The sequence below is a fragment of the Aegilops tauschii genome, chromosome 5 (assembly GCF_002575655.3).
Source record: "Aegilops tauschii subsp. strangulata cultivar AL8/78 chromosome 5, Aet v6.0, whole genome shotgun sequence".
Taxonomy (NCBI): domain Eukaryota; kingdom Viridiplantae; phylum Streptophyta; class Magnoliopsida; order Poales; family Poaceae; genus Aegilops; species Aegilops tauschii.
This window is the reverse complement of record NC_053039.3, coordinates 444,262,929-444,335,017: the sequence shown is the minus strand read 5'-3', so window position 1 is coordinate 444,335,017 and position 72,089 is coordinate 444,262,929. Positions and strand designations below refer to the sequence as shown.

At 46.2% G+C, this 72,089-nt stretch overlaps 1 protein-coding gene across 2 annotated transcripts; it reads right to left on the bottom strand.

The window, feature by feature from the left end:
* Positions 1 to 26,051: 26,051 nt before the first annotated feature.
* LOC109773406 (phospholipase D delta) lies at positions 26,052 to 33,139 on the bottom strand. Of its 2 annotated transcripts, none has more exons than XM_020332095.4 (11): positions 33,066 to 33,139; positions 31,559 to 32,957; positions 30,805 to 30,921; positions 30,255 to 30,449; positions 29,805 to 30,077; positions 29,653 to 29,721; positions 29,331 to 29,478; positions 28,744 to 28,892; positions 27,438 to 27,608; positions 26,675 to 26,872; positions 26,052 to 26,582 (listed from the first exon to the last, which is right to left on the bottom strand). In XM_020332095.4, the coding sequence occupies exons 2-11, from the start codon at positions 32,531 to 32,533 to the stop codon at positions 26,289 to 26,291; spliced, it is 2,589 nt and encodes an 862-aa protein (XP_020187684.1). In that variant the 5' UTR covers positions 32,534 to 32,957; positions 33,066 to 33,139; the 3' UTR covers positions 26,052 to 26,288. The 2 variants fall into 2 exon arrangements, with proteins under 2 accessions (XP_020187684.1, XP_073354184.1); XM_073498083.1 differs by having other exon boundaries at positions 33,085 to 33,139.
* Between the last annotated feature and the right edge of the window lie 38,950 nt (positions 33,140 to 72,089).

Sequence of the window (72,089 nt, the reverse complement as noted above, 5' to 3'; positions counted from 1 at the left end):
CTGTTTTTATGTTATAATACTTTAAGCTCAACTGTCATGTATGCAATTAGGTGAATAGTGCAATTATTGTTTACATGAACTTGTTGAATATCCTATTATTAGTTAAAAAGGGATGTACATTTTTGCCGACAATCAAGCATTTGCTCTCCTTTTTCTTTACTATTTTATATGTCTGCAGTTGGTTTCCTATCTTTCAAAGGGAGCTAGAAGGGTACATAGTGGCTGCTAAAGTGGGATAAAGCAAGAGCAACACCTTGTATGCCCCAAAAAGGTCATTATCAACAATTCTTATATTCATCTATATGAGGAACAATTGGATGTTCGTTAAACATGGTTGAAAATCATAATGTTATTCTGTAGCAATGCAAGGGTATTTAGGTAAGTAGGTTCAGATGTCACACATGCCTTTTAAATAATAAAAACCAGTCAGAATGAAAACATGTGACTTATTTAGTGGTAATATTTCTACTAAATTGCCATCATCCACAATTTTTATTATTCACTCCATGTTGTGAGAAGTGTTGACAACATAGTTTTGATAATGTGCTAGGTAGTTCGATCCTATAATTTATGTTTGTTGAGCTTGGATCTCAAAGACGGAGATAATTCATAGAGGAAGAATAAAAAGAAAAGGACGAGTCATTTGACGTGGAAAATCAGCAATGTCACCTAATGTGCCCTAAACGTACATGTTAGAGATGATTTGTGTTGAATCACTAGAATATATATTGTAGTTTGATCCAATTGTGTATTATCTTGTCTACGATCGGTTTTCCTGTCCTCCTCACCCCCACGCTGACTTACCCCTCCGAAAAAGAACACCTCAGAGTTGGGTGCTCTACATTGCCACTCCGCTCATCCCGCTCGCTGCGGCCGATGACCGCACCACCTCAGATTGCGAGCACTAAAAAAACGGCGGCGATGAGGAAGCCTGGCCCTTGGAGAGGACCCATGCTCCATAGAGGCGTCAAGATTGGATCTCTCCGCCTTGCGGGGCCATCCCTGTCGTGCACGCCATGTTGGGACTCTACATGGAGGCTCGTGCCCGGGCATCCGCCACGGCTTCGTCGGCATCAGATGAGGTGGCGGCGGCCCTGGGGACAGCGTGGCGAGGGCCCGGTGTGGCTTCCGTTTGTTAGTTCTAACAATGCCAAGCCATAGATCTGAGTCGTCGCCATCCATTTTGTTTCTTCCATGTTTCGGTTTGGTACCCCAACTATCACAACCTCTTTTCCCCCTCGCTCGCAACGTGTGTGTATAACTGCAGTGCAATGTTTCAGATCTCACCTCTATAGGGGCCGCCTCCTCCGACCAGTTGGTGTGTTGGTCGATGGGAACCCTTAACACGACAAAAGAAAGACACATCCGTGACATTTTGGGCCGAACAAAAAAAAATTCTGTCATACATATGACACTTCTATGACGATAATTGTGACAAAACCCGGTATCATCATAGATGTGGTGGGCTCCTACTTCTATGACAAAAAATCATGACAGAAAATGGGCTTTTCGTCCTGGGCGGGCCGGAGACGCAGCTGCATGACATTCTTTGGGCCGTCCATGACAGAAAAACCGTGGTAGAAGCGAGGGGGAGGAAAATTTCGGGGAGTTCCCGGTTACGGTGGGAGGTCGGGGGCCGAGCGATGCGCGTTTCTCTCGTACACGTACGCGCATGTGTGCGAGGCGTTGGCTCTAACTGAACCCGAGCGAGGCGTTGGCTCTAACTGAACCCGAGCGAGGCGTTGGGCTCTAACTGAACCCGAGCGATTGCGCTGCAGGCTACGCGTTACTGAACCCGAGCGATCGATCGATGGCTGTTAACTGAACCCGATCGAGCGATTCCTTCGCTACTGCTGCTAACTGAAGCCGATCGATTGGATGAACAGTGAGCGTTGCGGGGGGGGGGGGGTTGGATGAACAGTGAGTGGTGGCGTTGCCTCTGGATGAACAGGACCCCGTGGTGTGGTGGAGGGCTGGATGAACAGTAGACGGTGGAGGGGTGCCCATGGAGGGGTGGTTGAACAGGACCCCGTGGTGTGGAGGGCTAGATGAACAGTAGACGGTGGAGGGGTAGTTGAACAGTAGCCGGTGGAGTAGCGCGCGGTGGAGGCTGGATGAACAGGAGCCCGTGGAGGCTGGAGGAGGTCGACGGTGGAGATGAACAGTATCCCGTGGAGTCCCATTTTGCGGTACGCCACACCCCTCCCGATGAACAGGACCCCCGTTTCGACCGTAGGAGGTCCGTTTCGTCCGTTTTGCGGTACGCCACACCCCTCCCGATCAACAGGACCCCCGTTTCGACCGTAGGAGGTCCGTTTCGTCCGTTTTGCGGTACGCCACACCCCTCTCGATCAACAGGACCCCGTTTCGACCGTAGGAGGTCCGTTTCGTCCGTTTTGCGGTACGCCACACCCCTCCCGATCAACAGGACCCCCGTTTCGACCGTAGGAGGTCCGTTTCCTCCGTTTTGCGGTACGCCACACCCCTCCCGATCAACAGGATCCCGTTCCGAACGTAGGAGGTCCGTTTCCTCCGTTTTGCGGTACGCCAGGCCTCGTTTCCATCGCCTGTTCCGTCCAAGCCCTCCCGATGAACACGACCACGCATTCTGTTCCGACCCAGCCAGTTGGCTCCCACGTGTTCCGTTGCCTCCCGATGAACACGACGCATTCCGTTGCCTCCCGGTGAACACGACGCATTCCGTTGCCTCCCCATGAACATGACGCATTCCGTTGCCTCCCCATGAACACGAGGCATTCTGTTGCCTCCCCATGAACACGACGACGACGTTGTTTCTCCGTTCCGACCCAGCCATGTACACGAGCCCTGGCCGTACGTATGCGCGAGTAGGCGTTCGAGACCCTGCCCGTATGTACACATACATGGCCGTATTTTCTTTCTTGCACCCGGGCCGCTGTACGTACGTGTACATGCTACGTGCGCGCCTCTACTACGACACGTGCGCGCCTCTACATCGACCAGTATGTACGTACACGTTCGCGACCAGAATGACAACGCTACGTACGCTTCGACCAGGTGGGTCCCGACTGTCAGGCACTTCCTTGCCTGCGAAGATGTAGCTGGTGGGTCCCAGCAGTCAGGGGGCGAATCGTTTTGTTTTTTTTGCCCGGACGCACTTCCTTGCGTGCGAAGGTGTAGCTGCTGGGTCCCAGCAGTCAGGGGGCGAATCGTTTTTTTTTGCCCGGACGCACTTCCTTGCGTGCGAAGGTGTAGCTGGTGGGTCCCAGCAGTCGGGGGGCGAATCATTTTTTCGGACGCACTTCCTTGCGTGCGAAGATGTAGCTGGTGGGTCCCAGCAGTCAGGGGGGCGAATCGTTTTTTCAGACGCACTTCCTTGTGTGCGAAGATGTGGCTCGTGGGTCCCAGCAGTCAGGGGGCGAATCATTTTTTCGCGAAATACGGTGGCCCGTCCGGTGGGTCCCTGCTATCAGGTGGAGGAATAATTATTTTGCGCGTAATAAGGAGGCACTTCCTTGCGGCTGCCGTGGACCCAGTTGTCAGCCTCTCCACGTACAATCCACGTTCGATGGAAGTCGTTCCTTGAACACGTTGACCACGCCGTGCCGAGAGCACCAGGGCGGTGGACGACGGCGAGGCCTAAGAAGGGGATGAAGCGGAGCCGGGGAAGACGCGGCAGTGGATGCACACACTGAGAGGAGTACGAGGGTTCACTGGTTCGGCTGTGCTGCCGTCGCCGCAGAATAACAGGGGGTGTGGGTGAGTGGAGGGATGGCCTGGCCAGCGGTGGGAGTAGTAGGGGGCGGTGAGGCCTCCGTGGCAGCACAGCCGGCCATGGGAGGCAGGAGCAGGCAGCACGACCGGCGCTGCTTTGGGCGGCTAGAGCAAGAAGACCAGAGGTTGGAGAAGCACGACGGCCGTTGGATGGACATCGTACGGTCACTGCAGCTAGAATCGTTTATATTGACTAAGTTGACAAAGCCCTTGGTACGTCAACTTAGTAGGCCCACAGGTCAGCTTCCGAAACGGTGCGCCCCAGATGTCAGGGGGAGGAATCATTTTTTGGGCGGGTGAAGCTAGAATATCCGAGATTGAAGAAGAAGCACGACATCTGTTGGATGGACATCCAACGGCCACTGCTGCTAGAACCGTGTGTTGACTATAAGTTGACAAAGTCTTGCATACGCGTCAACTCTGTTTTTTTAGGGGACACATCAACTTAGTAAGGCCAGAAGTGTGTGGCAGAGAACTTATAGCCCATTTGAGATTTGTAAGAATGTGTAGCCCATTTTTGAATTCTAATGGAATTTACTACAGCCCATTTACAGTTTGTTAAAAGTACAACCCATTTCAACCAACCGTTCAAATCAGAATTCAATAAAATTTCCCACATTTTGATGGAATCCGAAATATTTTTATCCCGAAATTTCTAGTCAGATTAAATACAATTTCAATATAAATTTATATTACGTAAAAATCCAACTAAACATTGCGCTCGCAACAATTAATGAAATTAAAATTTTCAATATCCAAAAATAATATTTTATAAAGTAATCACGTGTTTGGTGCATTTTTTATAGTTACTGCCCAGTTTTTATAATTACATCCCATTTATTATTGCTTAAAGCCCATTTTCTTGTTAAGCCTAATGCATCCCTCCTAAGAAAGATTTGCAGCCCAGCGGGGCGGAGAATAACAACTTGACCTTGCCTGGGTATTCCTAAAAAAAGTATAGCTGGGCTAGCCATTTTTAGCTTGAAAAAAATTAATATCTGGGCTGGATATCTGGCCTGGGCTAGACGGGCCACATCCCGCCCAGTTAATACCTGCTGCGATGTTTTCGTTGTTGTTCAGAGGAGAAAAATTAATATCTGGGCTAAACATCGAAAAACTCTGCAGTGCTCACACCTCAAAAACACAAATACTGCTCGAGCTGCTTGGTCCCAGCTGTCGGCCGCTTCTTGTGCAATTCTCTCGTTTATTGACTACTACATAGGTTGACAATGGTGTGGGACTGTGATGTTAGGAAACCAGGAGGAAGCAAAATAAATTATAGTTTATATATATATATATATATATAATAAGGAGGCACTTGCATACGTGAGGCTATGGACCTGGTGGGTCCCCATTGTCATCCTCTCCAAGTAAAGTCATCTCCTCGCCCGCGCGCGCTTTCCGACCGAAACAGTCAGCGCCGCCCGCCCCGCTTCCCGGTGCAGGCGATTGCTCCGCCTTCAAACGACACAAGTGTCGTCCGTCCGTCCATCTGCCGCCCACATTAATGATACGCGGTTGCCGAGGTGGCTACTCCGGCGCCACATGTTCGTCCCTCCGCCCGCCCACCATTGCTATATAAACTGCTGCGCCGGCCATAGCCGCAGTCATCCGCATCCATTCCCTTTCTCCTGTCCACACCACTACTGCCCACCATGGCTTCCTCGTGCTCCAGCGCTCTTCGGGACGGGCGGACGACGGACCACAAGGAGATGGCAGCCATTGCTGCCGACCGGCTGGCCGGCAGGCAGCCGGAGGACGACGACGTCCCAATGGAGAACATGGTAGTCGATGATCCGGCGCCAACCCCCTCCTCCACGCCATCCTCGCTGGTGCATTGCACCATGACCATCGGCGAGGCCCGTACCCAATATATGGACAGGGTGAGGCAGATGCGTGAGGAGCAGTTCCGGGAGGCGCAGGCCGACGCCGCCTACAACCACCATCTCCTCCAGGAGCACCTGCAGGCGGAGGAGCAGATCGCCGCGGAGCGGGTGGAGCAGGAGGCGCTGCTCGACTCGTACCGCTCCGCCCGCAAGGGCCGCCTCGAGCGCTGGCGGTACCGCATGCGGGTGGCGGAGGCTGTGGCCGCCTACAAAGAGGCTAGCAAAGAGGGCGATGAAGCGGGCGAGGCGCTATTTGGCGAGACCGAGGACGAGGCAGAGGACAATGCCAGCTCCGACGAGTCACCGCTCCGCTAGCGTCGACGAGGCCCTGCTCCGCCGAGGCCCCGCGGCGCCAACAACGAGGCAGAGGACACCGCCGGCTCCGCCGAGGCCCCGCCCCGCCAACAACGAGGCAGAGGACATCGCCGGCTCAGCCGAGGCCCCACCCTGCCGGCAACGTGGGGGAGGATTTCCACCGCTCCACTGAGGCGCCGCCCGCCGGCAACGAGACAGAGGACATCGCCGGCTCCGCCAAGGCCCTGCCCCGCTGCCAACGAGGCCGCGCCACACAGAAAACGAGGAAGAATAGAACACGGTAGGTCACCGCCTCTCGGGTCCAAGTAAGGCCACCGCTGCTACCCTCCGGTTGAAGGCAAGCTAGGCGGGTTGACCATTGACGGCCGGTTAGCTTCTTGGCGGCGACGTGGAGTCGGACAGCTGCGCTGGAGAAGACCGCTGCTTCTACTTAACTGCTGGTGCAGTTGGCTGACTGACACGTGGGCCCAACGGGCCACATGTTAGTTACGCAACTGCACCTGCAGTTAAGTCACTGAAGCTTCTGTTCGGCTCAGCAGAACACAGGTGAATAGCTTCGGTTAATTAATTATACCTCCAGCGCACCCCTTTTTAGTTGAAGAATGTATGAAATGTAATGAAATCCGGCATGTTTATATGAAATCCAACCGTGTATGAATGAACTTATTTCGATTAGTTCGAATTCCTGTATCACTGGCATTGGATGAACATGCAAAACAATACGTACTAGCATTATTCCCAGGGTGATCACCTCATTTGCAGCAGTTTCACATGTACTCCCTCCGGTCCTTTCTAGTCGTGCATACAAGTTTTGTTTGCAGTCAAAGTATCTCTACTTTGACCAATCTTATACAAAAAAGTATGCACTTTCACAATGTGCGAAGTAAAAAGGAACAGAAGGAGTACAAAGAGTTTGAGCAGCTTTTTAGCGTTTCTGTACATTGCAATCAAACACACAGGCCTGGCAATTCATAGAGAACATTCAAAACAATCGATGATTATGCATCTCAGCGACTCACATGTCAGAGGCAATATTTACTTCACAACTAAAGAATAAAGAAAAAATTGATCGAAGCTGCTGACAGCAAAGGGCGTCCCATTCGAAAATATCAAACGCATGTCTTGCTAAAATCAATGAGCAAAATTTGACAAGGTTGTCCCATTCCAAAATATCAAATGCCTACGATTGTGGAATGGGCAGGGTTTGCCATCAGTTCGGACATTGACATGGCACCTCATGCTAAATAAACCAGCTGTTCTTATTGTGCAGTTCCACCAAAATCAACCAAATTCACGCGTAGCTTGTATGATTTCGCCCTTATATGTTGCAACGCCTTGAACGTATCGGCACCTCCTTTCTTGTGGTAGAAATGAATGATTCGATGTATTCATGAACATTTTGTGCAGTTCCCATTGAAATCAAGCTGAGCACCCCTGTTTGCACAAATACAAAAAAGTGATTAGTATAAAGAAAACTGTACTATGAATTGACAGTTTCAACAGGCACATACATGGTCCATGTAGAGCACACTTTTAGAAAAATGGAGCTCACCAGAAAGAATCCTAGAACAACATTGTACTCGCGCATCACAGCAAAAAAATGGAGATTTGTCAGTCCTTCTGAGTTGAAGTTAGTTTGGTCTTGTGGGGAGTAATGTAACCATCCTTCAACTGCTCCTTCTGATGAGAAGATAGACAGGGCTTCTTCATCCTGGCATAATCGGAACTAGTCACTTCACATACTCCATATTCTTCTTCAGAGGAAGATGATCCTGTTGTGCAAAGACAAGAGGACTACTAAATGCTAGCATCCCTGTTTGCTCGAAAAAAAGGAAAGGAAATATTTAAAACAGCACAGATGAAGCACTTCTCAAGGACAATACCACTTTTTCATGACAGTATCTAAACAGTAGCACAACACAAATAGAGATGACAAAGCTCAATCATATGGATGAAATCAGTGGGCGAGTACCAACCTTTGTCAGGAGGCTTATTGTGTAGAGCATACAGATGAAGCACTTCTCCGGAACCATCTGTTGCTATCTACGATGGTGGCCATGCTTACTATATACTCCTCGATTAGTTTAATGTTTCCAACATCTTCTTGTGCAGTTCCACTAAAATATATGGTATGTTCAAAGAAGATCCCTGTTTGCACAAGTAGAGATAATTACATATTACATTAAGAGTGGCATCAAATTAGTGGCAAAACAATTGCTCGTTCCAGGCATCGCAATAAATTAAGATGCAAAACTATATCATTACTTGTGTCATCACAGTTCCAGTGCTTCATTACAGCACTGGGAGTTGATTTTTGTTTTTCTTCCGCTTGTTCTTCCCCTTCTTCACTTGGTTCAATAACAGACAAGCTTCGCCTTCAATGTAAGATTGGCATGTCAATTAGGGAGCACAAGTATAGTACTAAACTTAATTTTCTGATGAAAGTGGCAAAATACAGGCCAGCAGTTGTGAAATATCCTTATCTTACCTCAATGGGATATTACGGTGCACATACAGATTGGAAGTCTTGTCTCCATTTGTGCAGTTCACTAAAATCAAGCAACATTATCATACAAGTAGCAAAACATATGAAAGCACACTGCAGAATCATGTGAAAGAAGGCTAGTACTGACCTCTCATGATGCGGAATTCAAACAACTCACAAGAAGAAGATCTGAACCAAATTCGCCTTAACGGATAGGAAGTAAGATCTCCTCTTGTGCAGTTCCACTAAGATCAAGCAATCAAGCAACGTTGTCGGTGTGACATTTTGGTTGAACTGCACAAAACACTCTTAAAACAAAAGTGTTTTGTGCAGTGCAACAAAAGGTCGTAATGGCAACGAGGTGAAGTAGATAACCCTGTTTACACAGAGGTGCAAAGGAAACAATTAGTGGTCAATAACGGTGGATGACACAGAAGCCAACAAAAAGAAGCATCTACCTTATCTAAATGGGAAAGAAAGCAAGACAGTAGCATTTCTCAAACGGTGGCATTGATTAATATTAACATAGAGATTATATTAACAATAAAATTCGTTAAACATGTAATTTGCTTTTAACGGTGGCATTACATCAATTTTCCAGCGGCATTATTAGAGGGTGTTTGTTTACAGGGACATTTTGGTGTAGGGACTAAAAAAATCCGTGTCAGTCCATCTAAACCAAACAGGAGGGACTTTTAGGGACTAAAAGTGGGCATTTGGGACTAAAGAAAGAAGACCCCGAGGGAGTCTTTTTGGGACTTTTTCCAACAGTTGCCCCTGCCACGCATCGCACCTTGTCTCTATTAGTTCATTACTAGGGGTAACATGGTCTTTTAGCATGTCATTTAATAACCTCTAGTCCATGTTTAGTCCCTGGAACCAAGCAGGTAGGGACTAGGGAGTTTTTAACCAAACAGGGCCTTAGATTAACAACAGCTAATGAGTTGCACGGGACAGTGGACGCACCAGCACCATGTGCATCTACCGATGTACTGTGGTCATGCACAGTCTGTTGCAACAAAGAACAAACAACCAAGGAGCATATTTGTGTTGGTCCCAATTTTGTTATCTTTAGACACCTTTCCCTATGTGAGTGCAACAAATCTAGTCCTGCTCAAACTCTACAGCCTTGTCCCTTCCTTTCCTTTTTGAACTAGTACTTTCGCCCCTTCCTTTCCTCTTTGAACCACGTCCTAGATTTATGCGATACAACTTTCCCCACTACTTTCCCCCATTCCTTTCCTCTTTGAACCACGTCCTAGATTCATGCTATACAACTTTCCCCCTTCATTTCCTCTTTGAACCACGTCCTAGATTCATGCTATATACAACTTTTCCCACTACTTTCCCCCACTCCTTTCCTCTTTGAACCACGTCCTAGATTCATGGTATACATGCAGCTAGAGCAATGCATGTGGAGTAAGTAAATTATACCTTAAGGTTCTTGGGGCGTGGTTCGGTGGGCGACGGGACGGCGGCGAAGAAGAAGGGGTCAGAGGTCCTCCCGCGTCGTCGCTGGGTGGAAAGTGAACAGCTGCGCCGGTAGTTCCTCGCCGACGGCGACAGCGTTAAGCCTCCTTCCCTTCTCGGCGGACGGATCTTGCCGGCTCTTTGAGCAGTAGTGAGGGGAGAGAGAGGCCAACAAAGTCTTGTTTAGATCTGGAGAGGGCGAGAGAGTGTGAAGAGAGCAACTACAAGCGCTGAGGCTCCAGCGGGAGAGGGCGAGAGAGTGTGAAGAGAGCAACTACAAGCACTGAGGCTCCAGCGTGTATATATATACTGGAGAGAGAGTGTGAAGCGTGCAAACCCTAGAAAACATTTTGACCAGTCAAAGAATCCTCCTGGCACAAATTATGCTCAAGTGTAGTTATCGAACCCGAGACCTCAAGTTTGATGAGCAAACAGGCTAACTAGCTACACAACCCTCCCGTTATGTTCAACGAGAGGGAAATAACCTTTTATACATTCCTGCATTCGTGTGACAAGCATGCTGTGTTTTTTGTGTGTGTGTGGGAGTCATTGGGATTTCAATCATAATCGTGTCATGTGGCTTTGGTGGTAAGACTATCCACAGTGGTGCAGAAATAATGCAGCCTTAGTCACCTTACCTCTCTCCATGTAGTACGTTGGGTCCCACCAGTCAGAGAGTGAAACAAACAAATTAATAAGAAAAATTAAAAGTGCCAGCGGTGTATCTTACCTCACACATCTCGCTACTGCTCGGGAACACTGTCCAATTGATCCCTTTGTTTGCTCACGTACTATTTTAAGTGAATCCTTATTATAACATGCACACAAATTGTGGGCACTTGTATTCGACTTAAGTCAGTGTGTCACCGTATCTCGTATACTTACTACTCCCTCCGTCTAGGTGTAATAAGTCACGTTAGAAGGTGCAACGGGACCAAGGTGCGTGCGTGTGCGCGCGTGTGTGTGTGTGTGTGTGTGTGTGTTTAACAGCATGTGTGTGTTAGAGAGAGCGACAGATCGACCTACTCCTACAGAGAGATGTTGTGTAGTGTATGATTTTAGCCGCGAGAGTCGGTGCATCCTCTCGTTTCCGGGCGTGTCCGGTAGGGACATGCGGACAGCTGCCACACCCGCTCCTGACCAGCCTGGCCCACCCAAAGCCCCTCCATCGCCCGCGCGCGCTGCCCGCCCGAAACGGTCAGCGCCGCTCCAAAGAATCGGTGCCGCATTCATTCCCAGGCAGAGCGGGCGCGACCTCTCACTGGCGCAAGAGTGATGGTTGCTTCGTCCGTCCAACTTACTGCTGGGTCTATGTGATTTAACGGCTCATTGGTCTTTATTACTGAGGTGGTAGGACTGCTGGATGTCCCACGCTTTCGGCGAAAGGAGGTACTACTACTAGATTACAATTTTCTCCATTCTTACAGCGGAGGCGTGCAAGAGCAGTGAAAACACGCAGGCTCGGTGATTACATGGCCCACCTCACACTATCACCGTGCGACACCTAACTCTTTACATAGTACTCCCTCCGTTCCTAAATATTACTAGATGAGTCCCCGCGCGTTGCCGCGGAACAGCGGTATATCTCTCTGTGCAAAATTATCGATTTCATAGAACTAAAAAAACTCTATAACCGCATGACAAATGTGGTAGCCAAACTAAATAAACTCCCATCATCATTTAGATAATCCCACATAAGGAAAAAAGATCAGCCAACTCCTACTGCATAATGGGATTATATTTTTCTTTTTGACATGTTAATGGGACTTAAAAGCTCACTTACATGCATGCTACCGGTGCATGCTTGCATGCAGACATGTTGATGTGATTTAAAACCCACTCACATGCATGTGCCACGGTATTTCTGCATGCTTGCATGTGGCTTAGTGCGGAGCCTCTCAACGTCTAGATCAGACGGCTATTATGGACTGATTTACTTCATCTAACGGCTACATCAATTTTGATGATGTGGCTCAAGGAGAGGATAGAGAATTCCTAGTAGTGGGGGCTAGCTATTACTAGTAGATAAGTCTTTGTAGAGATTCCACTACATACGGAACAAAATGAATGAATCTACACTTAAAATGCATCTATATACATCCGCATGTGGTTCATGGTGAAATCTCTACAAAGACTTATATTTAGGAACGGAGGAAGTACTAGTATAGTACGTACTATAATTTATCAGCGAGATAAATTTGTACAATGCTATGAAGCTTCCAGCTTCTGTTACATGTATCTTGCGTCCAAGGTTGCCCGTTGCAACATTTCATCAAATAAAAAGGAGACTAACATGCATGCTATTGCATCTCAATGATTGACAGATCATAGCAAATATGTACTCCCTCCGTTCCAAAATAAGTGTCTCAACTTTGTGCAAACTTTAGTACAAAGTTGTACTACTACTAAAGTTGACACTTATTTTGGAACAGAGGCAGCTAAAGAAAAAAATGATCCATGCAGTCCCTAGCCCTTGAACCGTGAACCCTGACCAGGCTTCAATTTGCTGGCAACGTTCGAGCTTCCTAATAAATGAAGTTTGCAACCTTTTGACCATCGGATCATTTTGTGCAGTTTCACCAAAATCGAGATGAGCGTCCCTGTGGCAAAGAAATTGAAGAAGCGTGATTAGAATAAGATTACTGGACTAGTTGATGAGACATAAACTCATCACAAATACAGTACGTAGAAGCCAGTAGAGGTATGTGCGGGGCAAAGCAGTAGAGAAATATCCACAGGGAGTGATGTGGGCAGCTGGAGCAGTGGTGCAAGCCGACTGTAAAGGGAGTTGTACCTGAGGGACGTAGCTCAACCTTGAGGAGGGCGGCGGGAGGCGGCAACTGCCCACATCGCGGTAGTGAGCAAGGGACGAAGGCAACCTCACCGTCTTTGTGAGAGAGAACGGCGGGGACCCCTGATCGGGACGTGCCGACAGTGGGTTTTCGCCGTCGGCGACGGCCACCGCATCTACACTAAGCATCCACCCCTTCCCCAAGCGGACGTGATCCGCCGGGATGTTAGAGATGTGGCCACAGTCGTTTTGTGCGAGAGAGTGTGAAGAGAGCAACCCCAGCAAGCAACCGTGTAGGCTGGCCCGTCCTGACTATGTATATAGTGGAGCGGTTTCCTTTTCTCTCCATATGAACCTATCATATTGCGTACGTGCCACTGAAGAAAAAAAAACTTTATTTATAAATGACGCGGCACCTACTACTCGTTCTCCTATAACCTTGCGCTTGGCATCTCCAAAATATTAACCTTGCGATTGGCTCTTCGCCTCTTCGGGAAGTCGAGCAATAATGGTAGTGCAGTATATATCGTTCTGGCTATATGAGACCGAATGAATTGCTGCAAGTCCACCACGTGGGCGAGGGTCGAGGGGGCGAGGGAGAGTGCTACATACGGAGCAAAATGAGTGAACCTACACTCTAAAATACGTCTATATACATCAGTGTATGGAGTATGTACTAGTAGTTCATATTGAAATCTACTAAAGGACATATATATTCCAAGCAATATGATATAATCTCTATAACCAAGGTAGTAGGGACGAGGAGTAAACGGAGGGAGTAGTAAATTTTTCTCCTCGTCCTGCGAGCCACCGCGCGCATGGGCGAGGGAGTGGGCGTAAGGCGGAGCAAGCTTCACCTCATCCTGCGAGCCACCGCGCCCGTGGGCGGGGGAGACGGCGTACTAAGCAAGCTTCTCCTCGTTCTGCGAGTTGACGGGACACATCAAAAGTACTCCAATGTATAGAGCCTTGCCTCTAAGGTAGGCCCCACATGGTTTGCCTCTTTTTTTAACATAACACGTCAGGTCGCAATTTGTTTGTTCACCCGTGGTAGACGATCCTCCCTCCACCAAGTGGACAACTAGTACACGTGCCAAATTACCACATGGGCTGCCTTTTTCGTACAGAAATGAGCTCCACCGTGTACCCGGGCGGGTGTGGTTGGGAAAGAGACGGGAGTACGTGCGCCGTGCATGCACCTCTTCTCTTCGTGCACGTCCCCCACCTACGTGGGTGTGTGTGAGAGATACAAATCACGTTCGTGAGTGTTTTTTGTTTTGGGGTGGGGGTGGGGTGGGGGGTTGATTTCGTGAATTATTTGTGGGAATATGTGTCGATGACATCTCAAACAAAATTTTGCATGCAATGTGTGTGAAATGGAGGCCTATCCATATCATACATAGAGGGTCGGGCAATCCACGAGAAGAGAGGGAGCGGTCATAGCTATCGATAGAGTTGAAGAGAGGATCAAGTGGGTGGGTGCGAGATCGATGAAGAGAGCCATCGAAATTGTGTGTGTGTGCAAGTCAAAGATATAGGGCAACTGGCCTACCGAAACGTTAGAGGGCACATGTCAAGTTTGTGTGTGGCAGGGAGACATGACTAGAGCGCTCGATGTATCCGTGTGTGTGGGGGGGAGGCAGTGGGGGGAGGGTAGGCAGAGGCCTAACTATAGAGGTAGAACGACTCGTATATGTGTTGAGAAGGAGAGACCCAGCTATGTCTTGAGGGAGATCGGTCGACATCCATACATAACTGAAGGACGGGAAATATGATGGGACAGAGAGAGAGAGAGGAGAGAGAGGGGAGGGAGAAGGAGGGAGAGGGGTAGAGTGCTGGATGGGTGATGGAGTTGCTTCTCGAAGATGGTGGGAGAGGCCTACTAGACAAACTAAGGGTGGAACTACAATGTTATCAATAAGAGTGGGGATGTGTTTTTGTGTGTGCCTGTGCGTGATAGATCTGTCGGGACGCATCCATGGATGATGAAGGGGAACCATGTGTTTGGTAAGCAAACCTAACTAGATCAGCAGATCAATTGTTGTTTGTCGGAGGAAGGGAGAGACACAACTAATGAGGTAGATCGATTGACGTGTGGGTAAAAACGAGTTATAAGGACCTAGCTAGCTATATGTATAGCGAGAGATCGGTCAGTGTACGTCCATTTGTTAGAGGCAAATAAGGCCCAGCGAGACGGATAGACAGAGAGAATGGAGCTAGGAGGTGGTGCGAGAGGCCCAACTACTAGCTAGATAGGGGGAGGAGTGTGCGGTTGTGAGATCGATGAAAAGAGGGGCGAGAGTTTACACGTGTGTCTGACCGTATGAGAGACATGAGGCAAGGACACATAAAGGAGGAGATTGAAGGTGTGTGTGTATGTTGTAGGCAGGCATCGCTGGAGAGGTTTATCGATCGGTATGTATCGGAAAGGAGTTGTGGAGACTCTGGGAGAACGACCTAAAGAAAAATGAATGTGCCCGGTGGATAGAATGCCGAGGGAGGGGGAGGGCGAGGAGGGCGTGTGCATGCACGAGAGAAAGTTAGTGGTAGCTACAAAGGTTAGAGGATTGTGTGGGTGTAAGAGACTAACAAAGATCATAATTTGATATGAAAGCGGATTCATATATTTGAATAGGAGATCATAGTGTTTTAAACATTGCATGCATGAATATAGCGGTGATACACGTGCTGTGCACATGTTATACCATAATGTGATAATGCATGGCGTTTGCAACTCACAGCTAAATGCCGAACAATCTAAACCATACTATACATCAAACAATCTCACATTTTATTTGAATTTGTGATAATGTGTGGCGTTTGCAGCTTACAACTAAATATCGAACAATCTAAACAATACTATATATCGAACATTCTCACATTTTATTTGAATTTCTGGTAATGTGTGGTGTTTGCAACTCACATCTAAATACTTGTAGGCGTAGGAGGCGGGGCACCATACATAATGTGATAAACACATTATACATAGGAGACATGGTTTAGATTATGAAGATCTAGCTAGAGCTAGAAATGTAATGTGATTTGAAATCAAAATAAAGTGGATTCAAAAAATCTAGTTCGAGTTCATATAGTACACATAGTTCATATGTAACTCGAGACTAATCATGTGGTGTGCTGTGAAGATAATACACAAACGATGGTTTAACTTGACAATAATGATGATTGTAGATCTTATTAAAATAGAGAAACGAATTCAAATGCTTTGACTTCACAACAATCATTACTGTAGATCTTATTCAAATAGAGAAACGAATTCAAATTTAGTTCATATTGAAGCGGTAGTATATACGTTTGGAATGCACTAAAACGTTCATTTGAGTAGTAGGTTGCATGCATTATACATGTAGCGAAATATTTTAATTGAACATAACATGAATTCAAAGTTTCGAATGACATTTGTAGTGCGCATTGATTTGGTACAGTACATGTTAGGCTTGTCCGGAAATTTCAACCCGCGCCTTGTTAGCCCGAAATATTTAAAATATATCTTTGTCTCGTTGTGCTCCGACAACTCCCTCCATCTCAACCCACGCCTTGCTATTCCGAGATTACAACGCGCGCGAAAACTCCCACCTCCTGTGAAATCCCGACACGCGAAATGCCCGTGGTACCCCTGAACCGAAAGAACCGCCTCAAATCGGTGGGGGTACTTTCGTAACTTACCCCACATTTCGGACAAGCGCGTCTCTAAGACATGGTTCCCCACTGCCATCCCATCCGCCCACCCATTCGTACACCGAGGGGGCGAAAACCGGCGACGAAACCCCACACCCTGCTCCGTCCGCCACCCAGTCGGAGCCTCTTCCCCGACGACGTCGTCCACAGCAACACCTCGACGTCCCCATCCACCGTACCGGATGAGGATCCGTCGTCGATCTCATCGTCCCGCCAGTTCAGCCACCCCGTCCTCCACCTCCAAGGAGCTGCCCCGATGTTCCCCTCGTCTTTCGCGCCACCTCCATTCCCACACCGCCGTCTTCACCTGCACCACCGGAAGAGCATCATCATCACCATTTCCTCGGATGAAGCTACGGCCTAATCGGCGCCACCAAAGAGGTTGTACACTAATCGCCGCATTTTCTTCTTGATTCGATCTCACGGTGCTGCCGACGCTCGGTCCCGAGCTGACACGGCGCGGCTCCATCCATGGCGGCGTCGCCGGCCACTTCCTCCACGGCGTCGCTCCCTCGGCGGCGACGCCCACATCAGTAGGAGCTGCTGCTGCTTTAGCTCTCGCTCGCGCTGCTGCTCTGCTCTTGCTCTCGGTCCCCTGCCTGGTCTGCTCTTGCTATTGCTCTTGCTCGCGCTGCTGCTCTCGCTCTTGCTCTTGCTTGCGATGCTGCTCCGATTTAGCTACACTTCAGTCGACTAAATCGACTTTTGGGTCAGTCGATTTTCAGGGGGTGGGGGGGCTCGCCGGGGTGAAGGAAGAACCAGCCACAACGGGGAGGGGGGCTTGCCAGAGAGGTACCCCACTATCTATCTTAGTGTTCAGGATGGGGGCGGTGGTCGCCGGCGTTGGCGGGGCGGTGGCGTGGGGATCGCCGGAGAAAAAGCTTGGCACGGGGGGCCTAGAGGGATGGCCGGGGTGCCGGCGGACCGGCGGTGGGGAGTGTTTTCGGGGCGGGCGGGGCGGCGCACCGCCGGTCGCGGGCGGCGGGGGGCTGCTGTTTGGCCGGTGGTGGCTGGCGGCTCAGGTGGGTGGAGGTTGAAGATGAACCACAAGCCCTTGATTCCGTATCCAACGGCTGCAAAATCGACTGACCAAAGATGAAAAAGTCAGTCGACCAACGTGTAGCCTCACCTTGCTAGTGCGTTCAGTTTCGACAGCAAAATTCAATTTCGACAGCAAAATTCAGTTTCGACAGTTAAGTTCAGTTTCGACAGTTAAGTTCAGAGATGAGCGGCTGATGTATTTTACATCTAGCACTTTGTGGTTATGTATTTTACGTCATGTATTGGAGATGCTATTAGAATTCCACTCAGGTTAACGTTGTTCGTTGTCTCTCTTGTCCTGCTTCAGCCTCGGCGTCGTACAACTCACCGGAGCTGCTCCAACGACGAAACCCTCCATCACAGCGGAGCAGTACCTCGGGCTCCATCTCCAGACGCCTAAGATCTTCTTCCCCTCCTCTGACAGCAAAGTCAGTCGGAGCATCCTCACCGGCCAACCCAATCACGCTGAGATCGACATGGCTTCGCCAAAGAGGTTGTACACTTGTTGCATCTCTTTTTTACTTTACATGTTATATATATTGTCCACTGAGCACACGGATTTGTTCCTTTAGTGTCTCCTTGAAATAAAAAACGTAGGAATTTTAATTTTCACTTGTCCTCCTTTTCAAATTCCTATTTATGAAGCACAAGACTAAGAGATAGTAGCATAATAGCATTATAACCGTACATTTTCTTGTGGTTTGACTTAATCTCACCATGCTTCTTTGCATCCTGTGATCTTCCAATTGTTGTGAATCAAACACCCAGATTGGCAGAAATCCTGTGTTTTTAAATTCTCTGTTTTGCACGTGCATTCCTATCCTATTCCTGTCTATTTCCTATCCCTGCATTGTTGGAATCTCCAATTCAAACGAGTCCTTACAGAATTACTTCTCTTACAGATAGTTGTCAAAGAAAACCTTGCGTGGTTTGTCCCGCTCCTGCTGCGCCGTCATCCACCCCAGCTCAGCTGCTCCAACGACAAAAGGGTCCAGCACAGCAGGGGTCCGGCCTCCAGACTGTCTTTCGCCGCCTCAGATCTTCTTCCCCGCCGCTGGTAGCCATGAAAACTGCATTATCATCATCAACCGAGCAGATGACCTCGAGGACTACACGGGTCCGCAAGAGAGGTCGCACTCTTTCGTGTCTGCTTACGTTATGCATCGCTTAATATTACATGCTACTTTATCATCCTGTTCACCGATTAGACTCTGAGTCAGCTCCAAACTAATGGTCAAACTTGAGTTTTTAAATGGTTGTGGGGTACATATCGGGGCCGCTATCAATAGTATCTATCTACTATCTGGTTAATCTCCGGTGTCTACTATGAGTTTCATGTTGGGTGGGAAACAAACAGTAAAGAAGCCATTATCTGTATTTTTTAACTGAAGCCATTATCTGCCTGCTATTATTGGTTTTGGGTCTATCCACAAGTTGCTACCATCACTCTGGATTTCTGCATGCACTCCTTACATAATCTCACTATGTTTTATTCCTATGCATGACAGTTATTGTAAACAATGGAACTAAACATGTAGAGCAAAAGAGACGAGCCTTGCGTGGCAATAAAATTTCATGCAGCCGTCGCTCCATGGTAGGCGCAAAGGCAGCCCCCCCTCCACGCATTTCGGATTGTAATCGAGAGGAAGATATCTGTTCTGACGGGGATTCAGAAGGAGAAGACAACTCCTATTTACCCCCTGAGGTCTTCGCTCTAACTTGGCATGCTGATGTTGGTTATATCATGCATATGGTGTCTTGCATTGCTTACTTTATACATCAAATATGTCATCTTCTTAGTTTAGACATCCTTTGTGCGAATGCCATCTGTTTAGTTTATTCATCGTTTATGTGAATTATGCAACGACATCTTGTTTAGCCAGGCATCATATATGTGAATTTTGCAATGCCATCCTGCTTAGCCAGTCATCTTATATGTAAATTATATCAGGCCATCCTTTTTTTTGTTACATATTACATTTGTCAACAATGTTAGTACATTCAACTGCTCTTCGTGTGCATCAGCCATTTGACACGGTGATGGCAAATTCTGGAGTGAAAACAAGGTCTTCATAGCAGACTATGCTATCTGACGAAGCGCATATCTCGTTGGTTACGGATAGCTCCTCAGAGGAGGATTCAGAGACAGATGACCAGTCCTATTCCCCCCCCCCCCCCGAGGTGTATGCTCTAACTTGGCAGGGTTATGTTGCTCATATCGTGCGTATGGTGTCTCGCATTGCTATGTCATTTGATTAGTTTAGACATGCTTTGTGTGAATGCCACATGTTCAGTGTCTAACCATATATGTGAATTATGCATTGCCATCTTGTTGCAAGACATTATATATGTGAATTATACAATGCTATCTTGTTACAAAGGCATTATATATGTGAATTATGCAATGCCATGCTGTTTAGCCAATCATCACGTATGTGAATTATATCATGCTATCATTTTTTTTGTATTACGTGTTCCATTTGTCGACAACGTTTGTATATTCAACTACTCTTCCTGTGCATCAGCCATTTGAAGCGGTGATGGAAGTATCTGGAGTGAAAACAAGGTATTCAGAGCAGACAATGCTACCTGCTGAAGCAGACATCTTGCTGGTTACAGAGAGCTCCTCAGAGGAGGATTCAGAGACTGATGACCAGTCCTATTTCCCCCCTGAGGTCTATGCTCAAACTTGGCAGGGTTATATTACCCATGTCATGCATGTTGTCTTGCATTGCTTAGTTTTTACATCATATATGGATTGCCATCTGCTTACTTGCTTACTATATAAATCATATATTTGAATTATATCATGCCATCATGTTTACATAGTACATACACATCATCTATCTGAATTATGGCATGGCAACCCATTTAATAAAGACATCATATAGTTATATTATCTCATCATGTTTAGTGTTTACAGTCATCATATTTTGAATTATGGCATTCTATCCGTGAATGTATGTGAATTATGGCATGCCAACCTATTTAATAAACACATTATATAGTTATGTCATGTCATCCTGTTTACATAGTCTCATATTTTGAACTATGTCTTTCCATCTTTTTAGTTAGCCATCATAATGTGAAATTGTGTCATGCTATCCTGTTTAGTTAGCCATCATATATGTGAAACTGTGTCATGCTATCCTGTTTGGTTAGACAACATAAATATGAATTATTTCATGCCCTCTTTTATTCCCCACTATCCATTGCACCTGTCTATCATACAATGTCTATACTTTCAATTACTTTTCTTGTTTATCAGCCATTTGAATTGGAGAGCATGATGGCAGTATCTAAGGGAGTAACAACACGGTCTTCAGAAAAGATAGTGCTACCAGTTAATGCAGATAGAACCACGATTGTACTTGCCCAAGGACCAGATCCACCACACATAACCCAGACTCTCGCAGATTGTACCCCTACCCAGTTGGATAGAGAACCAGCTACACCCCTTCTAACCCCAACCCCGGCAGATAGTAACCCAGTTCCAGTTGACACAGCACCGTCTCCACCACAGAGCACCCAAACACGAGCAGTTAGTAAGGGAACTGCAGTGCCCAAAGCACGAGGACCACCACTCCGAATCCCAACTCAACGCTTAAAGGAGAAGAAGATTTGTTCTCAGGTCAGGTTCTGTAGCTATGGTTCATACTCCTTTGCTCTTGCATTACTGTATTTACTCATACCAACTATTTTCAAATTTGAAGGATGGAATTGAAACTCCAATGGCGCAACAGGTATGTTTTAAACCTGTTTCTTTAACTGGTTTGCTGTTGTAACCTGCTCTATGTTGATTTCAGTCTCAATTGAATAAACAGTTATGTTCTCATGTCATGCACATTACAAGTGTTGTTATTGCTCTATAGTTACCCACACTTATATTCTGTCTATTCTGCTTTGTCTTGAACAAATATTATTTGAACTGTGTCTCTATCTTGATTTGGCAACAAAAACTAGAATGATATAGACCATAAAGTGACCATGGTACATAGATATATGTTTGTTTCATGCTGTTATCCTGTCCACTTTACTACTGAACTCATTTACCAAAATGAGTTTCATATACAACATGGTAAACATGTGATGTGTCTGCTTGTTTCTCTTTTAGAATGCGGACAAAATATTGGAGAACAGTACCGCGTTATCCAATGGTAAAGGAAGTCATGCAGATAAGGTTCAAGATAGTGAGACATCCCTGTTGGTCTCCAAGAAAGCTGATAAAAACTATCTTGACGACAGTGAGGGAACCCAAAAGTCCTGTCTTGATGTAGTGTTCGAGTTACTGGCCACTATTGCTGGCACAAGCTCTTCGAACTCGCTGCCTGAATCAGTTCGTCTTCTTGAGTCTCAACTTCAAGTTGAAAGACATCGATCAGATGTGCTGCGACAGGAAGCTGAAGGACTGAGGAAGTCCCTGCAGAATTCAGATGCATATTTTCTGGTGCAACAGCAAGCGCTGGAGGATTTAAGCGCCAAACAAGAGAAAGTTAATAAGCTTGCTAAGCATCTTGCCAGCATTATGGTTACCCAGGATATTCTTTCTTGAGATCTTCTGAAGTGGTTTCAGTTCTGGATTTGTTTTGCTGCGGCATTTATTTGCGCTGGTCGCCAACTTTGACAACCAGTGTATATGATATGCTGCTTTGTTCCCTATATTTGCACTGGTGGCGAACTTTGATGCCCAGTGGATGTAATATGTGTAATAGCCGTGATAGCCTAGCATTAGTTGCTTGCTTATTTATTTCCTTGTTGTCTTGTTTATTTGTTTGCTTGTAGTCATTGCAGTTCTTTTTCCGCGGTTAGCTAGTGGCTGCAATAACCTATTTTTTAAAACTAGGCCACAATAACCATGGGCTAATATTTACTGTAGTGACACTGGGCCTCCTACTGGCCGTAGAAACAGTGGGCCTTCTACGGGCCGTAGAAACAATGGGCCTTCTACGGGCCGTAGAAACAATGGGCCTTCTGCGGGCCGTATCATCAATGCGCCTTATACGGGCCGTATGATCGATTGGCCAAACATGGGCCAAACAGACCGCATTATGGCCGTAAACGGGCTAGAGTTGGAATCGTCCGTTCATGGGCCGACCATAACGGGCCATCGTTAATAGGCCGTATTTGGTGATGCTATGAAAATGGCCCAACAGACTAACGGTCCACAAACGGGCTGACTGTAACGACGGGCTGAATTTGGCCCACAAGCAGAAAATGACAGTAACGGGCCGTAAGTAACCGAATGCTGCAAATGAGCCCAAGAATAAATGGGCCCTCAGAAGGCCGAAAGTTAACTTGGGCTGGAAATGGCCCAACGGAATAACGGGCCGTTAATGGGTATAAAGTGATACACTGTTCATTACGGGCCAGTTTCACCACGGGCCGTTAATGGGTGTAAAGTAATACACTGTTCATTACGGGCCAGTTTCAGCACGGGCCGCTAATGGGCCAAGAGTTACAAAGGGCCTCATATGGGCCGAAAGACGTCATGGGCTATACATGGGCTATACATGGGCCAGAAGTGAAAACGGGCTGGAATCGTATTGGATGGCCCAGATGACGCTACTGGGCCTAATTCGGATAGGGCGTAACGGGCCTTGGGTTAGCGGGCTATAAATGGGCTATATGCGAACAGGCCGTTAACATGCTTTCCATGGGCCGGCCCGCCAGCTTTTGACCAAGTCAAACGGGCCGGCCTTTTCACAGGAATGGGCCACTGTTGGGCCGTGCCACGTGTCGACGTATCATAGGCGCCTTCTGTCCAGTGAGTGGATGACATCTGTCCCAACGATGAGCCGACACGTGTTTCCTCTAGCCAATGATGATTTTACACGTGGAAAATCCCCATTGGTCGGGGCTGTTAACGGGTTATCGGATCCAAAACCCGACCCGATAGCTTAACGGCGTTCCGTTACGGTGGATGCCACGTGTCGGTCACCCTTGACGAAAGCACTTCTGTGACGCGCGATTTATCGTCATGTCACTTCCGTGACACTTCCGTGATGATAATTTTGGTAATGTCATGGAACACTTCTACGACAGCACAGGTATGACTATCTTGATTCTGTCATAAATTTGTCATGGATGTACATGCATGACAAAAAACGCGACCTACTGTGACAAACACGTATCATCACGGAAGTGTATTTTTTTGTAGTGTAAGGGGTATGGACGAACCCAACGGTGCTACTAATCAGGAGGTGGCACTGCCATAACCTTAGAAATACTCTGGTGACCGCCGTCACCATCACTGGTGATCGGCGCCCCACGCTACTTCCCCAATGGCATCGAGGAGGGTATGGGAAAGAGCTCATGATCTCTCATGGACGCCACACCCTGGTTAGTCTTGTCTAGCCATCGTGGTGCCTATCCTTCCATCACCGAGCTCATTATCGCGGGATCCTCCACCAAGGGCCTCATTACTGATGCCGAATCCTCACGCCGGCCAATCTCAGCTTCACAACCTACGTCTCGCACAACACCCCCGTGTGCACGAGGGGGGCTGCGTGGTCATCATCTTGACCAGGGACAACCTTTTCAATGTCCTATGGATCTCATGTGAAGGTAAATTGATGCTTAGTATCTTGATAAGCACAACGGTAACAATTCAATTATCTACAGATTGTATAGTTGTTATGATGCATACGATCTAACTTTAGCTTTATCAATGACTAATATACTCTAGAATTTTTTCCTCACGATAAATTATAATTTGCTGAGAGAGGTGAAGGAAACATTCAATCTTGAAAAACTAAGTTGTCTAATCTTATTTTATTTTCACAATCCATTTGTTTTTTGGAAGATTGGATAGGAAAGCAAGCAGCTGATCTATCGTACTCAAGTCGGGAGTGGTTGTATCTTAATTCATGCATGTACGTGCTTTCGAGGTGATGTGCCCAACATGCTTCTGCACGGCAATGACACAATGGGAAATGAGCATAACCCATGTATAGACTACATTGATTAATGTTGGGCAATTTGAGGTGTGCCTCCTTGTTGTGTCATTTCCTTTTGGTGATTTTGCATGCTGAGTGTGATGATTCTAGGTTATGGAATTTCCAACAACAGACACAGTGGTTGCTTCAAGAGTAAATAATGAACACAATAGCCTATCAGTTGCATGCCCAACAATGAACATTATATTTTTGTTTTGTGGTAACGCATGACATTCAATTCTATGTTACAACGTGACAATGACTTGGAGACATTGGATTTGCCTTCTTGGCATGGTGGGTGGGCGGGGGGGGGGGGGGGGGTTCATGGGCGGCGCAAGCCTCCTCCCCCTTGATGGCGGTGGCAGATCGGCACAAACACGTGGGTAGGGGATCAAGGCGGATAGTAGGGTAGTTGGCGGGGGACTCCTCTTTGGCAGTCCGTGGGGAAGTATGGTGTGAAGGAGAGAAGGTGCTTTGGCAAAGGTGAGCTGGGCATCATCTGGTTTTCAAGGAGAGGGCACCAGCGAGAAATGTTCCACTACGACGTAAAACCAAGCGAGAAGGGGAGGGTCACGCACAAAAAGGGAAGGGATTTTTGTGTTGTGCTCGCATGTTGGAGATAACATGGAGGATAGTTTGGACAACGACAACCCCCCTGGTATGGATATAAGGTTGACAGGACTGTCCAGATGACCGTTTGATGTCAAAACATGCTCGGGCGTACCAGAAAAGAATGAGCTTCGACATTGAGGATGACCTTAATTATTTGTCTAATTTATTTATATGCATTATAGCCCGTAGCAACGCACGGGCATTCTACTAGTGTATTGATAATGGGCGGGTGCATTTTTCCCTATTAAATTTTCTTACGTCCTAACAGGTGGGACCCATAAGTCATGGAGACATATAGCACATAAGTAATTCTGTTTTATCGATGTAAGCCATATACGATGCCACATTAGCTTGTTTTACGTCTACGGATGATATTAGCACCGTATTTGCACGTTCGTGCCAAGTTTTAGCACCAGTTTGGTGTATTTTTCAAGTTCAGACACTAAAGTGAACATCCGTGGCACGTTCAAGCACCACCGGTGCAATTACCTCTAAAGAATTTGGGCAATTTATATATCAAGTCAGCCGGGTGCCCAAAAAACTTTCCTTCCAAAATGGCTTTATTACGGGTAGTCCATACGGAGAGGATTTCACATTGCAAAACTCAAACTCTTCTCAGGAAGAGTTTGAGTTTTGCAATGTGAAATCCTTTCCGTACCATGGGCAAAGTGAAGGCAAACTCTTTGGCGACCAAGAAATGAGTTAAAACTCCGGCTTGTCAAACTCCGGGGTCGGTGAAAATCCTCACTTTGTAGCTACGTAACTAATTTCAAACACAACATGCATACTGACCGCATGCCATTGCCACCCAACGACATTAGGACTTTAGAATCAATAACCTACACTTTACACAGGTAAAAAACCATGGCATGGCAGGTGCATTTCGAAATGAGGTTCCGCAGGAGCTTTCCAGAACGTCATGCTGCTCACGCGGTGGAGCGGCAATGGAGCGACGAGCAGAGAGTCACGGGGGCCCTTGCAACGTTTTTGCCTGGTTTTTCTGTGGGAAGAGCTGGCAGCACAAAACACATGACACCAAATGAAAAATGGCTGTGAACAGTTCGCAGTAGAGATGTCCAAAACTATCAATGACCCTGTCCTGTCCTGTCACATGTACAGACTGTAGAAAAAATCTTACAAAGGCACAACTCTACAACACACCGTGAACAGCCCGTGCTTTCCCTATACGCCACACAATGTGTGATCACAGATTACCATCCGTCGGCAAGACAAGACATTCAGAGAGGTTTTACAGGTGAGCAAACGAACCAGCTGGACCCTGAAGAGAAGTCAGCACTGTGATGCTACATCGTCAGCGAATCAGGAAGCGAGGTCGGAGCGCCGCAGATCTTGCCGCCAACGTCGGGGAAGCATTCTTGGTCGGGCAGCGGGACGATCTTACCATCGGGCTCTACCTTCACTGGGTATCTGAGGAGGTGCCCTTGCAAAGTTTTCATCTCTTCTGATGCGAATCTTTCCCAGTTTTCTTCGGCTATTTGGTTCACTAATCTTACACAGTCCAGACTAGAAGGTTCCTTGAAGTGGTCATCAACCATACCAAGGTGTTCTGCCCAGAGGGAGTTCCTATACCCATATACCTGCAAGCAAAACACAGGTTACAACATCTCTAACGAAGCCTCTGCTGTTAACCAGTAAAAAAGAAGCTGAAGGAGAAAGCCAGTCCACGAACCTGGCCGTGAGGATGACCCTTCTTCGAAGACCATGCATGATGAGGCTGGTAGGCACCCATTGCGATTTCGGTATCTCTCGAGCCAGCCAAGGATCTCTGATTGATGTTTGCCGAGCCCAAAATGACGTATTCATCGTCTACAATCATCCCTTTTGCATGAACATATATCATGAACCGCCGATGTTTTCTAGCCAGGCCCTATCAATTTTCAAAGAGGGGGGGGGGGGGGGGGGGGGGGGGGGGGGGTTAAAATAACTGTTAATTCAGATTAAACTTTTAGGAAAGGAAGAGCTGGAACAATGCTCATGATGAGTAAATTATGTTTGCCAACTCTTCGTTCGTATATACACATGTTACTCATAAAGAGAAAAACATTCATTGGACCAATTTAAGAGGCCAATTTAAGAGGGGGGGGGGGGGGGGGGGTTATAAATTACAACGATCAAGGATAGAAACAAAACAGAACTTCAATCAATGTAACAGTAATTGCTTCAGTCTTTTGAAACGGCATTGGCAAACATAAAGATCCTACCGCACCAACAGTTGGCCAAACCAACATTTTGGTAACATAAGGTAAGAAAGCAACTTTCCAAACCAATGATGCCTCAGCGTTTCTCTAGCAAGCTATCTCTACGTTTTGACATCCACTAGAACTTTAGCCAAATGTCCACTAGACAAGCAACGCTTAAAACTGATGATACTACGTGCCAACTTCAGAAAATATTCTTTCTATGAAGGAATGAAGAATACAACAAGACATTACCGCTGCACTTTTATCTGTAGATTTATCTGACTCAGGGCTACCATCTGTTGACGGTTCTTCCCGATTGCCTAGACAGTAAAAGTTCAAGTAATCTTGAAGGTGTGCATCCTCAATATTCATGGCCTTGAGCTCTCGTGCGATTACTCCATACATCATCTCCATTGTCTGAGCCTGTGAGAAAAGAACAAACAATTAGTTTTTTTTTTTTATTCAAGCCTACAAGTGAGTTGTCTTTTATGGGGAAGCCTACAAGTGAGCTGTGCCACACTTCATTCTCTTGCAGAATCAAGCCTATCAAGTATCAACAGCCATCAGGCAGAAAACTATGAGTGTAGATTATGGATTTTGATGAATCATGGGTGAAGTGATCCCAGCAGGAGAACATAGGAGTGGTGGAAGGGCCTATGGGATACTTCACATGCTAATTTGTGAAAAGCATCCGAAGCTTGTCATTGTAAGCTCGGTTGCTTTTGAACTTTGGTCTTCCTTATTCTAGCAGATGCTTAGTTTTGTTGCTGCTTTTTAGTAGTAAGATCTTGAGACATCCCATGATACGGCCTGTGTATCAGGGATGTAGGGATAGTGTTATGCATAGGATTGTACAGGACACCACTTTTGTAATGAAAATGGGAACCATGAGAACCCTTAAATAATAGGAAAAAAAAACATCCAAAGCCTGTGCACTGTTGTAACCCCTGGTTCCTAATTCAACATACATGCATGTAAAAGTACAATTTATTGTATCATGTTCATTAGATTTTTCAAAGCTATTCCCTGCCTTCAGTGGCATGGACAATTAAAGGTTTACAAAATGGGCAAATCGGAAGATCTCTTTATAATATGGTAGGCATGTATGGGATAATCATCATTCGCGTACAATCAGCATTGCACTTCCGCAGATTTTACAGCAATAACGACATTATATACTACATTGCCTCTATGAAATTTTACTGCTGCTGAACAAAAAGGATCACACAAGGTAACATTTGATAGTGAGAGTTTTTTTTTACCAAAACGAAGACGAGAATAAAATAACGCTGAACTAAACAAAGGGGGTTGGTCATAAAGTAGAGTAATATTGTATTAAAACAAAAAAAAACGGCATAAACATCAGGGACAGGGAGTATGCCAACGTGCACTCTGCACTCAAATGGAAATTCATTCATTGGGAGAAGATTGAAATTACAATGTCGAATGAGATTTCCATATCTCACTGAATCTCAGATTGGAATTTCAGTATCTCAATAAATCTCAGATTTGGAGTTTCCTAATAGCTGCTATAATGCTTTTACAAAATAGAGCTTACCTGAAAGAAAAGAATTTCCTGCACAGAGGCCGAGGTAGGGACTCCTTCAGGCCACATTGGTATGACTACATAAACTGCAAACCGTTCGCCAGCTCTAATCTTGGTTGCAATTTTGAGGGCCAATTCCATTGGTATCAGATTGTCAGCACCTGCAACATCCCAAGGGATCAAAATTCCAGTTTGTCTACATCATGTCATAAAATTAAACATCAATGTTGAATTTACACAACAGGACCGACAGCAACAAAGGCATGAATGAAACAAAAAGAATGTGGCCTATCTAATAGAAGCAGGACGAGCAAAATAAATCCATATTCCCCCTGCAATGTGGCCTATCTAATAGAAGTACGAAGAGCAAACTAAATCTATGTTCTCCATGTATCATGTGGTGCATGTTTGCCTTGTTTTACCAGCAGAAGAATATGCAGGCAACTGTGGAAGGTATGCTATACCTAACAATCAATATTCCAAGTTTCAGACAGGATATGCAGGCAACTGTGGAAGGTATGCTATACCTAACAATCAATATTCCAAGTTTCAGACAGGATACAAAGTTTCAGACAGGATACAAAGGAAGAACCCCAAACCTGAATTCACATAGGATGGCCACTCGTACGAAGAACCAAGAAAATACTGATTTTCTATGTAAATGAAATGTTGCGCTGATCTGATTGCCCGGACATATGCTGTGTGAATGCTCTTATCAATTATGAGGTTCTTTCGGCACACAAGATTCTGCACAAGTCCATTAAATGGTAAGTACTTTATACAAGAAGAACGTTGTTCCAAATAGTACAGGACAAGATAAAAAAGAAAAAAGAAAAAGATGAAACAGCACCACAAATTTCAGTATAGATGTGGATTTATTGAACATTGCGAAGGAGTATAATGAAGACGTGCCAAACTAACCTGCTTTGAAGCCTCTTTGCAATCACTAGGAAATCCTTTTAGAGAGCCCGAGTCAATTGACCGGAATACCTGAAGAATTAATATATGTTAAGCACTGCCTAGAATTCACACAAGTACTGACATAAGCACAATTTAAAGACCGGTGCCAAGACCTGAACATGCCAATTTTCAGGATCTTCTTCTTTTGAAACCCGCAAACTAACATGATCATTTGGAACATTAGGTGAAGGACTAAGTATCCACGAGATACGCTCCAGCTTTATCAGGGCATCATCTTTCCAGCGAGATACTTTCCTAAATCGATCACGGAATTTGGATGCCTTTCTCCAGCGTTGTTCAAAATTCTTCAAGACATCATAGGCAGCTGGTCCATCAATCTTACAGTGCAAATCATGCCATGGTTGTCTCGGTCCTTTTGCGCCTGCCTGCATCAAGGGAATACATATGATGACAGGAAGATTAAAACTCAATGAGATTAATGTGGTGCAAGATAAGCTCTGGCAGTCAGGCATTCACACATGACACCAGCTCCCAGAAGCTTTACTTCCTCGACTTCAACTTGATAAGCATAGAGTAAAACATATTGGCAAAGATGAACTCACCGAAAATGTTGGGTTATGGAAATCATTTTCAAATACTGTGTCAAGGTCTTTAAAAAGCCTATGTTGAGGAGTATCATAACGCCCATCACAAAGATCTAGGCCCCCAATGAAAGCAGTAACTTTCCGCTTGTTTCCCGAAGCTTGTGTATCAACCAGCACACATTTTTGGTGGTGTGTAAACAATGTCCCAACAACCTGCAAGATAGTAGTTCAAGATTGCCAAATGTGGCAAAACAAAAGAGCATATGAGTAGCCTGCCGAATACAAAAGATATTCACAAGACTAAGATGATGCTTATTCTGAAAGCAACATGACAGTGACCTCCTGATTTTATTTACATATATAAAGCTATATGTCAACTTGGCATCATTTACTATCCATAAGGCACCAAGACACACATCATGATATTAAAGAACGTTCAAATTCTCCTAAAAGAGGATGCATGAGTAAATATTAACTTGCTTAAGGTTTATGATGATAGCAATTACTTGCAGCCTATCAACAAAGAAATAAAATACAAATAAAGTACAAGCACACTGCCTGAACTTGCCTGTTGTTTGAAAATGCTCAGCTTACTGCTGGCATATCGAGGTGAAAGAACGCAGATGACTGAGGAATGCTTGAAAAACTTTCTAGTTTCTTCATCATGCGTTCCCATCACACCACCCTGCAAAAGCATAGAAAGGAGGACTTACTCTCAGATATTATGACATAGAACCCCTTAAAGAACAGCACATCAAAAGGAAGAGCAAGTATGAATTATGATGGGGATCATAAACTGTGCAGTGTGCACCCTTTTATGAATGAAAATGCGGGCCATGTGGCCCCTTTAATCGAAAAATTAAACTGTGCTCACTAATTAGTAGATTTGGAGAACACGGCCGAGGTGTGAGCTCAGAAAAGAGGTATGGTCATAGATTATGGTAAACTGGAATCAGAGAGAACACTCCCAGGCCATATATCCAGGTTCAGGCTTTTCTTGGATAAGAATATCCAGGTTCAGTTTATTGTTGCAAGTCTGTAACAGTCATGAATTCATTGTTACCCTCTATTACATTCGTACGAATATGGAAATTACTTATGAACAAGTAACCTCTCAAAAAACTTATGAACAAGTACTACTTGACTGAACACTCAAATGCACCAACCTGCGCAATAATAAATCCCTATCTATCTATGGAACAAAATCCAAAGAATTCCTCGCAATCAAGTCAACATCAAATGCATCTGGGGACGTTTCCGACGGCTATCCAAACTAGGCAGTGAAGTGAAATTAGAGGCAGAAGCAGATCGTAATGCCTCACCGTTTTGATGAAGAGCTTGTCATGGGACGTCTTGTCGTCCCAGACGAGCAGGCACACTCTCACGCCCTCCTGCGACTTGAACTTGAGCAGCTCTCCGAGCGTGAGCTCGCCGCCCTCCGGGAGGGCCCTGGACGAGGACGGCTCGCGCACCAGCTTCACCTTGTCGTAGATCGACCAGCCGACGATGTAGATCATATGGTGCGCCTCGAGTATGGCGTGGCAGATGTCCTCCCAGCACTGGTTATGCTCGAACTTCTTCCCCCGGTCGAGCTCGACGTCCGGCAGGTCCCCCTCGTTGACGTGCGCGTCCTGGTAGAGCGTGACTTTTCCGCCGTGGCGGAGCGGGAAGTAGGAGTCCTTGACGCCCTGCTGGTCGGGGTCCCCGGGGATGCCGCGCCTGTACACCGGGTTGGCGGCGAAGGGGCGGAAGCGGTAGCGGATGAAGAGCGCGGTGCGGGGCTTGTAGGTCTTGCCGCTGGTGCCGAGGATGGGGACCCACTCCTCGACCTCGTCGGCGGCGGCGAGGACCCGTTCGGCGGGGACGGAGGCGGTGCCGATGAGCTGCGCGCCGAAGGTGTCGTTGTCCTTGACCTGGAAGTCGAGCAGGGTGGCGCGGTGCGCGAGCGGCACGAAGAACTGCTCGTCCCAGCGCGGCTCCTGGCTGTTGGGGATGACGGCGGTGCGCGCGACGACGGCGCCGGCGACGGAGAGCGTGACGTAGGGGTCGCTGGTGATGATCCTGCGGTGGTGGTGGCGGCGGCTGCCGGCCTCCCCGACGCCGCGGCTGTTGGGCGGGGGCTGCCTGGGCGCGCAGGAGGAGGCGGTGCCGCAGGAGGCGAAGCAGCGGCGGATGTGCTCGGAGAACATGTCCATGTTGGGCAGCAGCCGCGCCTCGACGACCCAGAGGTCGAGGTCCCCGTGCAGGAGCACCGGCTTGGCCGGCGACGGCGACTCGTCCCCGCCCGACGACGCCATCGACGGCGACGCGGAGCGGGGCGCGGTGGCGGCGGAGGCGGCCAGCTTGAAATCGGGGCCGGGCCCCCGGTTCCGCCTCTCGTGCAACCGCGACGGCCCCCGCGACGCGGCGGGGATTCCGGTGGGGGAGGCGAGGCCACCCACGCGGGGGAGGACGCGGACCGGAACGGCAAAGCTGGAGGAGGAGGTGGGTGGTGAGGTGGTGGAGGATCTCGGCGTTGGCAATCTAGCCTAAAATAGCATGGGTTTTACTTTTCGCCAGAGAAATACTACTAATAACGCATGGGGTTTACGTTCCACTGCAGATTTCTTCTTATCTTTATGGGCAGCAAAGGGGGCTGCATGAAAAATGTTCCTCGACCCAACACACCTCCTTGCCTTGATTCATTCCGAGACAGTTACATCCATGAAAAAGAGGCTCCACCTACAAAAAAGACAGAGGCTCCGAAGATTCAGAATGGAATCACAACCAAAAAACTCTGCACTGCAGCTGCAGATCAACCGAAGATGAAAAATATGAACTCGAACGAACTGTGGTGGAGTGTTTTAACCGGAGGAGTCGAGCGACTATTTTTCTGGCGCGCGCGAGTGGGTGTGCGGGGGTTAGAAACGGCTTTTTCCTGGGCGTTGCCGTGCGTTTTATGGTGGAACGCAGGCGCAACGGTCGCACGTACGACCAGCTCCGGCGTGCGTAACGGGCGCTGACCGGTGGAGCCCGCGAGATGAGATCCGATCGGGGAGGCCGGGCCCGGGTCCCAGGGTCGCTCGCTCACGCGCGCGAGTGGTTGGGTTGGGTTGGGTGGGGATCTGCGTTGCGTGCGGCCAGTTCAGGTCGGCCGGGATGGACTCTCTCTCTCGGGTCGGGCGGGTGGGTGGTTGCTGATGAGGTGGTGGGCGGCGGGGCACGTCGCGGGCGTGTGGAAGCGCGGGCTTGGATCCATGACGTTGATGGCGTGCGCGTCGGGTCGCGTGGCGCCGCGCTGAGCGGAGCGGGAGTGGGTCAAACTAGACAGGCGAGGTGGCCTCCCTATGCCACAGAACGCCGAGCTGGCGGGGTAGGGTCCGGCCCGTTTTGGCGCCGGGACTCGGTGGCGGGCGGGCGGGCGGTCTGTCTGTCGCCTTCCGCTCCCCAGCCCAAATCCAACTTCTCCAACGCTCCCCGACTCTTTTTCTTTTTCTTCTGGAGGATAAACGCTCCTCGACTCGGTGGTAGGGTCCGGCCGTTTTGGCGCCACTATAGTACTACTCCGGCCGTTTGGTGCGTGAATGTTTGTTACAGGCGGGTTCGGGAGTTACTTTGCTGGGGTCGTTTCTGTAGGATTGGCGTCGTTTCCATTTTGAGTAGTAGATTTTAGAAACGGGGTTTGTTTTGGTGCCATTTCCTCCAGCCGGTGTAAAGCACAAGCAGAAGCAGCAGGAAAAGCATGCGCGCGTGCGAAACGGACTGACGGTTAGGACAGCTTCAAGGCCCGACACAAACAGACGCAAAAAAAAAATTAGAACGAAACAGACAACATGGATTTGGCCCTTTTTTATAGGTTTGGGTCGGCTGAAGGAACGCCATCCGACCGTCGACGTCATCCCAAGTCCGGTCACTGCACTCAATCAATCGGCCGATCCATTTCGTCTGTCCCGCCGAATTTTTTAGAACAAACATATATTTTCGCGATGCCCGACAGCCATAGTTCATGTCGGCGTACATGCCAGCGGACGGCATTCATGTCAATATAAAAAAAATCATCATAGTCCTTGTGGGCACACTTGCCAGCACATAAAAAAGAGTCATAGTTCATGCATCTCGGCCAGAGTTATTGCCGGTATACAAAATGATCGCGCCCCAGCCATAGTTCATCCATCTAGCTCGAGCATCTCCTTTTGTCTCTTCTCGAATCAAACCCTTCTTCTTGGGACACCTTGGTCAAGTCGACCGTCATGATCTTCATTTCCTTCGCCATTACCGCGAGCGCCGCCTCTTTTGCTTTTTGTCGTTGCAATGCTCGCCTCGATCTCGCGCTTCTTCTTTTGTATCTCGGTGTAGGCCTTCATTTGATCCTACTTCTCTTGCTGCTTCCTCTTCTCCCTCGCTTTCTTTTGGGTCATAGACCCCTTCAAATTTTCTTGCAAGGCGAATGTGGTCGCATCACGCTTGTCATCCACCTTCGAGTTGGTCTTCCTCCTTGGCCGCCTCTCACCTTCACTATGCTCAACGACCGCCGCCCGCTCTCCATTCTTCTTTTGGATGGCATATTGCTCCTTAAACTCAGGGCAATCACAAATGACCATTCAACAATGGGTGAGGGTGAATGGCTTGTCCCCATGTTGGGTCTTGAGAGCTTCCAAAGCTTAGAATGCCTACAATTGACAACAACATACATTCATATGTAATGGAGTTGAAAGCATCAATCAACAAGATACACACATATGAACAAAGGGTAGGAGTGGAGTACCATGTCTTTGATGCCTATGCCACTCACGGGGCGGCCTTCGATGCTCTCAAGGGTTGCACAAAACTTGTTGCATTCTTGTTGGATGAACCCCCACCTCTTTGCGATTGACATGTCGCCACACTTGCTCTCAAACTTGTAGGGCGGGAACTTCCTATGCTCATGGAAGTACGCATGGAGCCCAAAACATTGATCCTTTTTGCTCGGCGCCGTCCTTGGTGTATTGTCCAATTTCCTTCTAAGCCTCGCAAATCAACTTGTAATAATCCTTGGTGTATGCTCCCACCCGAATGTTTTTCTGCCTTGGTTTGTGCATTGGCTTGTTAACGAGCTCATCGTGAACAATGGCTCCCCCTCGATGTGCACATCATCTTCTTCCTCTTGGTCGTATGTGTCTTCTTGCCATTGGTCGCCTTGGTCGTCGGTATCTTCTTGGTTGCCGTGGCCGTCCATGTATTCTTGGCCTTGGGTGAAATGGTCGCGGTCATCTTGACTTTGGATGTCGTCGACATTGTAGTCTTGTTCACCCTCGAAAATGATATTCTCCATGAAATCACTATAGTAGATTGGGCCATCACGCGCATCTGTAGAGCATCATTATAATCACCCATTTACGTTGTGACGTTTGATAGCACACAAGGTATTCATCTGGTATTCGGGAGTTGCATAATCTCATAGTCAAAGGAATATGTATAAGTCATGAAGAAAGCAGTAGCAATAAAACTTAACGATCATTATGCTAAGCTAACAGATGGGTCTTGTCCATCACATCATTCTCCTAATGATGTGATCCTGTTCAGAAATGACAACACATGTCTATGGTTAGGAAACTTAACCATCTTTGATTAACGAGCTAGTCTAGTAGAGGCTTACTAGGGACACTGTGTTTTGTCTATGTATCCACACATGTATCAAGTTTCCGGTTAATACAATTCTAGCATGAATAATAGATATTTATCATGATATAAGGAAATATTAATAACAACTTTATTATTGCCTCTAGGGCATATTTCCTTCAGTTTCCGCTGCATCCCGGTGGATGACTGACCGGCCGACAATGTGGCATTGAGGTCGATGGTCATGGGCACGCGGATGGCCGGTGCGATCATGCTCACTTCCGGCGAGCGGTCCTAAGGCAAGGTGGAGAAGCGGTATGCGCCGTATTGGGGAGGGAACCCGTTCTTCTACGTCATTGTGGAGGTGTGTGGCGACTCCGGTCGTGGCGAGCTAGAAGCCGATGAGCTTGTGCTCGCCGCGGCCACGGTGGCGGCAAGAGTGGCCAGCTCACCTAGTGGGAACCCTAGCATGATGAGGGCCTGCTGCGTGGCCTTGTCGACGAGGGCCTTATTTTCTATAACGTAACGGTGACCTGCTGTTGCGCAGCGGCGGTGGCGGTTGCTTTTTTTCTCCACCTCTTTGGCCCTCTGGCCAGCCCTCTTCGATGTCTCCTTGGCCGTCTCCTCCGGCGTGCATACCTTCTTGGGCTTCTTATTTGCGCGCACGGGTCCAGTGCCCACTATGTCAATCGTGGCGGCCGGAAGCCGGTGGTGGGGGCTGGCCCGTCCGCCATGGCGAACAGGCGGGAGGGTTTTGGGGAAAGAGGGTAAATGAGGGTGGATGTTCCACTATTGGGCGGGCCAGGGAGAGGACAAGGGCGGACGACGCGTGCGTCCACGCCTACGCAAAACCGGCCCAAATTTGGGCCAAAAATGGGTCGCGGCGGACGAAAAACAGACACTCCTCCGTTTGCGTCGACGCGTTGGGCCGCGATTTCTGTCCGTTTCGACCCAAACGGACGCTCGAGAAGCAAATGGGTTGACGCTAGGCCAACTACAACGCCCCGGCCTTTTGTCCACCTATCGTTCGTATGCAGCCCGCCAGACAGAAACGCGGCCCAACACGTCGGCGCAAACGGACAAATGTCCATTTTTGTTTGTTTAGACGATTTCGGAACCAAATTTGGGTCGAGTTTGCTTTCGCACGAGCACGCAGTAGACGTCCGCGGCGTCCTCCCCCATGCCCGTTCGTCTGTGGCACACCAAGGCGCCATTCCCTCCACTCTCTTCCAAAACCCTCCCGCCTTCCCGCCATGGCCGACATGCCCAACCCCACCGTCGCCCCCTTCCCGGCGGCCACTGTCCACGACATGGTCGCCTGAGTTGTGCGCCCAAAGAAGCCGAAGAAGGTGCTCACCTTGGAGGTGACGGCCGCCGAGACGGCGAAGAGGCCTGCCCGGAGGAAGGAGGCGGAGAAAAAGGAAGCCGCCGAGGTCGTCGCCCTAGTCGTAGCCGCTAAACGCCAGGCCATCGTTGCGGAGCGCGATGCCCTCGTTGCCAAGGCCACACAATAGGTCCTCCTCGTGCTAGGGTTCCGCGGCGAGCACAGGCTCGTGGGCTGCCCGCCCACCGCTTCCGGAGTCGCCGCACAGCTCGACAACATACCGGTTCCTTTCTCAACACAACTATCCGCGACCCGCTTCACCACGTTGTCTTGGGACGGCTCGCTGGAAATGGGTGAATTCATGTCGGCAGTGCCCGTGGTGGCGGAAGATCCCCACGAGCAATTTTCCAAATGGCCGCAACCTGTTTGCTGATATGTCTATGGTGGCATCGACAACGGACGACACGGCCTCCTACAATGAATACATGGAGGAGTTGATTTTCGAGGGTGGCCAAGCATACGATCCCGAAGAGAGTTGATCTTCGAAGGTGGCCAAGCATACGATCCCAAAGAGAGTTGATCCTCGAAGGTGGCCAAGCATACGATCCCGAAGAGAGTTGATCTTCGAAGGTGGCCAAGCATACGATCCCGAAGAGAGTTGATCTTCGAGGATGGCCAGCCATGATTTTTTTGTATGCTGGCATGTATGCCAGCATGAACTGTGGCCGACAAACGACTTTTTGTACGTTGGCATGTATGGCGACGTGAATTGCGGCTAGGAGGCATTTATTTGGCATGATGTCATCATGCCGACGTTCATTCTAGCTTCATTTGCGCAATCTAAAAAGCTATGGTTGATGGTGCAAATATATTAGTTGAGATAAATCCGATCATGCGGATCAAAATGGGTCGATCGGTTGGGGGCACCGGTATCATTGACGCAGACAAGGACGGACGCCACTCGTAAGGCCAACTCCAACGCGCGACCCCAAATGGACGTCTTGTTTGTCCGTTTTTTGTCCGTTTGGGGCAGGAAAATGGACACGGCCGTCCGCTTTGCTGTCGTGTGGGCATCGTTGGGCACGCCTCGCCCCAAACCGTCCAGGGTCGTGGCCTTCTTATTTTTGCCCCAAAAATAAAGAAAATAAACTTGCAAATAATACGAAAACATGAATATAAACATAAAACGTCCATACGCCCATACGTCCATAGTACCACGGGTCTTAATTAAACTAAAACTTAATAGAAGACATAAAAAAGTAGATAAAGGCCGTCGCCGGTGGCCGTCGTCGTCTTCAAGAGTCGCCGTCCTACTCGTCGTCGTCGCCGGTGAGGTCGACGTAGGGCGGTGCCTTCCACAGGTGTGCTGGCGGCCCCTACCAGACCGGTGGCGCCTGCGCCGGAGGCGCCTGCACCACCTCCTCCCATGGCTCCTCCTCGTGCTCTGGTGACCGCGGCGGTGTGGCTGACCATGGGGCGACACCCACGGAGTCAGCCATCTTCGGCGTCGTACACGACCAGCTCCACGCTTGGCCCAGTAGACGAGGGTTCCACGCGGCGATGGGCGCCTCCTCCAGCACCTCCTCCGGCACCTCCTCCTTGACATCGACGTCCATCTCCGGGATGGCCACGTCTCCATTCGCTGACAGGGCCAGAGCGGTTTCCAGGCCATCCCATTGCCGCTCGTCGTGCGTGTTCATGGAGTCCTCCATGACACGCCTCATGAGTCGGGCCTCCTCCTCCTCGGTCATGGGCGGTGGCGGTGGCGGGGACGAGGACGGGGACGGGGACGGAGAAGGCGTCAGCGTGATGCCGCGCACACGCCTACGGCCCCACGTCTGGGGAGGGTTGTCATCGGCACGAGGAGGACGCGGGCGGCGCGGGCTAGGAGGACGGCCGGCAAAAAAGGATTGCCGCCGCCGGTCGTGCTCGTCGCGGAGCCACGTGTCCCATAGCGGCGAATCTATGGCGTACCTGGAGTCCACCAGTAGATCCGGTGGGAGGAACTGACGCCGTCGGTTGATCTCCTCGCGGTGGGCGCGGTCGCTCGCGGGCACTGGAGGGATCGACACGCGGTCGGCGGAGAGATGCTAGTTATTACCGAAAAAGGGTTTCCCCCCGCTTTGTATCACAAAGCAACCAACCATACCATACAGGGATAGTTGCTGGGGCGGAAGCAGCACAGTCACACCCAAAAGAAACGACGGAGAAAGAGCAAAAGAAACAAATGCCGACAACGACGGATCAACAAAAACGAAGAAGCCTCGCGATCGCTGTGCCCACCGGGATCTTCCACTAGGCTCCAAGACTCCGAAGCGCCGACACCTATCAACACCTCCAAGAAGGATCGCGACGATGATGATGCTGCTGCCAAGGGTTTCCCCCGGTACACGACGAGGCGAGAGGAAGGGTAGCCCCCGACGCCCTCCCGGAAGGTCAGGTGGCACCCACAGGCGCCACCACGCCGGAGTTGGCCAAGCCGATAGGGGTTTCCCCCGATCCCAACCCGCAGCTCGGGCGCTCCAGAGCCTGCCACCAAACCAACCACCACCCTGCGCCAACGCGGTCTTGAGGCCCCCACGCCGTCTCACCACGGCACCGCGAAGTGAGGACAACAAGGCAAAGAATCAGAGCCGGGACTAGGGCAACAACACCGTCGGCACGCGGGAGGGCCCCACCTCCACCGTCAGCGACGGTAGCCATCCGGACGCAATAGCAGGAGCACACGAGGCCCGTGGGCCCACAGGCCCGACCGAGCCCTCGTAGGCCCGTAAAGCTCCCGCCCTCGCGCTGCTGCCGGCATGCCGCCGGCGCCACTGCCCCACATCCGAGCCGCACCTCCTCCTCACCGCGCCGCAGATAACGAGGCCACGCCGGGGGGGACGGCCCACTAGGACCCATATGGGCCCTGCCGGGCCTAGATCTGGGCCGGGGGCACGACGCCGGCCACCCAGCTCCACCACGCTGGCCTGCCGCCGAGGGGCGGCGCCGACACCACGCCTGCCACCGGCCGCCGCCGCAGGGCCGCCAGACCGCAGCCAAACCGAGGAGCACCGCCGCCGCCTCCCTGCCCCGGGAAGGGAGCACGCGCACGTTATGGCGGCTTGAAGCTACGTCGGTATTTCCGCAAAGAGGAAGGGATGATGCAGCATAGCGGCGGTAGGTATTTCCCTCAGATATGAAACCAAGGTTATCGAACCAGTAGGAGAACCAAGCAACACAACGTAAATAGCCCCTGCACACAGATAACAAATCCTCGCAACCCGACGTGTAAAAGGGTTGTCAATCCCTTTCGGGTAGCAGCGGCCCAAGATGGGCAAACGGACGCGAATAAAATTGTAGTAGATTGATAGATCGAACGCCAAACAAAATAAATAAGAATAAATTGCAGCAAGGTATTTTTGTATTTTTGGTTTAATAGATCTGAAAATAAATGCAAAGGAAAAATAGATCGCAAATGCAAATCTATGAGAAAGAGACCCGGGGGCCGTAGGTTTCACTAGTGGCTTCTCTCGAGAAAGATAGCAAACGGTGGGTGAACAAATTACTGTTGGGCAATTGATAGAACTTCAGATAATCATGATGATATCCAGGCAATGATCATTATATAGGCATCACGTCCAAGATTAGTAGACCGACTCCTGCCTGCATCTACTACTATTACTCCACACATCGACCGCTATCCAGCATGCATCTAGTGTATTAAGTTCATGGAAAAACGGAGTAATGCAATAAGAACGATGACATGATGTAGACAAGATCTATCTATGTAGAGATAGACCCCATCATTTTATCCTTAGTAGCAACGATACATACGTGTCGGTTCCCTTTCTGTCACTGGGATCAAGCACCGTAAGATCGAACCCACTACAAAGCACCTCTTCCCATTGCAAGATAAATAGATCAAGTTGGTCAAACAAAACCCAAATATCAGAGAAGAATTACGAGGCTATAATCAAAAAAACTCAAATACTTTCATGGATATAAAAAGATATAACTGATCATAAACTCAAAGTTCATCAGATCCCAATAGACACACCGCAAAAGAGTTACATCATATGGATCTCCAAGAGACCATTGTATTGAGAATTCAACGAGAGAGAGGAAGCCATATAGATACTAACTATGGACCCATAGGTCTATAAAGAACTACTCACGCATCATCAGAGAGGCACCAATGGAGGTAGTGAACCCCATCCGAGATGGTGTCTTGATTGGATCTGGTGGTTCTGGACTTTGCGGCGGCTGGATCAATATTTCGTCGACTCCCCGAGGGTTTCTGGAATATTGGGGTATTTATAGAGCAAAGAGGTTGTCCGGGGGCACCCGAGGTGGGCACAACCTACTAGAGCGCACCTGGGCCTCCTAGCGCACCCTGGTGGGTTGTGCTCTCCTCGGAGCACCCCCCAGGCACAGCCAGGGCCCATTACGTGTCTTCTGGTCCATAAAAAACCTCTGTAAAGTTTCGTGGCATTTGGACTCCGTCTGATATTGATTTCCTGCGATATAAAAACATGCAGAAAACAGCAAGTGGCACTTGGCACTATGTCAGTAGGTTAGTACCAAAAAATGATATAAAATGACTATAAAATGATTATAAAACATCCAAGATTGATAATATAATAGCATGAAACAATCAAACATTATAGATACGTTGGAGACGTATCAGCATCCCCAAGCTTAACTCCTACTCGTCCTCGAGTAGGTAAGTGATAAAAACAGAATTTTTGATGTGGAATGCTGCCTAACATGTCATATCATATTCTTTTCTTTATAGTGAAAGTGCGTTATATCGACTAGAGGGGGGTGAATAGGCGATTTTTATGAATTCTTCACTGAGGAATTTCAGGGTGAGGAAATTCCTAAGCGAAGAACTACTTGCAGCGGAATAAGTACTCAGATGTAAACATAATGAAACACAAGCATGGTCATCATGATGAAATGAAGACAAGCACGGAGTACAGAAAGCGTAAACACAGGATAACACAGGATGAAGACAAACAGACTGAAGAAATTGAACTGAGGAAATTGAGAAAGTCTTCAGGCAAAGTCTTCAAACAGATATGAACAGGCTCACAACACAGTAATGAGGAAATGAAAGAGTTGAGGAGATAGAACCAGTAAGCTCGGTGAAGACAATGATTTGGTAGACCAGTTCCAACTGCTGTCTCAGTTGTACATCTGGTTGGAGCGGCTAGGTATTTAAACCTGAGGACGCATAGTCCCGGACGCACAGTCCTCACCGTATTCTCCTTGAACTAAGGTCACACAGACCTCGTCCAATCACTCATGGTAAGTCTTCAGGTGACTTCCAAACCTTCACAAACTCGGTCACTCGGCGATCCACAATTTCCTCTTGGATGCTCAGACCATGACGCCTAACCGTCTCGAAGAAGCACAGTCTTCAAAGGTAACAAGCATCGGATCCACACAGGATCAATCTCTTCAGTGATGCTCAATCACTTTGGGTTTGAAGGTGTTTGGGTTTGGGTTTTCCTCACTTGATGATTTTCGCTCAAAGTCCTCGGAGGATGGGATGCTCTCAAATGACAAGTGCCAGTTTCTCGCGGAGCAGCCAACCAGCTAGTGGTTGTAGGGGCGGCTATTTATAGCCTAGGGAGCAGCCCGACATGATAAGACATAAATGCCCTTCAATGATATGACCGTTAGGTGGGTAGATATTTTGGGACAGCTGGCGCATAGCACAGCAACGGTCGGAAATTTGACTATCAAATTCCTCAGGGCTATCATGTTCCTCACTGTGTAGGCAATCCGCACTGGCGAATTCCTAACTCCTCAGTCAGAACAAATTCCTCAGAGACCAGAAGAACCTCGTCTCTGTCACTAAAGAAATTGACTGAACTGTATGAGATTTCCAATGGCTTCACTCGAAGGGATTGGTAGGTGTAGGATTTTGAGTTGACCATCACTTGGAAAATTTTCCTTAGTATTTCCTCGACCCCCTTTAACAGTACGGTGTTTCCTATGACTCAAGAAAGAGAAAATGAAACTTCGAAAACAAAAGTCTTCACGCTTCATGTTCCTCGAATGAATAACAAGTCTTCAAGGTCACACCAATTTCTTCACTTTCAAAGTCTTCAGAAAGTCTTCAGAATACCAAAGTCTCCAGTCGAAGACATTCATTTTTAGGGGTCGACTTTCTCTGTAAATATCAAACTCCTCATAGACTTATAGACCTGGGTACACTCACAAACACATTAGTCCCTTAACCTATAAGTCTTCAATACACCAAAATCACTAAGGGGCACTAGATGCACTTACAATCTCCCCCTTTTTGGTGATTGATGACAATATAGGTTAAGTTTTCAACGGGGATAAATCATATGAGTGTAAATACTGATATTGAGGAATTTGATTGCAAGATATAGAAGAACTCCCCCTAAAGATGTGCATAGTGAGGAATTTTCTTTTGAAGCAATGCACACTTGAAGAGTAGAATCATGGAGATCTCCCCCTATATCTTGTAATTCATACACGCATTTGACATATAATATGAAGAATTTGAAATGCATGATGAAATATGGTGACTGATGTAATTCAGCATGCGTGCATTAACATATATGAGGAATAAGCATGCAGAAGAACACAACAAAAGTATCAGACCACCATAGGGTTTAAGTTTACAACTCGATCCAATAAAGTCATCAGAAGAACGAGAGTTGTAACTTAGCAAAAAAAACGCCCATATATGTAGACCCACTTGAAGACTAACTCAACTTTCTCCCCCTTTGTCATCGAATGACCAAAAGGGTCGAAAAGTGAGGACTAACGCCCCTGAAGAATATCATGATGATGGAGGAGCGCCAGCATTGTTGGGGTCGGTTGTTGTTGTAGGGCCTGCCGCAGTGTCGTCCAAGTCTTCATGCTCGTCCGTCGTGCGATGAAGAATATGATCTGGCCACCAAGGAAGGAACTTTGACCTTCTTGTATTTCTTCGGTGGAGGAGCAGACCAGTTATAATCTTCCTTGAGACCCATTTGCTTCAGATCTTATTCACCATACAGATGTGACATAATAGCCCAGGTGTGACCGAAAACTTCATGGAGGTAGAAATGGTTTTTCTTCACTACATTGTGTGTAGCAGTCATGTTGTGAAGAATAGAACCAAACTGATGCTTAACCCATTTGTGGTTTCGATCCACTTTCTGGTGAAGACTAAGAAGCAGCTCACGGTCAGTCATCACTCTTGGAGCTGTGGATTGAGGATTTGGCTTTGAAGCATTGGCGGCAGAATCATGAGTAGCAGAGTCATCATTGGTGGAGTAAGAAGTAGCTTTGCGGAACTGACCATCCAATGGACGAATGCCTTCATCAATAATAGCAGGTGACTTGCCCTTTTCATCAGCTGAGGAATATGTCCGCTTGAGGACTTCAATAGGGGGCAAGAAGCTGCCATGGTTGAGTGTATCAGCTTTGTAGTTGAGTGAAGACCTTGTTCTGAGGAATCTCATAATCCAGGGAGCGTAAGGCTTCAGCTCAAACGGAGAGAGTGCAACATTTGACAGAGTCCTCATGAAGAAATCGTGATAGTTGACAGGAATGCCATGCATGATATTGAACAGCAGATTCTTCATGATGCCAACGACTTCTTCATCATTAGAGTCGTGGCCTTTGATTGGACTCAAAGTCTTCGTCAGAATGCAATAGACAGTCCTAGGCACATAAAGCAATTCCTTCACGAGGAATTTGGTTCTAGGGGCTTGACCAGGCTTCGGAGGCTTCATCAGCACTTGCATGTAGTGATCTGTAAGCTCAGGTTCGTGGCATATGCAACGAGCACTGTCAAGGGGAGGACTGATGGGCAGGGCATGAAGCAATTCAGAGGCCGGTGCTTTGAAATGAGTATTATCGGTCATCCAGTCCAAGACCCAAGAGTTTATATCATTAGCATCACCTGTGATGTGCAAGGTTGCATAGAATTGAAGAATGAGCTCTTCATTCCAATCACAAATATCTGTGCAAAAGTTGAGCAGTCCTGCGTCATGAAGAACACCGAGGACAGGGGCGAAGCAAGGCAGTGATTCTGTATCCACGTGAGGAATATGCTCATGCTCCAAGATTTTGTCTTTGTCGAATAGAAGTGAAGAATAAAAATTTGCTTGGCTGGCAATCCAGAAGCGCTTCCTTCTAAGACGAGCAGAGTCATAAGGATTATAATCAGTGAAGAACACATGCTTGCCGAAGAAGTCATCAGCCTTGAATTTTTGCTTCTTCGAGAAGGGATCCTTTGGCTTGGGCTGAGGAGTATCAGTCAATTGCGTCACCACCTCAGGAATCGCAATCTCAGGTTCCACAGGCTGAGGAATTTCAGCTTCTTCAGTGGCAGCCTGGGTTTTCAATTCTTCATTAACATTTTCTTCAGCACTAGTGGCTGGAATCTATTCATGTACAGACGGAGTGGCATGACGTTCATCAGATCCCATTTGTACTTCAGTATTCACAGGGAACTGAGGAATTTGTTGCAGAGGTGTGAACAGAGGAGAATTTGGGTGCTGACTTTCCCAAAAGTCATCGTTCATCAATGGAGTAGTGCTTCCAATGTCCACATCTTCTTCTCCACTCATTTCTTCAACGCCGGCCTCTTCAGCAGTGAACTGAGGCATGGGCGATGAGACTATTGGGGTTCAAGGGATTGCATCCGCTTCAATTTCTTCATCCAACTGCTCTGACGAAGCAACAAAAGGAGTTTCTTCATCAGATCCGCTTGGGATCTCATATTATTCACCAAAGGGAACGAGTTCCTTTGATGGCATGGAGGAGACTGGAACAACATCAATTGGATTTTCAAATGAGCTTGTCAATGTCTTCATCTTCTTCGGAGCTGAAGAATCTGATGAAGTTGATGCTTTCCTTTTCTTCACAGCTGCCCGCTCTGCAGCCTTGGTCTTCTTCACATCTGATGTAGAAGGAAGAATTGGAGTTGGGGTAGGTGCAGGAGGAGCAGAGGAAATTGGTTCAATTACTTCAGGCACAACTGATGCAGTTGCCCTGGCATTTTTAGTTTCTTCAGGCACAGCGGTTGAAGCTTCAGCTGGCCTGACTTGTTCTTCAGGCGCAACACTAGTGGTTGCCCTGGCAGTTTCATCAGCGGCTGGAATGCAGTCATCAGCCCTGGTACTCTCATTTTCTTCAGCAGCCTAATTTTCATCAGCGGTGCTGGCATGTTCTTCAGTAGGCTGAGCAGATGCTTCAGCCTGAGGAATTTCTTGTTGCGTTGGGGCTGCAACATTGGAAGTGAATTTATCAGCAAGATTCACAAAACGGACCTTGGTTCCCAGCCAATCAGCGCGGTACGCGTCAAATTCATCACTGAGTTGCTTGATCTCAGCTTGAATAGCTACAAGTTCATTAGTTGACATTTTGACAACATTCTTCTTCAGGTAGCGCTCCTTCTTGTATTGCGCTTTCTTCAACTGCCTGGCCTTTTCAAATTTCCATTTTTCTTCTTGAATGAAGGTAGTCAACATATGACTTTGTCCAGGTGTCAGCTTGAAGTCAGGCATAGGAGTGTTGGGGTCCTTGTGCCAGAGATCAATGTAATCAAGGATCAACTTTGGATCCAAAAGTAGAGGCACATTTGTGCCTTTGGCTCTAGCGGCCCTGAGCTGCCTGTCTCTGATGATTTCAGCAAGTTCCTCATCATCAGCTTCGTCTTCATCAGACGACACTTGAAAGGCGACCTACTTCTTGCGAGGACTTGCTCGAGAGCCTCGTCCAACAGTGGCCTTTGTCTTCAGCAGAGTGGGGCCAGTTGAGGAATTTGGTGCAGCTGAAGAACTAGCAGAAGCTCCTGAGGCAATAGAGATGCATGTTGTCCTTTGGCACGAGGCAAGATGCACAGGTGCTGAGGATTTTGTCGGAGGAGCTGAGGACTTTGGAGGAGCTGAAGCAGCTTGAGGAGTTGGCCGTGAGGGCTTTGAAGAATCTGGCCGTGAGGGCATTGCTGAGGAACTTGGCCGTGAGGGCATTTGGGGTGAAGCGCTTGGCTTATGAGCAGGCTTCTTTGCCATGGCTTTCTTTGGCTTTCTTGCAGAGGCCTCAGCAGTGGTAGCAGTAGCAGTAGAGTCTTCATTAAATTTCCTCACTGCTTTGATGTCTACTACGCAACCTTCTTCTTGTAGACGTTGTTGGGCCTCCAAGTGCAGAGGTTTGTAGGACAGTAGCAAATTTCCCTCAAGTGGATGACCTAAGGTTTATCAATCTGTGGGAGGCGTAGGTTGACCATGGTCTCTCTCAAGCAACCCTGCAACCAAATAACAAAGAGTCTCTTGTGTCCCCAACATACCCAATACAATGGTAAATTATATAGGTGCACTAGTTCGGCGAAGAGATGGTGATACAAGTGCAATATGGATGGTAGATATAGGTTTTGTAATCTGAAAATATAAAAATAGCAAGGTAACTAATGATAAAAGTGAGCACAAACGGTATTGCAATACTAGGAAACAAGGCCTAGGGTTCATACTTTCACTAGTGCAAGTTCTCCCAACAATAATAACATAATTGGATCATATAAATATCCCTCAACATGCAACAAAGAGTCACTCCAAAGTCACTAATAGCGGAGAACAAACGAAGAGATTATGGTAGGGTACGAAACCACCTCAAAGTTATTCTTTCCGATCAATCCATTGGGCTATTCCTATAAGTGTTACAAACAGCCCTAGAGTTCATAGTAAAATAACACCTTAAGACACACATCAACCAAAACCCTAATGTCACCTAGATACTCCAATGTCACCTCGAGTATCCGTGGGTATGAATCGTACAATATGCATCACACAATCTCAGATTCATCTATTCAACCAACACATAGAACCTCAAAGAGTGCCCCAAAGTTTCTACCGGAGAATCGAGACGAAAACGTGTGCCAACCCCTATGCATAGGTTCATGGGCGGAACCCGCAAGTTGATCACCAAAACATACATCAAGTGGATCAATAGAATACCCCATTGTCACCACGGGTATCCCATGCAAGACATACATCAAGTGTTCTCAAATCATTAAAAGACTCAATCCGATAAGATAACTTCAAAGGGAAAACTCAATCCATTACAAGAGAGTAGAGGGGGAGAAACATCATAAGATCCAACTATAATAGCAAAGCTCGCGATACATCAAGACCATATCACCTCAAGAACACGAGAGAGAGAGATCAAACACATAGCTACTTGTACATACCCTCAGCCCCGAGGGTGAACTACTCCCTCCTCGTCATGGAGAGCGCCGGGATGATGAAGATGGCCACCGGTGAGGGATCCCCCCCTCCGGCAGGGTGCCGGAACAGGGTCCCGATTGGTTTTTGGTGGCTACAGAGGCTTGCGGCGGCGGAACTCCCGATCTATTCTGTTCCCCGATGTTTTTAGGGTATATGGGAATATATAGGCGAAAGAAGTCGGTAAGGGCAGCCACGAGGGGCCCATGAGGGTGGAGGGCGCGCCCGGGGGGGTGGGTGGGCGCGCCCCCTGCCTCGTGCCTCCCTCATTGCTTTCCTGACGTGCACTCCAAGTCTCCCGGATTGCTTTCTTTCCAAAAATAACTTCTCCAGAAGGTTTCATTCCGTTTCGACTCCGTCTGATATTCCTTTTCTTCGAAACACTAAAACAAGGAAAAAAACAGGAACTGGCACTGGGCTCTGGGTTAATAGGTTAGTCCCAAAAGTAATATAAAAGTGTTTAATAAGCCCATAAACATCCGAAACAGATAATATAATAGCATGGAACAATCAAAAATTATAGATACGTTGGAGACGTATCAGCATCCCCAAGCTTAATTCCTGCTCGTCCTCGAGTAGGTAAATGATAAGAACAGAATTTTTGATGTGGAATGCTACTTGGCATAATTTCAACGCAATTCTTCTTAATTGTGGTATGAATATTCAGATCCGAAAGATTCAAGATAAAAGTTCAATATTGACATAAAAATAATAATACTTCAAGCATACTAACTAAGTAATTATGTCCTCTCAAAATAACATGGCCAAAGAAAGTTCATCCCTACAAAATCATATAGTTTAGTCATGCTCCGTTTTCGTCACACAAGAATGCTCTCATCATGCACAACCCCGATGACAAGCCAAGCAATTGTTTCATACTTTAGTAATCTCAAAGTTTTTCAACCTTCACGCAATACATGAGCGTGAGCCATGGATATAGCACTATGGGTGGAATAGAATATGATGATGGGGGTTATGTGGAGAAGACAAAAAAGGAGAAAGTCTCACATCAACGAGGCTAATCAATGAGCTATGGAGATTCCCATCGATTCATGTTAATGCAAGGAGTAGGGATTGCCATGCAACGGATGCACTAGAGCTATAAATATACGAAAGCTCAACAAAAGAAACTAAGTGGGTGTGCATCCAACTTGCTTGCTCACGAAGACCTAGGGCACTTGAGGAGGCCCATTGTTGGAATATACAAGCCAAGTTCTATAATGAAAAATTCCCACTAGTATATGAAAGTGACAAAACAAGAGACTCTCTATCATGAAGATTATGGTGCTACTTTGAAGCACAAGTGTGGTAAAAGGATAGTAACATTGTCCCTTCTCTCTTTTTCTCTCATTTTTTTGGGCCTTCTCTTTTTTTATTCCTCACTTGGGACAATGCTCTAGAAAATGATGATCATCACACTTCTATTTATTTACAACTCAATGATTACAACTCGATACTAGAACAGAGTATGACTCTATATGAATGCCTCCGGCGGTGTACCGGGATATGCAATGAACCAAGAGTGACATGTATGAAAGAATTATGAACGGTGGCTTTGCCACAAATACTATGTCAACTACATGATCATGCAAAGCAATATGACAATGATGAACGTGTCATGATAAACGGAACGGTGGAAAGTTGCATGGCAATATATCTCGAAATGGCTATGAAAATGCCATAATAGGTAGGTATGGTGGCTATTTTGAGGAAGATATAAGGAGGTTTATGTGTGAAAGAGCGTATCATTCACGGGGTTTGGATGCACCGGCGAAGTTTGCACCAACTCTCAAAGTGAGAAAGGGCAATGCACGGTACCGAAGAGGCTAGCAATGATGGAAAGGTGAGAGTGCGTATAATCCATGGACTCAACATTAGTCATAAAGAACTCACATACTTCTTGCAAAAATCTACAAGTCATCAAAAACCAAGCACTACGCGCATGCTCCTATGGGGATAGATTGGTAGGAAAAGACCATCGCTCGTCCCCGACCGCCACTCATAAGGATGACAATCAAAGAACACCTCATGTTTCAAATTTGTTACATAACATTTACCATACGTGCATGCTACGGGACTTGCAAACTTCAACACAAGTATTTATCAATTTCACAACTACTCAACTAGGACAACTTTAATATCACTCCCTCCATATCTCAAAACAATCATCAAGCATCAAACTTCTCTTAGTATTCAGCACACTCATAAGAAAGTTTTTACTAGTCCTGAATACAAAACATATTAGGATTAATTTCCCAATTTAAGCAAATTACCATGCTGTTTAAGACTCTAAAAATAGTATAAGTGAAGCATGAGAGTTCATCTATTTCTTCAAAATAAAACTACCAGCATGCTCTAAAAGATATAAGTGAATCACTAGAGCAAACAACAAACTACTCCAAAAGGTATGAGTGAAGATCAATGAGTAGTTGTATAATTATGTAACTATGTGAAGACTCTCTAACATTTAATAATTTCAGATCTCGGTATCTTATTCAAACAGCAAGCAAGGCTAAAGAAAATAAAATGACACTGCAAGCAAAACACATACCATGTGGTGAATAAAAATATAGCTCCAAGTAAAGTTACCGATGAACGAAGACGAAAGAGGGGATGCCATCCGGGGCATCCCCAAGCTTAGGCACTTGGTTATCCTTGAATATTACCTTGGGGTGCCTTGGGCATCCCCAAGCTTAAGCTCTTTCCACTCCTTATTCCGTAGTCCATCGAATCTTTACCCAAAACTTGAAAACTTCACAACACAAAACTTAACAGAAAATCTCGTGAGCTCCCTTAGCGAAAGAAAACAAAACACCACTTCAAGGTACTGTAATGAACTCATTCTTTATTTATATTGGTGTTAAACCTACTGTATTCCAACTTCTCTATGGTTTATAAACTATTTTACTAGCCATAGATTCATCAAAATAAGCAAGCAACACAATGAAAACAGAATCTGTCAAAAACAGAACAGTCTGTAGTAATCTGTATCAAACATATACTGCTGGAACTCCAAAAATTCTAAAATAAATTGGTGAACCTGAGTAATGTGTCTAGTAATCATCTGCAAAAATAATCAACTAAATAGCACTCTCCAGTCAAAAGTTGAAGCAAATCTCGTGAGCGCTAAAGTTTCTGTTTTTTTACAGCATGATCATAAAGACTTCACCCAAGTCTTCCCAAAGGTTCTACTTGGCACAAACACTAATTAAAACATAAAACCACATCTAAACATAAACTAGATGGATTATTTATTCCTAAACAGAACCAAAAAGCAAGAAACTAAAATAAAATTGGGTTGCCTCCCAACAAGCGCTAACGTTTAACGCCCCTAGCTAGGCATGATGATTTCAATGATGCTCACATAAAAGATAAGAATTGAAACATAAAGAGAGCATCATGAAGAATATGACTAGCACATTTAAGTCTAACCCACTTCCTATGCATAGGGATTTTGTGAGCAAACAACTTATGGGAACAAGAATCAACTTGCATAGGAAGGTAAAACAAGCATAACTTCACGATTTTAAGCACATACAGAGGAAACTTGATATTATTGCAATTCCTACAAGCATACATTCTTCCCTCATAATAATTTTCAGTAGAATCATGAATGAATTCAACAATATAACCAGCAAATAAAGCATTATTTTCATGATGCACAAGCATAGAAATTTTATTACTCTCCACATAAGCAAATTTATTCTCATCAATAGTAGTGGGAGCAAACTCAACAAAATAACTATCATGTGAAACATAATCCAATTGAAAATTAAAATCATGATGACAAGTTTCATGGTTATATTTATTCTTTATAGCATACATGTCATCACAATAATCATCATAAATAGGAGGCATGCTTTCATCATAATAAATTTGCTCATCAAAACTTGGGGGACTAAACATATCATATTCATCAAACATAGCATCCCCAAGCTTGTGACTTTGCATATCATTAGCATCATGGGTATTCAAATAATTCATACTAACAACATTGAAATCATGCTCATCATTCACATATTTTATGCCAAGCATTCTATGTAATTCTTCTTCTAGTACTTGAGCACAATTTTCCTTTCCATCATTTTCACGAAAGATATTAAAAAGATGAAGCATATGAGGCACCCTCAATTCCATTTTTTTGTAGTTTTCTTTTATAAACTAAACTAGTGATAAAACAAGAAACTAAAAGATTCGATTGCAAGATCTAAAGATATACCTTCAAGCACTAACCTCCCCGGCAACGGCGCCAGAAACTGCTTAGTTGACGGGGTGTGAGTGCCGCTTACCTTGCCTCCCCGGCAACGGCGCCAGAAAAGAGCTTGATGTCTACTACGCAACCTTCTTCTTGTAGACGTTGTTGGGCCTCCAAGTGCAGAGGTTTGTAGGACAGTAGCAAATTTCCCTCAAGTGGATGACCTAAGGTTTATCAATCCGTGGGAGGCATAGGTTGAAGATGGTCTCTCTCAAGCAACCCTGCAACCAAATAACAAAGAGTCTCTTGTGTCCCCAACACACCCAATACAATGGTAAATTGTATAGGTGCACTAGTTCGGCGAAGAGATGGTGATACAAGTGCAATATGGATGGTAGATATAGGTTTTTGTAATCTGAAAATATAAAAACAGCAAGGTAACTAATGATAAAAGTGAGCACAAACGGTATTGCAATACTAGGAAACAAGGCCTAGGGTTCATACTTTCACTAGTGCAAGTTCTCTCAACAATAATAACATAATTGGATCATATAAATATCCCTCAACATGCAACAAAGAGTCACTCCAAAGTCACTAATAGCGGAGAACAAACAAAGAGATTATGGTAGGGTACGAAACCACCTCAAAGTTATTCTTTCCGATCAATCCATTGGGCTATTCCTATAAGTGTCACAAACAGCCCTAGAGTTCGTAGTAAAATAACACCTTAAGACACACATCAACCAAAACCCTAATGTCACCTAGATACTCCAATGTCACCTCGAGTATCCGTGGGTATGAATCATACGATATGCATCACACAATCTCAGATTCATCTATTCAACCAACACATAGAACCTCAAAGAGTGCCCCAAAGTTTCTACCGGAGAATCAAGACGAAAACGTGTGCCAACCCCTATGCATAGGTTCATGGGCGGAACCCGCAAGTTGATCACCAAAACATACATCAAGTGGATCAATAGAATACCCCATTGTCACCACGGGTATCCCATGCAAGACATACATCAAGTGTTCTCAAATCATTAAAAGACTCAATCCGATAAGATAACTTCAAAGGGAAAACTCAATCCATTACAAGAGAGTAGAGGGGGAGAAATATCATAAGATCCAACTATAATAGCAAAGCTCGCGATACATCAAGAGCGTATCACCTCAAGAACACGAGAGAGAGAGAGAGAGAGATCAAACACATAGCTACTGGTACATACCCTCAGCCCCGAGGGTGAACTACTCCCTCCTCGTCATGGAGAGCGCCGGGATGATGAAGATGGCCACCGGTGAGGGATCCCCCCCTCCGGCAGGGTGCCAGAACAGGGTCCCGATTGGTTTTTGGTGGCTACAGAGGCTTGCGGCGGCGGAACTCCCGATATATTCTGTTCCCCGATGTTTTTAGGGTATATGGCAATATATAGGCGAAAGAAGTCGGTAAGGGGAACCACGAGGGGCCCACGAGGGTGGAGGGCGCGCCCCATGCCTCGTGCCTCCCTCGTTGCTTTCCTGACGTGCACTCCAAGTCTCCCAGATTGGTTTCTTTCCAAAAATAACTTCTCCAGAAGGTTTCATTCCGTTTCGACTCCGTTTGATATTCCTTTTCTTCGAAACACTGAAACAAGGAAAAAAATAGGAACTGGCACTGGGCTCTGGGTTAATAGGTTAGTCCCAAAAGTAATATAAAAGTGTTTAATAAAGCCCATAAACATCCAAAACAGATAATATAATAGCATGGAACAATCAAAAATTATAGATACATTGGAGACGTATCATGCTTCCTGAGCCATTTTGGCTAGCTTGGCCTGGCGCTTGGCCCATTCATCAGGATAGTCCTCACCACGCTTGAGGCTGGTGGGATCAGCTTTTGGCCAGGTGCCAATGGAGGTCTTGGGCATGGAGGATTTAGAGTGAATTTCTTCATATACTTGGGAGTAACATATCTGTACTCCCTCCATTCCCGTGCCCATGTCCTCTCTATCCTTTGTATGCGCACCTTAGCTGATTTTTGTCCTCCTTGCCAAACTTGGCCTCATCAGGAGTGCAATAGTCCTTGTATATGTCATCAGGGATCTGAAAAGCAGTATTGATTTCAGGCCTCTTTCCTCCCTTCTGTGGCTTTTTACCATCAGCCATTTTCTTCAGCTAAGGAATTTGAACAATAGAATTCTCTGAAGATGTGTGCAACGTTTCTTCGAGGAATGCTGCAAATGAGTTAAGTTGATGAGAACCTAGTGATTCAGCAGCGGACATGAGTACCTGTGAACAGAGTATAGTTGCGAGGAATTTGGAGAGGTCATATGCGTTCTCAGAAGGTTTTGCAAAAACGTACAGGTTTGAGGAATTTAACCAGATGAGTCTTGAAGAATTTTACTAAGCGTTCTTTGTCTTAGGTTCCAGAGTTGTGCAGATCGAAAATCCACACAATTGAGGAATCTTGAAGAAAAATGTTGCTTAGAGAAACGGATCAAGAACAGATGACATGTGAGGTGTTTAGTGTGTGAAGATTTGAAGAATAAACACATTTTGAAGATTTTGTAGAAAACATCTGAATCAATGAGTGTAGTAAAAGTAACTTTTAATTACCCTTGACGAAGAACACGATGAACTGGGAAGTGTAGATGTGAAGCTCGTTGGTTCAGATCTTCCACGCCCTAACTTGGCTGAGGAAGACAGCTACGACGGCGGCGGAGTGAAGAAATCCGCAGCCGGCGCGAGTACGACGACGACGAGGTCGAGGCAGTGAAGCTCTTCCTCATCGGCGACGATGGAAGTAGCGGTGGCGCTAGGTTTTGAGAAGCTCGAGCGTAGTAAAAACAGAGTTAGGAAGGGGAGGGGTATTTATAGCCAAAGTGAAAAACTGTTCGCCCGAAGAAATTGGACGAACATGCCCCTGACCCTTCTCATTCATGCGACATGTGTCACCCACGTACTGAGAGGTGGCGATCGTGTGAGATCGTGGGTGAAAAGATAAGTATTTCGCGGAATGCGGACGGTCTGAGCGGCAAACGCCGAAAATTCGGTTAAGATTTTTTTTAAAGTTTCGTTCGCAAATTCTTCAGCTGACTAGGACACAGTGAAGATTTTGAACAAGTTTCAAATAGAACGCACATGAAGAATTTGTGAATAGATTAGGTTGAGTATAGCATAGAGGGGGAAGGGTCCGATCACATTCACTTAGCAGAAAAGGCAACTTGAAGAAATAGCAATAAGTGAATGCTGTAGAGGACATAAACTCATATATATATAGTCAATGAAGAAAAACGACGGGACAAGTGAAGATAATGCAAAGTTGAAGAAAAAAGAACAACTGAGGAATTTCAAAAATGAGGAAAAACTCAAATTGAAGATTTTCAACTTTTGTTGGTGGCGTGACCCACCGTATAAGAATGATGATTTCAGACACCACGTACAATTGTCGTAGGGCTCTGAGAATCAAATTCTTCGTTAATTTCTTCACACTTAGAGGGTTAATCTTCATTGATTGAACAAAAACGTTACGTGTGTTGCACATCAAAGTCATCAATTTTGCATAAGTGTTAGGATGTGTGTCCTTTTCAAAGGACATTCGAAGATTCTAGGATATTAGCTCACACCGCAACTTGCTAAATCTCTTCTCATCCAAGGGCTTTGTGAAGATATCGTCTAGCTGGTCTTCAGTCTTCACATGCTCAATAGAAATGTCGCCCTTGAACACATGATCACAAAGAAAATGATGACGAATCTAAACGTGCTTTGTCTTCGAGTGCTGAACTGGGTTATGAGCAATCTTGATGGCACTCTCATTGTCACAGTAGAGAGGCACATTCTTCAGGTTGATGCCGTAGTCCTTGAGGGTTTGCTTCATCCATAGCAATTGTTCACAACATGAACCAACAGCAATGTACTCAGCTTCAGCAGTAGACAGTGATACGCTGTTCTGTTTCTTCAAGGACCAACAGACCAAAGATCGTCCGAGGAAATGGCATGTGCCTGATGTTGACTTGCGGTCCACACGATCACCCGCATAGTCAGAGTCTGAATATCCAATGAGATCAAAAGCCGAGCCCTTGGGGTACCATAATGCAAGTGTTGGTGTGTGAGCTAGATATCGAAGAATATGCTTCACAGCCTTATGGTGTGATTCCTTCGGTGTAGCTTGAAAGCGGGCACACATGCAAACACTAAGCATAATATCGCACATAAGTAAAATAAAGAGCCAATCATGGAGCGGTATACCTTTTGATCGAAGTCAATACCATTTTTATCAGTGCGTAGATGGCCATTTGTGGGCATAGGGATTTTGACGCCTTTGCAATCTTGCATGCTGAATTTCCTCAATACATCCTTGAGGTATTTCTCCTGAGATATGAATATGCCATTGCGCTGTTCACGAATTTGAAGACCTAAGAAGAATTTCAATTCTCCCATCATAGACATTTGATATTCTTCACTCATCATATAGGCAAATTCATCACTATAACGTTGGTCAGTACAACCAAAGATAATATCATCAACATATATTTGGCACACAAATAATTCACTGATACATCTCCAACGTATCTATAATTTTTTATTGATCCATGCTATATTATATTCTGTTTTGGATGTTTAATGGGCTTTATTATACACTTTTATATTATTTTTGGGACTAACCTACTAACCGGAGGCCCGGCCCAAATTGTTGTTTTTTGCCTATTTCAGTGTTTCGAAGGAAAAGAATATCAAACGGAGTCCAAACGGAATGAAACCTTCGGGAACGTGATTTTTGGAACAAACGTGATCCAGAGGACTTGGAGTCTACGTAAAGAAATCAACGAGGAAGGCACGAGGAAGGGAGCGTGCCTACCCCCTGGGCGTGCCTTCCACCCTCGTGGGCCCCTCGTTGCTCCACCGATGTACTTCTTCCTCCTATATATACCCATATACCCTAGAAACATCAGATACGGAGCCAAAACCCTATTTCCACCGCCGCAACCTTCTGTACCCGTGAGATCCCATCTTGGGGCCTTTTTCGGCGCTCCGCCAGAGGGGGCATTGATCACGGAGGGCTTCTACATCAACACCATAGCCTCTCAGATGATGTGTGAGTAGTTTACCTCAGACCTTCGGGTCGGTAGTTATTAGCTAGATGGCTTCTTCTCTCTCTTTGGATCTCAATACAAAGTTCTCCTCGATCTTCTTGGAGATCTATTCGATGTAATCTTCTTTTGCGGTGTGTTTGTCGAGATCCGATGAATTGTGGTTTATGATCAAGATTATCTATGACAATATTTGAATCGCCTCTGAATTCTTTTATGTATGATTGGTTATCTTTGCAAGTCTCTTCGAATTATCAGTTTGGTTTGGCCTACTAGATTGATCTTTCTTGCAATGGGAGAAGTGCTTAGCTTTGGGTTCAATCTTGCGGTGTCCTTTCCCAGTGACAGTAGGGGCAGCAAGACACGTATTGTATTGTTGCCATCGAGGATAAAAAGATGGGGTTTATATCATATTGCATGAGTTTATCCCTCTGCATCATGTCATCTTACTTAAAGCATTACTCTATTCTTATGAAGTTAATACTCTAGATGCATGCTGGATAGCGTTCGATGTGTGGAGTAATAGTAGTAGATGCAGAATCGTTTCGGTCTACTTCTCACGGACGTGATGCCTATATACATGATCATACCTAGATATTCTCATAACTATGCTCAGTTCTATCAATTGCTCGACAGTAATTCGTTTACCCACCGTAATACTTATGCTATTTTGAGAGAAGCCACTAGTGAAACCTATGGCCCCCGGGTCTATTTTCCATCATATTAATCTCCCGACAACAAGCTATTTCTGGCGGCGTTTATTTTACTTTGCATCTTTATTTACTCTTTATCATAAAAATACCAAAAATATTATCTTGTCATATCTATCAGATCTCACTCTCGTAAGTGACCGTGAAGGGATTGACAACCCCTTTATCGCGTTGGTTGCGAGGTTCTTATTTGTTTGTGTAGGTGCGTGGGACTCGAGCGTGGTCTCCTACTGGATTGATACCTTGGTTCTCAAAAACTGAGGGAAATACTTACGCTACTTTACTGCATCACCCCTTCCTCTTCAAGGGAAAACCAACGCAGTGCTCAAGAGGTAGCAAGATGGATTTCTGGCGCCGTTGCCGGGGAGATTCGCGCCAAGTCAAGTCAAGATTTGATTTCCCGTCAATGAGCCATTTCTGGCGCCCTTGCCGGGGAGTATACGCACAAGTCAAGACATAGCAAGTACCCATCACAAACTCTTATCTCTCGCATTACATTATTTGCCATTTGCCTCTCGTTTTCCTCTCTCCCACTTCACCATTGTCGTTTTATTCGCCCTCTCTTTTCCGTTCACCTCTTTTTCGCTTGCTTCTTGTTTGCTCGTGTGTTGGATTGCTTGCTTGTCATGATGGCTCAAGACAATACTAAATTGTGTGACTTTACCAACCCCAACAACAATGATTTTCTTAGCACTCCGATTGCTCCTCTTACCGATGCTGAATCTTGTGAAATTAATATTTCCGTGTTGAATCTTGTCATGAAAGATCAATTCGCCGACCTTCCTAGTGAAGATGTCGCTACCCATCTAAATAGCTTTGTTGATTTGTGTGATATGCAAAAGAAGAAAGATGTTTTTTGAACAGTAACGACAGTGGGAGAGGCTCCCACTGACTTTGTATTACTCACACCACAACAATTACATCATTACAAGTGAGGGGTATTCGAGGGCCCCCTCAGACCAAGCAAGAGAAAAGAGTGTATCTAAGTTACAGGTTTTGTATATAAGAGTCTAGGAAGGGGCGAAGCTCTTCTTTACAGTTGTGCACAAGCAGGCTTAGTAGGTTTTTGAATCTATCTAGCCATGTCGCGAAGGAGTAAGGCACCCCTCTGAAATACTCATTGTTCCTCTCCTTCCAAATGCTCCATGCAGCCAGCAAGAAAATATCCATGAACAGCGGCTGACTCCATTGATTTCTACCAGCATGCAACAAAGATACCCTATTACCCACATTCGGCCAAAACAATCCCATTTTGGCCCAACATCGCTGGCTAAATGGGCATGAGAAAAAGAGGAGTTCAACCGTTTCCTCTGGCGGGTTTTGGCACATCATGCATGTATAAATGTTGTCCACAACAGTGTAGTGTCTCCGTTTCAACATGCTCCTTGTGTTTAGACGGTCAACCAGCAACAGCCAGCCAAACAGCTTGAATTTGATGGGGCTCTTAGCTTTCCAAAGCCACAGAAAGGCCTCATCGGCTATCGTTTCCCTGAAGCAGTGGTTGTAGTATTTTGCTGGACGAGGACTTTCCTCCAAGGGTACAAACCCAAGAATCAGCGGAATCCCTCTCCGGCACAACATGCCTGGATCGTTGCTGAATTTCTCTGACCTCCTGTCTCGCTTGGGTAGATAGAGGTAGATGGAAAAGCATAGCGGGGTCAGTAGCCGTCAGAACAGTTCCCACCGACTCATCCTCGTTTGTGCAAAAGGAAAAGGCATGGGGGAAGACCTCGGAGAGTGGTGCATCATGATCATGTTTAATCCAGACATCCTTCCAAAACAAAGCTGAAGATCCGTCCCCAATCGCAACCTGAGTGATGCCACGAAACACATTACTGAGCTGCATGATATCACGCCACCAGAAAGAGCCGATCTGGTCTGCTGCATGTGGCACTCGACCCACATAGTAAGTATCCCATATTAGAGTCACCCACGGGACATCGTGATGATTGTAGAACTTGAAAAGGTGTTTGAGGAGGAGTGCGACATTCTGCGTTTTGATGTCAATCACCCCAAGACCACCGTTGCGCTTCGGTCTACAGACCAACTCCCAAGCAGCCAAAGAATTATTTTTAACTCCTGTATCTGTGTTTTTGGCCCACAAACAGTATCTACGCAGCTTATCAATGTGTTCAATCACCTTGGGGTGCAGCTTAAGTGTACACATGGCATAGATCAACAACGAAGTAATGGTAGAGTTTACCAGAGTGAGTTTGGCACCAGCTGAAAGCAAGGAGAGGGCCGTGGACAGCTTTCTCTCAACTGCACAAACCATTGGCATGAGCTCAAGAAGGGTTGGTTTTGTCGTTCCCAAGGGAAGACCCAGGTATGTGAAGGGTAGGGATCCGACCGTACAGCCAAAAATTTGCGCTAGGGCAGAAGCTTGTTGCAAGCCAAGATTTATGGGAATCAACGTGGACTTTTGGAAGTTAATCTTCAGACCAACAGAGTCAGCATAATCAACTAGGATGGATTTCATGCGGGCGACTTGATCGGGACAGGATGGCATGACCAGTATCGTATCATCCGCATATTGGATGACCGGATAATCACCTCTTCGGCTGCACGGGAATGGTAACTCGATCAAGCCTTGAGCGGAAGCGTCATTGATTGCTGCTTGGAGGAGGTCAGCTGCCAGTACAAATATGAGGGGTGACAGGGGGTCCCCTTGCCTCACACCACACTTACATGGGAATTTCCTACCCGGGACCCCATTCAATAGCACCGAGGAAACACCAGAGGAGAAAATGGATTTCATCCAACCCAACCATCTTTCATCAAACCCCATATGTTTCATGATCTGTAACATCGGCTCATGTTCAATCGTATCAAAAGCTTTGGCAAAGTCCAGCTTAAGCAAAATAATCTCACTCGAAGATGTTTGGCACTGATGAATGTATTCAAAAGACCATGCAAGGCAATCCTGTATGGTTCTACCTTTGAGGAACCCATACTGGTTTCTGTGAATGATTTTAAGGATTACTTTCTGTAGGCGATTGGCCAGGATCTTCGTGATGATTTTTAAGCAGCAGTTGAGCAGAGTGATCGGTCTGTAATCGTTGGCAGTCTCCGGGGAGGAGGTTTTTGGGATTAGGGTGATGTATCCCTCACTAATGCTAGAAATATCAAGGTTGCCGTCATGGAAATCATGGCACATCTTATAGATGTCCTTCTTGATAATGTGCCAGCAAGATTTGAGGAAAGAGCCATTAAAACCATCGGGTCCAAGGGCTCTGTCGGCTGGCATTTCCTTTACAAAAGCATCAATCTCGTCAGTGGAAAAGGGCAGCGATAACACCTCCAGGCCCTCAACCTTTTTGATGATCCGTTGCAGGTCAAATCGCATGTGTGTTGGTTTAGAAAAACCTAGACGATCTTTATACGTGTTGAACAACACACCTTCTTTCCCAACATGATCAGTGATCTCCACATCTCCTTCTCGCAGACTAGCAGTGGAGTTATGCCTAAACCTCTCCGTTGCCAAAGATTGAAAGAGTTTGATGTTTTCATCAGCAAATATAAAGTATCTGATTGTGCATCTCTTTCTCCAGTATTCATTTTGATTTTTCAGGAGACGGTTTAGATGATCTTTCAGGATTCGCCTGAAATTCGCTTCCTGCACAAACAAATTTCTCTTGTCCTCCAGGGCATCCAGGTTGGTCAGGGCGTCATTGCTGTTCTGGATCATAACTTTCAGATTAGAGACGCCTCTGCTCCAATGCTTGAGGTCATACCTAAGTGACTTAAGTTTTTGGCACACCATCGCCGCTGAGTTTGGGGCGTAACAAGGTTTTTCCCATGATCGTGCAACAACTTCAGAGAATCCAGTGCAGTTAACCCAGAAGTTTTCAAAACGGAACAACTTTGACTTTGGGATTTTGGATTCAATTGAAAGTACACACGGGATATGATCAGACACCGGTTTCCCCAATGGTAGAACCATTGTGTTTGGGAAAGAGGTGGTCCAATTCGAAGAAGAAAAGAACCAATCAAGTTGTTCCAAAAGTGGATCATCGTGCATATTACTCCAAGTGAAAGCCCTTCCTTTGACCAGAATTTCCATCAATGACTGCGTTCGAATTATCTCATTGAAAAGCAACATATCATCAGCGTCCCCCTGGTCCGTTTCTATTATCCGTGGAACGTATGAAATTAAAATCTCCCAATATTAGCCAATTTTCAGTATCTGGAATATGAAGATCAAACAGTCAGGAAGTAAAATCTAATCGTCTCTGACCAGTACATGGTCCATAGACATTCACCAAATTCCAGGAATCATTCGTCTGTGTGGACACAAAAGAAACCCCCACCGCAAACGATTCCACATGCCATGGTGTGCCCACAAAAACTGAACTATTCCAGACAGTGAGAATACCACCTGAGGCCCCAATTGAAGGTGCAAACACAAATTTATCAAATCGCTTGGGGCAGAAAGATTTAATAAACGCTAAATCAAAAGATTCCCGTTTAGTTTCTTGGATACACAGCACCGAACAGCCACTAATATCGATCGCATTCCTAATGGCCAAAAGTTTACTATCAGAGTTAATCCCTCTGATATTCCACGACAGAACATTCCAAGATTTATTCATGAGCATAAAGAAGATCAGACAGCCTCATCAGAGGCAGTCTGTTGGGCAGCCAGTAGCTTATCTTCAGAAAGATCTTCGGGTGAAATTCCACATCGAATGCCCACCTGCTGTAGATCCTGAATGGAAGTAGGGGGCGGGCACTCTTCGGTTGAAGCCTGGACAGGGGCCGCGGCCATGGAGATTTCTTGGACAGATGGAGCGACTCTGGCCTTCACCCTAGATCGGGTCTGCTTGACATCAGTGATCTGGTGGACCTTGAAGCCGTCATACTTGTTCGAACGAGTGCTCCTCCGGACTGCTGTGGTATCAAGTGGGGCAGTGGAATCCGCCTGCTGGGTATAGGCGTCAGTTTCCAGCACCGAAACCCCATCCTGGGACTCCCGCAACTGAAACTGAATAGAATCTTTTAGAAAGACACCAGCAGAAACCACAGTGTTACCATCGGCCATGTGCGAAGAAGCAATGCAAATTCCCAACTGAAACTGAGAACTGAAAATCCTGAAGAAGTAGTCAGGTTCCAGCTGTAGGTTGAGCATACAAGCCACACGGATTGCCTCCAGTTGTCTCTGAATAAACTTGAAGGGGTTTACAGGAAAGCATGTGTTCTGGGCCAGCGCCTCGGTGAGGGCACGAGTATAGATGCGTTTCAGCATAGAACCCAACCACAGCAGTAGTTCACAGTCCATGACAATATCAACGTTGATGGACTCTCCCCCAGCTCTGACAAAAGCAGTCCTGGCAGCAAGATTTCCAACAATGAAACTGTCGGCCAAGTTTTCAACAGCAGCAATTTCATCTTCAGAGGACCAAACATCAGACAAGCTATTAATGACATTGTGTTCAGGGTCCACTCCATCCATGAGTGACGGGCCATCATACTGAAAAAGGACCTGAAACTAAAACCTGTGTACGGTGGAGGAATCACAGGCCAAGCTCTCCAACCATTCTCCTGAAGCTGTTCTTGGGCAGGAGGTGCATTCCAAGCAGCATCATTCTGAGCTTGCTGAGCTTCCATCTCATCCAGGTGAGCCTGTTGCATGACAGTATAATACGGAAGCTCATACGGGTGTGGCGAGGCATTGAGCAAGGGTGGTGGTTCCTCCGTGCCCATCAGTCCTGGAATAGTATTGCGACCATTGAGCACATACACAGGAACAGACCAAGAGCGACCCAAATCCGGCAATAAACCAACTCTGGTAACTAAAAGACTGTGTGGGACTTCGGCCACATCCTTGATATGGCATTTGACAAGAACCCGCGCCTTGTTTTGCCCGGGGTGAGGCCAAACCAGAAGTTTACCAAAGTTAGATACTGCTTTGTGCACATAATGCTCAGTCTGATAATCCATAGGAAAAGCAAGTAACATAACCCAGACCTCATACTCGAACGCAAGCATACGCATATTCAGACCCTCATCATGGGGAACCAGATTGAAAGTAGAGTCCTCAGTCAAAGCATGAGGAGCATCTCTAATCGCTGCATCTCTGCTCTCCATATGAGAAAAAACCACGCAACCAATTCCCAGCGGATAAACGAAATCATCAAGCAACTCATAATCTAGGTCGACTGTGATAATGCGGCAGACCTCAGCAAGCCAAAACTCCTTCTGATGATCAGGAACAGGCGGGTCGATGGTGACAATGGCGTACCTATCATGGTTGAGCGGTGGCTCATCCACCACCATGACATGTCGCTGGATGCGATGAGCAGGCCCGCGGTCAAACGTCGATCCATCCGGAGCAAAGGCGAAGGGACGCACCGGAAAGTTTGCCATGGCCGCCGATGAGGGAGGGCGGCAGATAGGAATATGGGCGGCCGGCGAAGGGGAGCAAGCTGTGGTTCTTGGCAGAGGCAGGGGTGACAGAGGTGGCAAACTCGAGGAGGATGGCTCCGCACCCGATTGGGGTTTTTGGTAGGTCGACTTGACTGCCCCTGGCGGAGGGAGTCGTAACGTCAAGCAATGAGACGATGCCACGTCCGACGGGTGCGGGATTTTTTGCTTCCGAATCCAAACCATATGTGCTCCTGAATCCCTATAAGCACGGGTCGTACGAGTCACCATAGGATTACAAACCATAGAAGATCTCTTTCCACTGTTGGGTAGGATTTCACTAGATACGGTAGCGTGGGGTGGGGTCGGAGCCCAACAAAGCTTGGGTAACTTATGACAAACATTGGGCTTTCGGGCCCAATGGCCAATAACTTGACACCGCGGGCATCTCAAGAGCCCAGGGCAGCTAGCAGACCGGTGCCCCGATACTGAACAGACCAAACATGTATGGGGTGGCAAAGGCCGGCCCGATATGCATGGCTCATGACGTGCATCATCTGATGATACGATAATAAGCCTTGATCGATTGAAAGATGCCAAACATGAACACGTATCAGTCATGTCACCACATCGCTGACAGAAAGTACCTGTGCAAACTGATTCCGGATGGCCAAATCGATCACAAATGGAACAATGTTGAAGCCGAGCATAGATATAATCCTTAGATGGCACTGATCCAATATCCAACATGTGCATAACACAATCATTATCATAACCCGCTTGCCAGCCATCAAGAATATGATGCAATTTATCATCTGGAATGGAATCCCATAAAAGTTGCTTAAACCGATGACCCTGATAAGATGGCAGCTTATCTGATGACCCTGATCTAATTGGCAAGTTAACGGCCCCAATCCGAAAAATATTATTGATTATCCCGAGAGAACGGAACCGAAAACCTGCCAAAAGAAATCTCCGGTGGGGTATCCTCGCCGGAATGTCTCACCGTCGGCCTGGAAGTCAACCCAAATTTTTCAAGGACGGAGATAGAAGCCGAATCAAGATCCACATCTGATTTGGAAGATAGCCATTTGGATTTGATAGCCGGGGCTGGTGATGAGGCCAAATCATTGATCTTGGTGTCAGCATGCCAATCATGAGGTCTATGATGAGATTTGGCTCCGAGGTGAAGATGAAAGTGACATACGAAGTCCGGCCAAATGTGATCTCTTAAGCCCTAGATGAAATGACCAACACGATTAGATGCCACCGAAAACCGAAAACGACGATCACCCAAACAGAGCACCTTAAAACCATCACTGATTCCACCAATACAAGATTGGAGGGCCAAACCAACAGATTCCACCGAGAGAGGAAAAGAGGCCGAAGAGAAGGAAACTTAAAGGAAGAACTTCTTGGAGTTGGGGTTGGGGACGAAGTGGACCGTAGATCCAAAACGTGAACACACCTGGCCCTCGACCATAAGGCCGGGGGAGAAGTCCCAATGGAGGAGGCCGTCCATTGGGGTCGCCGGGGATGGAGATTAGGGCAGAGGGCAGAATCGCCATGGGAGTCGCCTTGGGAGGGTGGGAGGGCGGAAGGTGCCATCCGGGTCCTTCCGGTTAAATTGATATTGTTAAATTGAAGCTATTTCCTTTTTCGCTTAGAGATCGTGCTAAAGCTTGGTTTCGTCTTTGCCTAAAAATAGTATTGATTCATGGAATAAGTGCAAAGATGCTTTTATCTCTAAGTATTTTCCTCCCGCTAAAATCATCTCTCTTAGAAACTATATCATGAATTTTAAGCAACTTGATCATGAACCATGTTGCACAAGCTTGGGAGAGGATGAAATTAATGATACGTAATTGCCCTACACATGGTTTGAATCTTTGGATGATTATACAAAAAATTTATGCCGGATTGAATTTTGCTTCTAGAAATCTTTTAGATTCGGCCGCGGGAGGCACTTTTATGGAAATCACTTTAGGAGAAGCTACTAAACTCCTAGACAATATTATGGTTAATTATTCTCAATGGCACACCGAAAGATCTACTAGTAAAAAAGTGCATGCGATAGAAGAAATTAATGTTTTGACTGGAAAGATGGATGAACTTATGAAATTTTTTGCTAATAAGAGTGTTTCCTCTGATCCTAATGATGTGCCTTTGTCTACCTTGATTGAGAATAATAATGAATCTATGGATGTGAATTTTGTTGGTAGGAATAATTTTGGTAACAACGCGTATAGAGGAAACTTTAATGTTAGGCCGTTCCCTAGTAATTCCTCTAATAATTATGGCAATTCCTACAACAATTCTTATGGAAATTTTAATAATTTATGAATTCGCAAAAGAATTTCAATGCTTTGCTTGAAGAAAAATTGCTTAAGGTTGATGAATTGGCTAGGAACGTTGATAGAATTTCTCTTGATGTTGATTCTTTGAAACTTTGATCTATTCCACCTAAGCATGATATCAATGAGTCTCTCAAAGCCATGAGAACTTCCATTGATGAGTGCAAAGAAAGAACCGCTAGGATGCGTGCTAAGAAAGATTGCTTTGTGAAAGCGTGTTCTTCTAGTTCTATGAAAATAAAGATGAAGATCTAAAAGTTATTGATGTGTCTCCTATTAAATCTTTGTTTTGCAATATGAATCTTGATAATGATGGGACTGGAGATGAGTCACCTTTACCTAGAAGGCGTCCCAAAAATTCGGAGTTTTTAGATCTTGATGCAAAAATGGGTAAAAGTGGGATTGAAGAGGTCAAAACTTTAGATATTAATGAACCCACTATTTTGGATTTCAAGGAATTTAATTATGATAATTGCTCTTTGATAGATTGTGAACCCACTATTTTTGATTTCAAGGAATTTAATTATGATAATTGCTCTTTGATAGATTGTATTTCCTTGTTGCAATCCGTGCTAAATTCTCCTCATGCTTATAGTCAAAATAAAGCTTTTACTAAACATATCGTTGATGCTTTGATGCAATCTTATGAAGAAAAACTTGAGCTGGAAGTTTCTATCCCTAGAAAACTTTATGATGAGTGGGAACCAACTATTAAAATTAGAATTAAAGATCATGAATGCTATGCTTTGTGTGATTTGGGTGCTAGTGTTTCCACGATTCCAAAAACCTTGTGTGATTTGCTAGGATTCCGTGAATTTGATGATTGTTCTTTAAACTTGCACCTTGCGGATTCCACTATTAAGAAACCTATGGGAAGAATTAATGATGTTCTTATTGTTGCAAATAGGAACTATGTGCCCGTAAATATTAGACTTTTGTCAATATTAGACTTTTATCTTGAATCTTTCGGATCTGAATATTCATACCACAAATAAGAGAATTACATTGAAAATTATGCCAAGTAGCATTCCACATCAAAAATTCTGTTTTTATCATTTCCCTACTCGAGGACGAGCAGGAATTAAGCTTGGGGATGCTTGATACGTCTCCAACGTATCTATAATTTTTTATTGTTCCATTCTATATTATATTCTATTTTGGACGTTTAATGAGCTTTATTATACACTTTTATATTATTTTTGGGACTAACCTATTAACCGGAAGCCCAGCCCAAATTGTTGTTTTAGCCTATTTCAGTGTTTCGAAGGAAAAGAATATGAAACGGAGTCCAAACGGAATGAAACCTTCGGGAACGTGATTTTCGGAACAAACGTGATCCACAGGACTTGGAGTCTACGTAAAGCAATTAACAAGGAAGGCACGAGGCAGGGGGCGCGCCTACCCCCTGGGCGTGCCCTCCACCCTCGTGGGCCCCTCGTTGCTCTACCGACGTACTTCTTCCTCCTATATATACCCATATACCCTGGAAACATCAGATACGGAGCCAAAACCCTATTTCCACTGCCGCAACCTTCTGTACCCGTGAGATCCCATCTCGGGGCCTTTTTCGGCGCTCCGCCGGAGGGGGCATTGATCACTGAGGGCTTCTACATCAATACCATAGCCTCTCCGATGATGTGTGAGCAGTTTACCTCAGACCTTCAGGTCCATAGTTATTAGCTAGATGGCTTCTTCTCTCTCTTTGGATCTCAATACAAAGTTATCCTCGATCTTCTTGGAGATCTATTCGATGTAATCTTCTTTTGCGGTGTGTTTGTCGACATCCGATGAATTGTGGATTTATGATCAAGATTATCTATGAACAATATTTGAATCTCCTCTGAATTCTTTTATGTATGATTGGCCTACTAGATTGCTCTTTCTTGCAATAGGAGAAGTGCTTAGCGTGTTCAATCTTGCGGTGTCCTTTCCTAGTGACAGCAGGGGCAGCAAGGCACGTATTGTATTGTTGCCATCGAGGATAAAAAGATGGGGTTTATATCATATTGCATGAGTTTATCCCTCTGCATCATGTCATCTTACTTAAAGCATTACTCTGTTCTTATGAAGTTAATACTCTAGATGCATGCTGGATAGCGGTCGATGTGTGGAGTAATAGTAGTAGATGCAGAATCGTTTCGGTCTACTTCTCACGGACGTGATGCCTATATACATGATCATACCTAGATATTCTCATAACTATGCTCAGTTCTATCAATTGCTCGACAGTAATTCGTTTACCCACCGTAATACTTATGCTATTTTGAGAGAAGCCACTAGTGAAACCTATGGCCCCCGGGTCTATTTTCCATCATATTAATCTCCCGACAACAAGCTATTTCTAGCGTCGTTTCTTTTACTTTGCATCTTTATTTACTCTTTATCATAAAAATACCAAAAATATCATCTTATCATATCTATCAGATCTCACTCTCGTAAGTGTCCGTGAAGGGATTGACAACCCCTTTATCGCGTTGGTTGCGAGGTTCTTATTTGTTTGTGTAAGTGCGTGGGACTCGAGCGTGGTCTCCTACTGGATTGATACCTTGGTTCTCAAAAACTGAGGGAAATACTTACGCTACTTTACTACATCACCCTTTCCTCTTCAAGGGAAAACCAACGCAGTGCTCAAGAGGTAGCATTCACCATCATAAGATTTAGTGAAAAGAGTTGGGTCAAGTGAACCGGGTTTGAAGCCTTTCTTCATGAGGAATTCCTTCAAAGTATCATACCAAGCCCGAGGGGCCTGCTTGAGGCCATAGAGGGCCTTGTTGAGTCTGAAGACTTTGTCAGGATGCTTTGGATCTTCAAAACCTGGGGGTTGAGCAACATATACTTCTCCCTCAAGCTTACCACTGAGAAATGCACTTTTCACATCCATTTGATATAAGATGATGTCATCATGGTTAGCATAAGCAAGTAATATGCGAATAGCCTCAAGTCTAGCAACAGGTGCAAAAGTTTCATCGAAATCAATTCCTTCAACGTGTGTGTAGCCTTGAGCTACAAGACGTGCCTTATTCCTCACCACAAGGCCATTTTCATCTTGCTTGTTGAGGTAGATCCACTTTGTCCCAATGATATTGTGCTTGCGAGGATCTGGACATTTGACTAGTTCCCAGACGTTGTTGAGCTCGAATTGATGCAATTCGTCTTGCATAGCCTGAATCCACTCAGGCTCCAGAAATGCTTCATGTACCTTAGTGGGATCTGTGATAGAGAAAAAAGCGAAGTGCCCACAAAAGTTAGACAAATGAGAAGCTCTTGAGCATGTGAGAGGACCTGGAATGTTGATGTCACTGATGATTTTCTCAATCCGCACTTCATTTGCGACGCGAGGATGAGCTGGTTTCCGTTGAGGAATTTGATCAGCATTGTCTTCACCATCATTTTCCTCAGGTGCATCAGCACGACGTTCTTCACGATCTGGAATAACTCCTTCAGCAGATTCTTCGGTAGGAATAACATCCTCAATAGCCTTGAACTTGATGGTTTCCTCAAGGGACTGTTCATCTAGCACAGGAGGTAGGTGCTCTCTTTGCGAGCCATTAGTTTCATCAAACCGCACATCTACAGTTTCAACAACCTTGTGGAGAACGTTGTTGAAGACTCTGTAGGTGTGCGAGTCCTTTCCGTAACCAAGCATAAAACCTTCATGTGCTTTCGGTGCAAATTTAGAATTGTGATGAGGATCTCTAATCCAACATTTTGCACCGAAGACTTTGAAATAACTCACATTGGGTTTCTTGTCAGTGAGGAGTTCATAGGCAGTCTTCTTGGAAGAATTTGTGAAGATATACCCTATTGATGATGTGGCACGCAGTATAAATTGCCTCAATCCAGAAGTGACGAGGTGTCTTGTACTCATCAAGCATAGTGCGAGCCATCTCAACTAGAGTCATGTTCTTGCGCTCCACGACGCCATTTTGCTGAGGAGTATAAGGAGCAGATAACTCATGAGTAATACCAAGTTTATCAAGATAGTCATCAAGACCAGAATTCTTGAACTCAGTTCCATTATCACTTCTGATGTGTTTGATCTTCACACCAAAGTTGTTTGAAGCCCTCGAGGAAAATCGTTTGAAGACTTCCTGCACCTCATGTTTGTAAGTGACAATATGCACCCATGTGTAACGAGAATAGTCATCAACAATAAGAAAGCCATATAGAGATGCATCATTTGTAACTGCTGAATAATGATTAGGACCAAAGAGATCCATGTGAAGCAATTCAAATGGTCGAGTAGTAGTCATGATAGTCTTTGCTGGATGCTTGGCCTTGGTCATCTTTCCAGCTTCACAGGCTCCGCATAAGTGATCCTTGAGGAATTTGACATTCTCAATGCCAATGACATGCTTATTCTTTGCGAGCGTGTGCAAGTTCCTCATGCCTGCATGACCAAGTCGTCGATGCCATAGCCAGCCTTCTGAAGCTTTTGCAAGTAGACATACGACCGGTTGAGATCCTGTAGAGAAATCAACAATATACAAGTCTCCTCTCCTAAAGCCTTCGAAGACTTTGGAATTGTCAGCTTCCATGATCACAACACAACGATACTTGCCAAAGACAACAACCATATCAAGATCACAAAGCATTGAGACAGACATGAGGTTGTATCCTAAGGACTCGACAAGCATGACTTTGTCCATGTGTCGATCCTTTGTGATCGCAACCTTACCTAGACCCAATACCTGACTTTTGCCTTTGTCAACGAAGATGATATGCATCAGATGCGATGGAGATAAGGGAATATCCATCAATAGACTCTTGTCACCAGTCATGTGATTTGTACATCCACTATCGAGGACCCACTCATTGGCTTTGGGTTGATCATCATTGGCACCCTTTGCCATGAAGCAATAGGTGGGAGCGTAGTCATCATCGCCTTCATTAGCCTTGTTGGTGAAGCCATTTTCTTCAGTGTTGAAGTTAGACTTGCTGACGAACGCAATAGCGAGGGCTAGGCTAGCCACACCAGATTCTGACTCTTCAGATGCCTCCTCTTCCTCATGTTCTTCAGATTC

What these genes read in the sequence shown, in the direction of transcription:
- LOC109773406 (XM_020332095.4), bottom strand. Translation starts at nt 32,533, where the DNA reads ATGGCGTCGTCGGGCGGGGACGAGTCGCCGTCGCCGGCCAAGCCGGTG. An exon ending in GCAAAGAGGCTTCAAAGCAG is followed by an intron (nt 29,479 to 29,652) that starts GTTAGTTTGGCA and finishes GGACTTGTGCAG; the next exon opens with AATCTTGTGTGCCGAAAGAA. An exon ending in AGGAAATTCTTTTCTTTCAG is followed by an intron (nt 27,609 to 28,743) that starts GTAAGCTCTATT and finishes CTTTTCTCACAG; the next exon opens with GCTCAGACAATGGAGATGAT.